Source organism: Symsagittifera roscoffensis, chromosome 5 (genome assembly GCF_963678635.1).
Source record: "Symsagittifera roscoffensis chromosome 5, txSymRosc1.1, whole genome shotgun sequence".
Taxonomy (NCBI): domain Eukaryota; kingdom Metazoa; phylum Xenacoelomorpha; order Acoela; family Convolutidae; genus Symsagittifera; species Symsagittifera roscoffensis.
In genome coordinates this window covers 48,553,129-48,625,217 of record NC_087066.1, presented here as the reverse complement: position 1 = coordinate 48,625,217, position 72,089 = coordinate 48,553,129, and the positions used below count along the sequence as shown (strand labels likewise).

The window sequence follows — 72,089 nt, the reverse complement described above, 5'->3', positions numbered from 1 at the left end:
GAAGCACTTGAAGGTTTAGCATCGCAGTCAAAGACACGCAAAACTAACAAAATTTCTAAGATTGTGTGTTTGATTCAAGTTAAATACAAAATTTTTAGTTGTTTATCATAATTTAAATTACAATTACATTCCACGTTTGTTCACAGTTAGGTAACGGCGGGCTACTTCAAATCCACTTTTGGTTTTCTGTTACACTTTTTTTATGTGTAGTGGTTTCGAGAGTTTTCATATTGGAATTGACCCCAAACTGTTTTTGGTGCCTTTAAGCGACACTTGTTTAAGGAGATTGTGGGTATAATTTAACTATTTCATTTCATATCCATTTCCACCAAGACAATAAAGTTGTGGAAACATTGAAAAAAAAATTCGCAAAGACCTTGAACAGCAAAACGCATTATGCAATTTTAGTTCAACTGGAATATAACATAGCTTGCCGACCTAATGGCGGCAAAAAGAAAAAATTTATCGCCTCAATGCATAGATCAATATTGTTTTTAACCAACACAATTTTCACATAAGGATTATTAAGTACAAAATCAAACATAAGGACCAGTAGGGATCATTAATTTTAAATAGAAACCATTAGCTATAAAAAGTATACATAGGGATCATTAGGTATAAATATTTTACAAAGGGATCATTAGGGATAAAAATTTATAAAGGGATCAATAGGTAAAATCTATACCCAAGGATCCCTAGAGAGATTACTTCTACCCCCACCAAGCCCCTCCCCCCCCCCGATCCCAGTGTCGTATATCTATATTACTGAGACTCATATCAGCTTTTGTTGATTTGATTGAATCCAAGGGAATTTCTTCTTCAACTTTTTTGTCAGAGCCTTGGAGAGACTGATATGAACAATAATACAAAACCTGGAGGACTTCAAACATCTAAAGAACTAATTATGCCAATGAGCTCAAACACAAGTTGTCTTGATGAAGTTTCTATTAAAAATTGTGTTTGAAAAGAAAAAAAACAAAATCCGGAAGTTCCTGCAACTACTTTCAAGCTCAGAAGAAAGAAATTCACCAGCAAACGCACTAGCAAATTTTTAAAAATCACGAGCCAGCTATCATGATAATACCAATAGCCAAAAATTGTAGCAACAGTTATAGTTTCAAGAATTTGGTGATTCATTCTTAGCGGATCATAGGAAGAACAGTGTTTGGTTAATTTTAGTTTAATTAAAATTGCGATCGTTGTTCAAATCCAAAGAATGCAACCACTTGAAAACGAGCGTGGTAAAAATATCACTCATTCCATGAAGACAACGCTCGACGAAATTTAAGCAAAATTTGTTGCTAAAAGAGCAAGCTAGCTCACAAAAGATGAAAAATAGTTCTTATTCGCAACATTCAAACTTTCCTTCTGTTATGTAATACTGCCGCCTATCATCTAAGATACGATCCTGATCTTATTCTTCGTTTGAGAGACTGATAATAATACGTATATAAAATTTGGCGCGCATCAAGAAATTGACAAGCTCATAATGCCAATGAGCTCAAATACATGTTGTCTTGATGAAATACCAAGTACCAATTCGTGTTGAAAAAAATTTAAATTCCAGAACTTTTTGCATCTGTGCCTTATCTATTGTCAATTTATAGGAGCCATGAGGAGACTGATACTAACACTCAAACAAAGCCCGCAGCATACCGAGCATCTGAAGATCTCTGCTGTTGAGTTCTTACACAGGTTGTTTTGATGAAGGATCTACAAAAATTTGTGTTTGAAATAAAAAAGCAAAACTTCCTGCAACTACTTTCAAGTTCAAAACAAAAAAACATGACTATCAAACGCACTAGCAATTTTGTACAGATCAAGAGCCAGCTATCATGATAATGCCAACAGCAGAAACTGGTAGCAACATTTATATTTTCAACAAAATGATTATTAAATCCTAGCGGATCATGTAAAGAGCAAGGTTTGGCCAAATTTATTTCAATTAAAAACGCTATCATTGTTCCCAGACAAAGCGTGCGTTAACTATAAAATGAAATTTTCGCTCTTTCTACGATAACACCCATATACTCAAACGGTTCGCTCGATGAAATAAATCCCGATACTATAGGAAAATTGGAAGCTATGCTTAAAAGTTTTTCATGTCAGTGTAGCGGTTGCATTCTTCAGCGTCGTTTTAATGAGCCTTATATTAAATTCAGAAACGTTTTACCAACCGGAGGCTCCTGGTTTACACCATTTGTTACAAGAAGAGAAAATCCACCACAGTTGAATATGATTCGTATTGAAACGATAACAATTGCTTTCTGTTATGTTACACTGCCGGCTATCTCCTAAGACACAAGCTTGATCTTAGGGGTAGGATCAAGCTTTTAGCTGACCCTAATCTTGAATAAACTGATAACTACCCTTGATTGATTTGACTCAAGTCAGTGAAATTTTAAATCAATTTTTTCGTCAGAGCCCGGTAGAGACTGATAGTAACACTTATACAAAGCCCGGAGCGCATCAAGCATCTAACAAAATCATCTTGCCAATGAGTTCAAAGACATGGTGTCTTGATGAAGGATCTACTATAATTTGTGAATGAAAAAAAGATAAAAATACCAGAACTTCTTGCGACTGTTCCGTAACTGCTTTCAAGTTCAAAACAACAAAATTGATTATCAAACGCACAAGAAAATTTGTGAAGACCACGAGCCAGCTATCATAGTAATGTTAACAGCCAAAAATTGTAGTGGCTATTTAAATTTCATAAACATTCAAGCTCTCTGGTATGCATTTTTTGTTATTTGTTTTGAGTACGAATCGTTTTTGAACCCTGTTATAGCATGTATATTTATTAACACTCAGACTCATATTAGCTTTTGATTGATTTGATTGAATCCAAGGAAACTTTCATTCAACTTTGTTTTCAGAGCCTTGGAGAGACTGATATTGGCACTTATACAAAATTCGGTATCAAGTATCTGACGAGCTCTTTATGCCAATGAGCTCGAACACAGGTTGTCTTGGTAAAGGATCTAATACGATTTGCAAGTAAAAATAAAAATCAAAAAATCTGAAACTTCCTGCGACTGTGCTGTAACTGCTTTCAAGCTCATTACAATGAAGTTGATCGTCAAACCAGCCAGTTTTCGAGATATGCCAACAGCTGAAAATGGTAGCAACAATTACATTTTCCAAGACTTTCAATTCTCTGGCATGCATCTATTGTTATTTGATTTGACTTCGAGTCGTTCTTGAACCCAATTGCATCATGGATGAACAGTCCACAAATTTGTACAACTCGTGTTTAAAATATTTTGAAGCTCTGGTTGCTTCTTGGTTGCTATTAAACATGATTTTCGAGAAAATTTCTCCTCAGTCTTCATCGCTTCAAAAAGTGTAAAGAAAACTTTATAAGAGAGTTTCATCTATAAGCACGAGATGTTTACATCTAAAAACGAAGAAAGCCATATTTTTAAAAAAAAAACTGTAGCCAACCATGCAAAAAGACCAAGATCTGTTTTTTTGGATCTGTTTTTTTTGTGAAAGTGAAGAAAACTCACGGCACAAAAAAAATTATGAAAATCATCACTTCATGAATTGTTTCAGGTTTCCCATTTCGTCGCTAAAAAAACTAGTCGACATTTTACCTGCAAACAATTTCTCAATTTTCCATAAAAATTTCTGAAACGTTAGCAAAACTTGCAATAATTTCATATGCAGAAAAAGACTATTCTCAAAATTAAATGATCGACCGACAAAAATTCGATGAAAAAGAATAACTTTCTCCCGAAAAAAGGGTAAACAGTTTTTTTATAGGTAAAATTACCATCAATGCCGATAACTTGATTGAAGCCAAGAAACACTTTAATCTTTTTTTGTCAGAGCATTGGGGAGACTGATTTTAACACTTCTACAAAACTCGGAGCGCATCGAGCATCTGACGCACTCATTATGCCAATGAGCTCGAGCACAGGTTGTCTTGATAAAGTATCTACAACGATTTGCAAAAAAAAGTTAAGAAGTAAAAACTCTGAAACTTTCTCCGATTGTGCCGGAACCCCTTTCAAGTTCACTAAAATGAAGTTGATCATCAAATTCTCTAACAAAATTGTTGAAATTACGAGCCAGTTCTCGTGATAATGACAACAGCCGAAAATGGAGGCGACTATTACAATTTCAAAAACGTTCGATTCTCTGGCAAGCGCGCGTTGTTATTTGATTTGACTTCGAGTCTTCCTTGAACCCCATTAAATCATGTATGAACAATCCACAAATTTCCTCATCTCGTGTTTCAAATAAAAGTCGAAACTCTGGGTACTCTTTGGTTGCTATTGAAGATGATTTTTGAGAAACATTTATCTTAAGTCTTGTTAGTTTTAAAAAAAACTGTTCAAAAAACTTTTTAAGAGTGTTTCATCTGTTAGCTCGAGATGTTTATTTCTGGGAACGGAGAGGGCCAAATTATTTTGGAGACTGTAGCCAACATGCAACAAAAAACCTTGATCTTTTGGATCTGCCAGGAAATTTTTTAGTGAAATTGCAGGAAAAATGTCTGAACCACAGTCACTTTTTGGGATAAAATCTAAAAGGAACGCACGACAAACTTAGTTGAGCGCGAAACAACCACGCAAAACATTTTTGAATATCTTTGCTTCATCAATTCTTCCAAGTTTCTAAACTCATTAGCTGACAATTTACCTAAAAACAAATTCTCAATTCCGGAAAAACGCTTCTAATACGTAATTCAAACTTGTAGAAAAATCGTACAGCGAAAAAAATTCTATCCTCACATGCCTCACGGCCGACAAAAAGTCGATAAAAAAGAAAACAATGACTGCGTCTCAAAAATGGGTGAAGCATTTACACATAGGTAAAATCACTGTACTCAAACGGTTCGCTTGATGAAATAAGGGATTAGAAAATTAGAAACCATGTTCAGTTTTGCATGTCATTGTAGCGGTTGGGTTCTTCAGCGTTTAAATGGAGTTTATATTAAATTCAGAAGCGTTTTTCCAACTGGAGGCTCCTCATTTGCACTTTTTGTTGGCAAAAGAAAATTCAAAACAATTATTAGTTTTCGTTTTAAAAACGGTCATAATTGCTTTTTGTTAGGTTACATTGCCGCCTATTATCTATGATACAAGCCTGATCGTTTTATTTGAGGTTAGCTGAGCCTAAACTTGAAGAGACTGATCTCATTTTTTTAATTGATTTGATTAAAACCAACGAAGTTTCAAGTCAACTTTTGTTTCTCAGAGCCATGAGGCGACTGATACTAACACTCAAACAAAGCCCGTAGCACACCAAGCATCTGAAGATCTCTTTCTGCTGTTGAGTTCTGACACAGGTTGTTTTGATGAAGGATCTAATAAAATTTGTGTTTGAAATAAAAAAGCAAAACTTCCGGAACTTCCTGCAACTACTTTCAAGTTCAAAACAAAAAAAAGACTATCAAACGCCCTAGCAATTTTGTGCAGATCACGAGCCAGCTATCATGATAATGCCAACAGCAGAAACTGGTTGCAACATTTATATTTTCAAGAAATTGATTATTAAAACCTAGCGGATCAAATTAGTTAGTTTGGCTAAATTTAGTTTATTGAAAAGTGCTATCGTTGATCCGATCCAAAGCGTGAAACAACTTGAAAACGAGCGTGGTGAAAATATCACTCATTCCACGATTACATCCCTGTACGGATTTTCTGGAAATGATGGGAAAATTGGAAGCTATGTTTATTAGCTTATCATGTCAGGGTAGCAGTAGGGCTCTTCAGCGTGTGATTGAGCTTTATATTAAATTCAGAATCATTTACCAACCGGAATCCCTTCGTTCACAAAATTTGTTGCTAAAAGAGCGAGCAAACTCACAACAGTTAAAAAATATTCGTTTCGACAAGATTCACAATTAATTTCTGTTATGTTACACTGCCGCCTATCATCTAAGACAAAATACTGACCTTACTATTCGGAGATTAGCTGGCCCTTAACTTGAAGAGACTCATATTGGCTTTTGATTGATTTGATTGAATCCAGGGAAAGTTTTATTCAACTTTTTTGTCAGTGCCTTGGAGAGACTGATGTTAACACGTATACAAAGTTCAGAGCGCACCAAGGATCTGACAAGCTCATAATCTCAATGAGCTCAAAGACAGGTTGTCTTGATGAAGTACCAAGTACCAGTTTCCGTGTGAAAAAAATCAAAACTCCAAAATTTTTGCATCTGTGCTTTATCTACTGTCAATTTCAAAAGAATGAATTAGATCACTACACACACTAGCAAAATTGTGAAGGTCATGAGCCAGCTATAAGGATAATACCAAATGACGAAAATGAGAGCAACAATTACAATTTCAAAAACTTGATGATTTACCTCTAGCGGATCAAGAAAAGAGCAGTGTTTGGCTAAATAAAATTGACTTTAAAAATGCTATTGTTGTTCCCAAACAAAGCGTGCAACAACTTTAAAAAGAGCGTGGTGAAAACTTACTCGTACTGCGATAACATCCCTGTACTCAAACGGTTCGCTTGATGAAATAAGTGATTAGAAAAATGGAAGCCATGTTCACTTCTTCATTTCATTGTAGCGGTTGGGTTCTTCAGCGTTTGAAAGGGGTTTTTAATAAATTCAGAAACGTTTTACCAACTGGAGGCTCCTCGTTCACTCCTTTTTATTTGAATTGACTTCGAGTCTTCCTTGAACCCCATTAAATCATGTATGAACAATCCACAAATTTTCTCATCTCGGGTTCAAAGAAAACTTGAACCTCAGAATACTCCTTGGTGGCTATTGAACCTGGACTACGAGAAAACTTTTTCTTCAGTTTTAACAGCTCTGAAAATTTAGTAAAAAATGTTATAAGAGTGTTTCATCTGTCACCTCGAGATATTCACATCTAAAATTGGGCAGAGCCGTTTTTTGGGAGACTGTAGCCAACTATGCAATTAAGAAACCTTGATCTTTTGGATCTGCCAGGAAATTTTTAGTGAAATTGGGGGGAAAATGTCTGAACCACAGTCACATTTCGGGATAAAATCTAAAAGGAACGCACGACAAATTTAATTGAGCGCGAAACAACCACGCAAAACATTTTTGAATATCTTCGCTTCATCGGTTCTTCCAAGTTTCTAAACTCATCACTACAAAATCTAGCTGAAGATTTACCTGAAAACAATATCTCATTTCCGGAAAAAAACTTCTAATACGTTATTCAAACTTGTAGAAAATTCATACAGCGAAAAAGATTCTATCCTCACATGCCTCACGGCCGACAAAAAGTCGATGAAAAAGAAAACATTGAGTGCGTCTCAAAAATGGGTGAACCATTTACACATAGGTAACATCACTGTACTCAAACGGTGCGCTTGATGAAATAAGTGATTAGAAAATTAGAAACCATGTTCAGTTTTTCATGTAATTGTAGCGGTTGGGTTCTTCAGCGTTTAAATGAAGTTTATATTAAAAAAATTCAGAAGCGTTTTTCCAACCGGAGGCTCCTCATTTGCGCTTTTTGTTGGTAAAAGAAAATTCAAAACAATAAATTAGTTTTCGTTTTGAAAACGGTCATAATTGCTTTTTGTTAGGTTACATTGCCGCCTATTATCTATGATACAAGCCTGATCGTTTTATTTGAGGTTAGCTGAGCCTAAACTTGAAGAGACTGATCTCATTTTTTTAATTGATTTGATTAAAACCAACGAAGTTTCAAGTCAATTTTTGTTTCTCAGAGCCATGAGGAGACTGATGCTAACACTAAAACAAAGCCCGCAGCACACCAAGCATCTGAAGATCTCTTTCTGCTGACACAGGTTGTTTTGATGAAGGATCTAATAGAATTTGTGTTTGAAATAAAAAAGCAAAACTTCCGGAACTTCCTGCAACTACTTTCAAGTTCAAAACAAAAAAAATGACTATCAATCGCACTGGCAATTTGTTCGTCAATCTCTCGAATGAATTGGTTAAACTCATGAGCCAGCTCTCGTGATATTGCCAGCAGCAGAAAATCGTAGCGACAATTAAAATTTCAAAAACGTTCAATTCTGTGGCATGCGCCTATTGTTGTTTGATTTGACTTCGTGTCGTTTTTGAACCCCATTACATCAATTATGAAAAAAACCACAAATTTCCCACCCTCGGGTTCAAAGGAAACTCGAACCTCAGAAAACTCCTTGGTGGCTATTGAACCTGGATTACGAGAAAATTTTTTCTTCAGTTTTAATAGCTCTCAAAATTAACTGAAAAATTCCATAAGAGAGTTTCATTTGTTACCTCGAGATGTTCACATCTAAAAACGGAGAGAGCCATTTCTTTGGGAGACTGTAGCCAACTATGCAAAAAAATAAAACCTCGATCTTTTAGATCTGCCAAGAGATTTTTTACTGAAGTCGAAGAAAAAAGGTTTGAACCACTGTCACTATTCGGGAATAATACTAGGATGGGCGCAGGTTTATTATACAAACTTAGCGTTCTTTTTTTATGTTCACATTTTTGCTGCTCATTAAGTATTTCATTAATTTCTAGCTTTAAAAAAAATGGAACACATTTTTTAAGAAGAAACATGTTTTCATTCTATGAAGTTATTTTTTTTAAATCGAACTTCTTGATGGTCTTGAAACAGAAAAATTTGAAAACAAACTGCTAAGTCAAGCGTCTACTTCACAATAGCTATCCTCAAAAAACGTGAATCAATGTGCAATTATTACACAACAGTTTTTGAAGATCTAGATCAGCACATTGATTCATATAAGTTTCAAAATTTCAAAATTGTGTTTTCGGTTGACAGTCTGAAACTGAAGAAAACTACTGAAGGAACCGACCTGCACGTAATGAATGCTAAAGAGTGATTCAAAAAAAAACACGAAAGACTAGGAGGGAGTCTTCACTCAGTGTCGATTAGTTGTACGCTATTTTGATGTCCTTCTCTGGAGCCATCCAAGGACAGAGCCCTTAGTTTGGAGATAGGTACGAGTCCAAGTTGGCTAGTCTCTGTTTTTTGCTCATTTTTCAGCCAATGTTAATAGATTTTGATTTTCTTCAGGGCGCAGTGATTCCTGTAGTTAATGTAAGTTTTTTTGATTAGTTTTTGAAAAATAATTTTTCAAATCTCGGGTAACTCAATTCATCAAGGTTCTCAACTTTTTGATCCAGGTATTTGAGAAAAACTCATTTTTTTCCCTTTGGCGTAAAATACGGCGTAAGGATTTCGCAGAAAGAACTTTTGAATAATCTGATTGAGGTTCAAATATGAATAATCACCGCTTTCCCAGTGAACTCGGTCCAATTAAGTTGGCAATCAGTTGTACTTTTTTTCAGATTTTGGAATTTAATTGAAAAAGTATGGAAGTAGAAAAAAAGGAGAGTCGATATAACTAGAAGTTGTAATGATATTTCTTCTACCCTAAAAGTATTTTTTAAGCGAAATCCGTCCAAACCTAGCGCGACTGAACATCTGGGCTCAGTAGTTTGACGAACAGTTGCAGAAAGTATTACCGCTCAATTGACAATCAGGTTACCTTTTAACTTCCAGGGTAGCATATAGCAGATAGTCAGACCAGTGCTAAAAACTTCGTGAAAAAAGCCTGCGGCATCATGTATAACTGCGTGCAGTCACAATTTTTTAAAATTTTGTCTAAAAAAACTCGTCTATACCACTAAGATCTCCATTTTATCTAAGTTTGATGGCTCCGACATAAATTATCTTTCTTTTAATGGAAAAAAAAAACAGAGAACATGCAGCTAGAAAGTGGTTTCGACTGTCAGAATTCTTCTGATAGAAATTTTCTCGCCGTCAAATCAATCTCGTTCTCGATTTTCAAGTCCTTTGATGTAATTTTACATTTTTTCAACTTCATTTTTTTTCCAAAACTGTTTAGACCTGCTGAAATTCAAGTACGGGAAATAAAAATAAACATGTAGATAAATACCCCTTACTGATGTATACATCTCGCTGATATATATTTTTTAAAACAACCAAAAGCTTTGAATTTTTTAAAAGTGCGTTGAAACTAAATCAATTGGTTGCTCCACCCCTTTTTCAACATAGTGTCGAAGCCGAACAAGAAATCAAATACAGTTTCAAAAGAAGCAATCGTCAGGTCAGTCGCTTTTCCATATTTCTGTTTTGCTAAATCCATAACGTTATTTGTAACGGCTCTTTCAAATAAAATTATTCTACGCAAATTTGACAATTTTGTTCATTTGCAACTTCTTTCCACTTCATGGTTACATTTCCATGTCGATTTTGAACATATTTGTTTTTTGATCTGACACCGGTAGAAAAAATGGTGAACAATACAATTTCTTTATCAATATCGTCAGTGTGTCAATTTCCAGTTGAACTCAATTTGCGTAGTTGTTTTTTTTCAATTTGCTTGCGTTCATGAGTTTCCGATACATGATTTCTGACGACCTCGTAAAGCTAAATCTAACTGATTACAATTACTTTCAGCTAATTCTGTATTTTCAGTCAACTTGTAATTTAACCTTCTGTTTTAGTATGATTTTTCCTGTAGAGCACAAAGATCCTGTGGTTTTGTGAGGAATGCTGCTGTGTTGGAAAAGGACACAGATGGTCATGTTCCGGTTCTCAGCTGGACATTTAACTCCTTCAGAGGTTTCGGCTATCCAGACTGTAACGATTATGGGTATGTGTAGTGGGATAGGTAGAACGTATACAACAAGGAGCGAGTTGGAATGATTCGACGATGAGGTGAACGCTGTGTCCAGCTGCTGGAGCTCCTTGAGCCCAAGAATGAAGGCGAATTGGACTAAGGCTTCAGTGAAAAGATCCTCTCGCATCATTGCTTCCTTTCCAACGCCGTGCACACATTCATTTTTTTCTTCTTTCCTACATTCCGCTTTTTAAACATTCAAACTACTTCATTTCTTTTTGCTTTTTTAAAATTCTGTTCAACTATACAATTCATTTAAAATTAAGCGAAAACATGTAGCTCTGTTGAACTCGTTCTTTTTACACTAGTTTGGTAAATAAGAGCATAGATCACTATATCAGTTTCAACTTTTCAAACATCATAAATTGAAGACTACGAAGTAATCACCCATATAGCGCGGCAAAATCCGTACTTGGAAATTATGCAGCGAAATGAAACTTCAAGATTCGCAAATTCTGAGAGTAGTGGCAAAATACCACTCTTTAACCACCTTTGAATCATGATTGGCCGAAAATGCAGGAGCTCTAAGCCCTTAGGGGGTTGAAAGTATGTACTGTAAGGCCACATTGACTTCTTTGGGTGGGGGGGGGGTGTTAAAGATTCGTAATTTCCTAGCTACTTTTAAATACTACCCAAGACGCTTGCCCTCGCAAGTGTATTAAAAAACTGATAAACAAATCAATTTTTGGGCAATATTAGCGCTGTTTTTTTTATATTCTCATTTTTGCGGCTCATTAAAGATTTCAATATCTTCTAGCTTTAGAAAAAAATAGAGAAAATTGAAAAAAAATTACAAAAATTATGTTTCCATTTTATGCATTTTTTTTTTTTGAAAAAGCTTAATTATTTGAATTACGGTAGTCGTTTGATTCTATTTTACTTACACTTCAAGCGAGTGTGCTCGTTTTGAAAACAAAAAAAATGTTTCTTAAGTTGTCTCAGCCTCACCGAGCTGAGTCGCTAGATCAAAAACTGCTAGTAAAGCACTGATTAAAACTTTATTTGTTAACGTAACTTTTTCTCTTCTCTTCTGCACTTACTTTGGCCCTTCTTGGTTGATTTTTAATATTTTAAGTATTCGTTACAGGGAAATTTTTCAATTCATTTACTAGCTAGTACAAAGTTGTTCGCTGTTGTAGTTACTATTTTTGGTATAATTGTTGTCGATTTCCTTGATCGGAGATTACCTAACACATTCTCTCTCCCTCTCTCCCAATCAGAGGAAGCTGAGATCGAATCTCTCCTTCTCCAGTTCCAGTTGCTCCATACCCTGGTACAATTCGGCCACTCGTCCCTTCAGAGTCTCAATCTGCTGTTCGTTCTCATACCTCTCCGTCCTCTTGCTCTCTATCTCTTTCACAAGTTGTGCTATTCTCTCGTCTAAACAAAAAAACAACACTTTTGGACAAACGCAATAACTTTTACCTTAGTTTCAATCCTAAAAAAGATAGTACGCGTAGAACTTTAGTGAATTAGGAATAATCGACATCAGTTGCCTTCAAAAACTGAATAACACCCAAAAACATGAAAACGTTTCAGAGATCTTTTTAATTTTCATTTTTTTGTTGCTGAAAGGTTTCAATTTTTTAAGAACTTCTTAAAGCAAAAAAGCGCAAATGAGTTTTCCAGTTTTTATTTTACTAAACTCAAATTTTCTTTGCCTAAGTGACCAGTTTTCATATAATGACCGTTACTAAATTGCTTTAATTGCTCGTCGAAAAGTTAACAATAACTTTTTTTAACAATGAACTTTTTCATAACTGTTTGATGTCGTTCCAATTACGACTGAAAGAGCTTTGACATGATGTATCTCTCGAGCGATTCCCTTTAAGTTTTTGGTACCTGACTTGGCTTTGAAAACATAAAAAAAAAACCTAAACACACCCGAAGACAGAAGTTCCTCCCCGACTTCAATGGTCGGAACAATAATTTAGATTCTTCGGACAGATACCTTTCAAAAACAAAAAAAGTTTCACGATGAATGGGATCAAAAATGTTATCCTACTTGAGTAACCGGCTGTTCCAGCATCATAAAAAGCATATTAATTGTATTTGACTGCAAGTTTAAAACGGTTAGAAACCTTGACTATTTTTTATCTCTGAGAGCGAAGAGAAATTGTCAAAGAACTATGATGTAAAATTGATGCCAAATTGCGGTTAATATTTTTTTCAAGTCAATGAATCAAAACCGAATTAATTAACCTTAAACTGCTCAATTTGACGTCAGAAATTCAAATTTCACTCACTTCAAAATTTAAAAAAAGTGTTTTCAAACTATCTATTAAACCTAAAATGTACTAATGTCTAATTAACTAAGGCGTTCAAAGTTCAAGGTCAGCAATGCTGCCAAAAAATGTGCATTAACTGTATTATTGTCAATGCTGCATTGTTGACAATATCGGCGACCTTGAGCATCTTATTTGGTCTAAAAAACTGAATTATTACCAAGTTATTACGTTTTCAAATACTGTTTTTACTGTTTAAAAACTTTTCAATGGGTAAAAAATGGGTTCCGACATCAAAATTAGCAGTTTGAGGTTAATTAACCAAAATCAGTTTCGTTGACCGAGAAGGATGTTTCCGACATCAAACATATAAAACATGCGTGTTTAATAAACTCAATATGCGTGCCTTTGCTCTTGCTCTCCACCTCCATCTTGAGGACTGCGTGGTTGAGGATGCTGATCTGGCCCCTGATGGCATGCACATCCTCCTGCAGACTCACACACCTCTCCTCCGCCCTCTGCGACTTCAGCTCCACCTCGTTCAGAGTCTTCTCCAGTCGGGATCTCTTCTGCACTATTGGGATGTACTCGTTCGTGTCTATAACACAGTTTAAATTAATTACTACCAGGGGCGGATTTAGGGGGGGGGGGGGGCGGGGGCGGACGCTTCCTTCTCCCCCCCCCCCCTCAGGGATTCGACCCCCTGCCGACCCAAAGGGTCCTCCTTTGATACTTTTTCAGAAATCCATTTTTGGCCGACCGACTCTACAATTTTTCTTAAGGCGCCTTTGGCGCCAATATATGCTAAATTTGAGGGGGAGCGCGCGCCAAAAAAACGCGATTTTTTTTGTCAAAATTTTTCAAAAAATGCCCAAAAACGGATTTTTTGACTGTTTTTTCAAAAATCCGCCCCCCCCCCTAGATCCGCTCCTGATTACTACCACTTAATTACATAATTGGAAGACAAATTTCAACTTTTTTTCATGCTCTTCATTCCTTAAAATTATTGTACTTTTTTTATTTCATCAAAATGTTTTATTTTCTAGTGGTTGAACAAGAAACTGCTAATAATTTCCAGTGGTCATCTGTAAGAAAAAACCCCGGTTGCTGTTGTTGTTGTTTTTTAACTTTTCATCTTTTTCAGTTTTTTAGAAACTACGAACTGATATTTGATTAACATTTGAAAAACTTGAAGCTGGGTAAAGCACCAACGATCATTTCTTATTCATTATAATTTCAAATTATGTGTGTGTTCTAATTGTGACCTTTGTGTTTGAGTGTGGCCTTGAGCTTTTCGGTAGTGTCCTGTGCGTGGAGTGTACTCCTCAGTGCACTCTCTTCCATCCCCCTCATCTTCTCAATCTCGGCCGAGTTCGTCTTTATCAACTCCTTCAATTCCTCTACCCTCTTAGTGCCCTTCTTCACAAACTCCTCCGCTTCACTGAAAACATAAACCACTATGACGTCATCAACAATCATCTCGCGCCACCTCCGAGTAACTGCGGTGGTTGGGGATTCCAAAAATGCATTGGATAGACTTATACTTCCCTCCTCTCTCCGATATTTCGAGCCACAGGTAATTAGTCATGCCAAATTATTGGCAATGTCGGTGACCTTGACCTTTTACATGTGGAAATTAGTGAAAAACGGAAATCCGTCAAAATCCGTCCGCAAAGTTGAATAAAAAGTTGAATAAAAAATTGAAAAGATATTGCCGAAAAGATATTGCCAACAGTTGGACATTAACTATGAAAAACTGTTTTTATGAAAAGAGCAGCAGTTAAGAAAAGTTAAAGTTAAAAGTCAAAATGCCGAAATAATCGAGCCTATTCGTAGTAGTTAGAACATAGTTGAAAGATGCCCGAGGGAAAAAAAGCCCGGCCTGAGGGCACGAAGTGCCCGATGGCGGCTCTCTTGCCCGAGCCCTCTTCAACTATGTTCTATCTGTTGAAGAGTATGTTTTTGCTCTTTCTGAGGGAAAGATGCCAGAAAATTGTGAAAGAGCCCGGAAAAGTGCGGGAAACTATGCAAATGATTTCTTTTTTCATTCATGCGCTCTAATATTTCATTTTTTCATTCATGCCTTGTCGTGAAAGAACATGTGTGAAAGAGCAAAAACATACTCTTCATGAAAAGAGTTATAAAAGCGCCGTCGAATAGCGTTCACTGATTACTAAAAGATCTGGTCAGCGCTAAAAAAAAATCTGAACAAGTTTTGTTTCAAAAAAAAACTGCTCAATTCGAAGCTTATTTTGCGAAAAGTTGCCAGACGATGTTTATCATGCGGGGCTCTTGAAAGAAGTTAGTTATATTGTAAGAACCTTATCAAATTATTATATTTATAACTTCTGTCGGAAAAATTTCATCTACCTACGGGAAAACAAATGGATGTTTGTTTGAATAATGTCACACAAAAAATATGTGTTTCGGTTCTTAGAATTTACCCTCGTTGACCATGCTAGAAAGCTTTCAATTATCTCAGCACAGTTTTTTGCTTAAGTGCTTATTAAATTTTTACTTTCATTGAAATTTATTCATGAACTTTCGTGGAAATATTTTGTGTATATAATCTTGAGCATATCTAGTTTTTAAACTGTAAATTGAGGTGATTTTATTTATAGTTTGGTTCAAAAATCTCCATTAGCATGAGATTTTTCATGTAGTTTTCACAATAGATATGACAGAAAATCTAAAATTTTATCCACCAGCGGGTTTAGGGGGGGGGGGCTTTATTTGGTCAAAGCAGGGTAATTTTTGTGCATTGAAAGCATTCGGAAAATCAATTCAATCAACTTTAAAAAATCAACAAAATTTTTGAAAATTTTTTGAAAATCCGCCCATCGCTCTTCGTGAAAATCCTAGATCCACGCCTGATTTTATCGGGCAATAATCAACACAGTATTCATTTTCACTATGTTTAGTCTATGCGTTTTTTTTTCGGAGAATGTTTTGGCTGATTTATTTAACTGTTTGATTGTTTCGAAATGTTAATTTTTTTTTCTGCCTATCAAAACGTAAGAACAGACTTCTATCAAAAACAAAAATTTCCTAAGGCATTCTGGTCAACGACCTAGCAATTTGTGGTAGGATTGCGGCCATTTTTAACGAATGCTATCTGGCTGCTTCTACACAAAACAGCTAATTTCCTGATAAAAGACATATTTTCTAAGACCTTGTCAAAAACGGATCAATTGTAATTTGTAATGTTTTTAAGAATCATCTGTCAACGAATGTTTCAAGATCCCTGCAAAACAACTGTCCTTGATTGACAAGGGTATCAGTTGTTTTTGGAGGACCTACACTCTAAAAATTAATTGTGCAAATTTAACCGATAATATGCGAAAAACTGTGTGAAATACACAGCTTTTTAACATATCGGATGACATTACACGACAATAAAAATTCGTGCGCCACAATATTGCGTGTAGCCTTTATTTTTTGTTTTCATACTAAAATATTGGATTTAAAAGGTTTCCATCAATGCGAAAATCAGAAAAAAAACTATATTACAAAATTTGGCGCCATTAGCAAGCCAACTAAAAATGGTATTAAGCAAATCGTGCATTATTATGTGAAAATCATGACACAGAGGCAAAGCGGAGCTTCGCATCACTTGCGATACAACACAAATATAAAAAATCATAAGTCAAAAAAAATTTTGAACGTTGAAAAAAAAACTAGCTGAACCAAAACTTTCGTTTGTATTGAGAAAAAACAACTAGGGGCCCAGCTAAGGCAACTGGAGGCACTTGTTTGATAATGAATGAATTAGCTATACTGATGCCGCACAAAAACGTGATTTCAAAAACTGGAATTTGCCCAAAACCTTAGTTGTTTCTCTACTAAAATAAACCAAAAAAAAGTAACAAAATTTGTGATATTCAATTTGCTCAAGAAAACATTTCTCTTAGAAGAAACTGAGCAGTCGGCGCTTCCGCAGGAACATCTATTGCAACCGGTTCTTTCAATGGAACTTTTAATCTGAGATTTGATTGTGTAAAAGTTTTTGTGAGAAACTTTTTGAATATAAATTTTCGGCCACTAATGCAGGAGAGTATCTCATTACCCATTATCTTCTTTGAAACCACGTTATCAGATTTGAGAAGTTAGTTTTCGAGAAAGGTCAATTCGAGAAAAGAAAAGCTTAAAAAGCGGTCAAAAATCAAAAACTTGACAATTGCGAGGGCAATTACTTTAGGTGTACAAAAGTTTTGGCGTAGCCGTTTTGGCGTTGCCGTTTATGCTTTTCAAAATTGTTCTTTTTACCGAAATCAAAAACTCAGATTTGAGAGGGGCATTTTTTGAGAAAACGAACAAAAAATGAAAATGTGGGTCAAATATTCCCTCACAGACTTTTTCGAAGGCTGTAGACAGAGGGGTCAAGTAAAAAGAGACTCTAAGTGAGTATGCAGGCACACAGGGGAGAAGTCGCTTTTTCATTTTTTTGAAATTCGTTTTTGAAAATCAGTACAAGTTTCCGAGAAAACAGTACAAATTTTTGTGAAAGTTTGATAATGCAAGAAAAATCAACAAACCGATAGATAACCATACAACCATTTAACCATACAAATTGAAAAGGATATATGGTAGCGTTAAAATTGTGTTTCCCCAGAAAGGAATCAAAATTAGGTCATTAAACCGATTAAAAATAAGTCAAAATAATTTGGTCCGAGGATTTTTTTAAAAGAAACAAAAAAAAACAAAAAAATACGAAGACAAGGTAAGTATAATTACAAATATCAGGAGTAAATCAAAACTAAAAGCAACAGTTAAAAAATGCGCTCAGCAAAAAAACTGTTAGACGCCTGAGATCTGTTTTCAGAAGTTTGTTTTTGAGCAAACAATTCACAGCTGCTCACCTCAGCAGCGCCTCCATCCTGGCACAGGGTGGCCTCAGCTCCTTCAACTCCTTCCTGATTGGCCGACTATTTTATTTGATACAGAGTATTTCCCGTTTGAAAAAAAATAGGTCCTGTCAGATTCGAACCCAGAATATTCGCTACTTCCAGGCTAAGTTCGCCGGGAACGCATCGAAGTTTGAATTCATTATGGCCAAGATATAAATGACTCAATTGATTTTGTTAAACAAGTTGTTTACCCGAAAAAGTCTATATTCCGGTTTGATAACGCTTGCTAATAGCAAGCGTAAATATGTCTACAAAATTCTACGTCAATCTCGTACCAACAATTGTGTACACAACACGTTTTTACAATGTAAAACCTGAGAAGTTTTGTTTTTATGGTCATGAGTTAAACCTGAGTATAAATGTCATGATTTTTAACTTTTTTACATAATCAATTAGTTAAAAATAAAGAACCCAAGTCTGAGAAAGTGCTGTTAGACACCTGAGATCTGATTTCAGACGTTTGGTTTTAAACAAAAGTTCACAGCTGCTGCTCACCTCAGCAGAGCCTCCTTCCTGGCACAGAGAGGCCTCAGCTCCTTCACCTCCTTCTCCCGCTCTGCAATCTCACCCCGCAACTCCCCATCCACTCTGGTCAACACCTCCACCATCCCCTTCTTCTCCTCACACTCCCCACTCAGAGTCTTGATCTTCTCCTTCAGGAACTCACGACACTTGTCACTCATCTTTTCTTGTATTGAGAAGCAGAGCCGATAACTTTTGATAAGATCGTAGCTTTTCTACTATAGCCACTAAAGTGTTCGAATGAGGTGTCTAATTTTACTAATTTGTTTTATATGATAATTTGGTTACAAGAGCACTCTAGAAAAGAAAAATTTGAGAAACTACATGAGAACTAACTAGAAATTTGAATGAAATTTATTGCTGCGTGACACAACGTCGCACGGGAAATTTCAAGCTTAAATGGGTAACTTTGCTTTCAATTTGTACTGCTTCTAAAACTAAAGCTTGGCTTTTGTTTTGGGTTTTCTAATGCCTTTGATTTACTGCTATACGGAAAGCACTTATATCGCTCTCGAAATAATTCTAAATCGGATTGAGCAAACCGTGTTGGAATTGAGCAAACGCTATTTATGCTCCATGCTTAAGCATGGCTGTTATCTCTGTCAAACCTGGGTTCTAAGTTTAGCCAGGAAAGTGGAATTTTCAATGGTCCTTTAGGCAACTATGACACTAGTTGGGTATGTAATGCTTGGCGTGCATAAGAATACCAGTTTGCTAAAATAGGACCCGCGGAGTTTTGCGAAACCTTGTGTTCAGTACTGTACCAAACTTGATCGAAAAAAGTTTTACCGACCAGTTCCGACAATTTGAAAGTTGTGGAGGAACTTTGTATTCAGGAGTGTTTTAGTTTTTTCTTTTTGTTCTCCACGCAAAAACAGGTACTACAAATAATCATCGGAATGGGTCATATGATTCGATTTACAAAAAATTACAAGAAACGAGAAAAACCAGTTCAACTTTTTTGATTTTTGGCCTAATTTCAAGCTAATAAGGTAGCGTGCAGGCTTACAATAGCTTATTTATGCTTAATTTAGGCCATGAAAACTTCATTTGTTTGCGCCATTTTGGGAATCAAAAACTTTCAAACATATTTTGGGAATCAAACCCTTCGAATTTTTTTTCGTTTTTCTATTCATTTTTCAACAAAAACTGTTCCAATTTGCCTATTTTATCTAAATATGCCTAAATTCTAGAAAAACCATTTTTTGTATTTTAAGACTATGGTCGGAACAATCTGTGCTACTTGCACAGAAACCGGCTATCCTTTGTTGTAATTGAATTACAGTCAAAAACCAAAAAATATTGATATGGATGACTTAATTAATAAAACCATACTGAGCTTACCTCCAAACTGGTAAGCTTAGAATACTAAAAACTGCATTTAATGCAAGTACGAATAAAGTGTATAATTTACATTTTCAATTGAAATCATTCTGTGAAGTTATCAAAATTGTTTCGCGCTTCTTGATTATAATATTCATGATTCGCAGTTTCATACAGAAAGCATGTATCCGATAACTTGAGACAGTTTTTCCCTAGTATCACTCGGTGACTTCCCTTTCACTTCTTTCGTTGCGTTTAAGGCGCTAATGAGTCTTAATACAATATTTAGCAGCCCGTTGAAATCTATTTCACCCTTCTTCGATTTTGACCCAGATGAAGCATGGAAATGAGGGTTCATGAATCGACTGGCCATTTTGCCAACCAGTGTTTTTGGCAAGAAAATCTCTACCCCGGCCAAGAATTGTTGAAGATAGAGGGCATCCAAAGAGTAGGGTGGTTTTCCTGGGTTGTCACTGCGTGCTTTGACCCACGCCAAGAACGCTTTCTGGAAAACATTTACTCATCATTCAAAATAGGATGGAAAATTTTTTGAAGCAACAGAAAAACGAAACTTCTGGAAAAGATATACTCATCATTCAAAATAGGATAGAACATATTCTTAATTAATTGACGATTACTTTCTAAAACTGAGACATTTTTGACTGAATTACTTTTGGAAATTTCCTTGACTCACTTTGGGTTTCGACTGTCTGAAATAGTGACAACACCGCTCGTATATTAGGGCGAAGCTGAAGGCTCCGATTGCACTTTGAGGCCAATTGCACTTTAAGGCCAAAAGTTTTTTTTGTTGATAAATTGACAAAAGAATCGAAAAAAAAACATATATTTTTTCATTTCATATCGCCAAATTCATTAGATCTTTAAATTATTTAGAAATGCGTATTATAGCATTCAAAATTTATCTATAAGAAAAACCAGATTACACGTATCAGAGCGAAGCCCTGAATGTTTCGACCGCCTTTTAAAGTCTTCGGAGCAGAGTTTGCATTAAAAAATTGATGAGGATTTCAAAAAAAAATCATCCCTCGAAACTAGTAGAAGAAACTGGAATTTTTCTACTTAAACTAGTTTTAAAAAAAAACTGGAATACTTCGCATGTACCAAAGTGTCCCACAGATATAGCATACCTTAACTCAATATGAAACGATTTCTTACACTGATTAAATCTCCGCTTACGCGTTCATAGCACCAAATAAATCGCGCGTTAATTGTTCCAAATTGGCCTAATTGACAATCTTCAAGTCCCCATAAAAGTACCAAAAAGACAACATTGCTCGTATCAGGGCGAGGCCGTGAATGTTCCGACTACCTTTAAATGTCTATGGAGCAGTAATAACATGAAAACATTTAAATGTAGCAAAACTGCTCGTATATCAGGGCAAAGCCTTGAATGTTTCGACTGTCCATTTATTCATGTCGAACAATTTTTTTAGAAAAGACAATACTGAAAACCTATGAACTGTGGGAAATATCAAAGGGAGAAATGTTGAGTCGTATGAATTAATAGGAACGACCCAATTAGCTGGCCTCAATTCAAATTGGAACGATTTTGTTGTGCGGGAAAATTTGCCACGCATAAATAATTCGCGTTATGCTCTGGGTAATATGAATAAATTCTTCAAACCGCGCATAATTTAGTCCAGATCAGGGCAAAATTGGCAATTTTAAACCTCCAGAATTTTACAAAAAATAATTGGAGGAAGAATATCTTTTTAAATTTGAACAAAGAAAATCAATATCTTCATTGACGCTTAAAAATTTTGTTAAAAACAATTATTTCGATGGACGAAAATCGACTGAACAAACAACTAGACCAAAGCATAAACAGTCCGTTTTCTTTGAAAGCCGGAATAATAAAAAAATTTAAGATTCAGAGTGAGAGCAACTAGGATTAAGAGCTGGGGTTAGAGACTGAGATAGAATCTGAGATAAGAATTGAGGGTTGAGAAAAGGTAGTGATTGGTGGAAAATGAATTCAGAAAAAAGTAAATACAAACGTCATGACAAACTAAGCATCGTTGAAATACCAGTTAATCAATTACTGATTAATTAATTAATTTTAGATCACTAGTTGACCTTGTCTGAGTTTAATCAGTTTTGACCTCCAAACTGATTTGCTTTAATTAATCTGTCTCACTTTGAGATGATCTCAACACCCCCACTCAAGCTGACTTGACTTCGTTCAATGTCAGGCTTCAAACCATCAAGATTCGACCATGTTGTTACACCTTAGCCTTGCTCAGGATTTTTGTCAACAAGTCAGCTTCCCTGATCTCAGTAGGGCAAAACTGGAGTTCAATTGTCTCAACTTCTACTCGTTCTCGAACAAATTGGTATTTCACATCGATAGGCTTAGCTCGCTTCTGCATCACAGAATTCTTGCACATCTTGATGCAGCTATGGTTGTCCTTATTGATGACGGCAGGTCTGTCATAAACAATGCCCATCTCATCGAGAAGTGATCGCAGATATAGAGGCTCTTGAACCGCTGCTGCGATTACTTCGTACTCAGCTTCACTAGTATATATGGCTGCAATTGCTTTCTTCTTGGTGCTCCAACTAATTGCTGCCCCTGCCTTTTACCAATGAAAGCTGCAGCCAGTACTTGACCTTCTATCATACAAATCTCCTGTTCAGTCAGCATCTGCGGATCCATAGAGTTTTACACCATCAGCCTGCTTAGTGTAGCACAGCTCCAGATCTTTTCTCCCCATCAGGTAACAAAGAACACTCTTTGCAGCCACCCAGTGCACCCTTCCCGGATTCTCAAGAAAACGGGAGAGTTGCGTCACAGTAGCTAGGATATCAGACCTTGTTTGCTTAGTTATGTACAATAATTAGCCCACAATGCCTCTGTAACTCTCATTTTTCAAGGAAACTGCCTCTTCTGGCCCAGCATCAGGGAAGATTTTCTTCGAAATTTGTGCGCTGATCTTCGCTGGTGTGCCCACTGGTTTGCAACAACGCTCCAAGCAGTCGTCTATATAACCTGATTGATTCACTGTTACCGTCCCAGGTGACTGCTTGTCCTGAATTTCGAGGAATTAGGGCAATGCGCCTCTTTTATACATTTTGTCAACTTCGTCTTGACATCTGCACCAAATGATGATGTCATCTGCCCAAACCAGCACAAAAATTATTGCATCATTTGTTCTCTCATCGTGAACAAACAGAAGTCGTTGCTGCTTCCAGTGAACCCTTCATCAAAAGGGATAGTGCTCAGCGTCGTGATCACCCTCAATTAGCGCGCTTCGTGCATCGCTGGTTCTCCTTGTGCTTGGTTGATCAATATCAATGCATCCCTCGATTGATAGCTCCAGGGTTTGTAATGGCCCACTGCCAACCGTGAAGTCATCTGGGATGAGATTCTCATTGAATGTCACGCTCCATGCTCGCACCACTCCTCTTGTCTCTAGATCCATCAGCCAGTGGGCTTCGCTCTCCTCGTCGTACCCAATTAACTTGCATTTTTCGACCTATGGATCCAGTTTCGGCCTGTTGCCTCGTTCCAGATAATACGCGAGACAATTGAACACGAGCAAATAGCTTACTTTTAGTGGTCTCCCAAGGTGCATCTCCGTCGGTGAAAAGCGCTTCTCAACGCTGGATGTGGGATACAAGTTGCAAACCATCACAGCTGGCGACATTGCTCGCCTCCAGAACATCTTCGGTAGCTTCGCTTCGGCCAGCAGACATCGAGTCGTCTCGGTGATCACGCTATTGTAGCGCTCTGCTACACCACTCTGTTGGGGAGTATTGGGCACAGTGAACTCTCGCTTCGCCAATGTTTCTCTACAGAATCTCATAACTGCATTTGACGAACACTCACCTCTATTGTAAGTTCACAGCCACTATGGTGCTCCATGCTCAGCCACAAACTCCTGGACCTTCAGTAGAGCATTACTCTTCTTCACCGGGTACTTGACCACAGCCAGCCGACTGAAGTCGTCGATGAAGCTCAACGCAAAGCGTGCACCATGCATACGCGGTGCTTCAAATGGTCACTGGATGTCACTGAAGACCCGTTGCCCCACTGCGGTTGCTCTGCTATCTCCTTAGGCACTACTACTTCATGCATCTTGGAAGCTGTGCACACTTAGCAGAACTCTAGCTCGCCCAAATTGGAAAGCGATGAAAAATTCTGCGGGTTGAGTTGCCCCAGTCGTCGGTGCCACAACATTGCAATGCAACACTGGTATACCTTTTTGTCTCCGTCACTAGAACAATCGGGCTCCTCCTGAACTTGCACTCAAGGAAGAAAAGCTTGCGGCACTGCTTCCCAGGTAGCTGTCCCCCATCTGGTGCCAGTATATGTGAAGCATCTGAAACGAAACAGAAGCTTGAGCCTCTAGCCCTAGCTGAGCTTACACTGATTAAGTTCACACTGTACCTCGGCACAAACAGCAAACTGTGATGCATCATGGCAGTCCCTGATCTCCACTTGGCAGTCCCTGATCTATACAGCATCATGGCAGTCCCTGATCTCCACTTCCACTGATCCTTTGCCTTCAACCCTTGACAGCGTGCCGTTTGGTTTCTCCACATTTGTCCCTTCGTTCCAGCTCTCAAAGTTCGCACCACATGATCAGTGCATCCCATACCCACAATGAGGCCGTTTCTCTTCATTGAAGTTGTAGCACAGCAAATGAAGAACCATGTCCTCCCCTCCTTGCACTCCCTTGCGAAAAAGTCCAGGTTGCCCACCCTTGCTTCTTTGATGATGGAACCCTTGCTTCGTTCGACCCACTGCCTCGAGCACTGAATTGTCCAATGTCACTTTTGGATTTGCATTCCCTCGCCATATGACTCTTCTGACAGCACACATAGCAGCCACTACTTGACACTCCTTTCTTCTTCCACGCAGCTTGCATGGCTTAGTGACCATGTACAGTCCTCTCTCCATATCGAGCCTTCCTCGAGTCAACGTAGTTCCTCAGCCTCGTTCTCAGCTCTGGAAGCGTCATGGCTGATTAAAGCTCTCCTGCACTACAAAATGCTCAAAGTTGTCAGGCAGCCCATTGATAAGCAAAGCAATGAACAGTGTGTCCGTGATTGCTTCTACAGCTTCGCTCAACCGCGTGATCAGCTCTTGACTGCGAACGAAGTAGTCGTCCAGATCCTCCTCTGACCCTGGGCGCAGCTTCACAAGCTGGCCTAATAGACTGACCACCGTCTGCCTACACTGCATAACTTCCCTTGAAGCAGCGTCCAGGCCTTCGTCCCATCGCCATAGCCATCTGTTACCAGGCAGTCGTTCTTATGTGCATCAAAGTGGTGTTGTTGAGCATCAGAACCAGGTGGGACCACACAGTGTTTCGATTGTCTTTTCTCTGCTGGATCAACAGTGCTCGCTCCTGCATCTTGGTATCGTAGGCTGCCTGCTGATCTGCAATTGGAGTCTCGGGGAGAGAAGGCTCAGCCTCTGGCAGATCATCATTGCCCATCACTGTCCTGAAAAGCGCCCCAAACTTCGTCGAACAAGAAGGAAAATCTTCAGATGTTTCACTGAAAGCCGCCAGTTTCAAGTCTATCATAGCTAAAGGCTGCTAACTAAAAGCTAAAAACTCTGACAGAAAAATAATGCAAGAAAAAACCTAGAATTTAGGGTCCATAACATAACCTGTTATAAGATTCATAGTTGCAGGAACTAGGATTATGAGCTGGGGTTAGAGACTTCAATAAAATCTGATGTTTGAAATGAGGAGTGGGAAGATGTAGTGATTTTTGAAGAATGAATTGAAGAAAAAGTGAACATAAATAACATGACAAACTAAGCATCACAAAATCAGAGTTAATTAAGTACTGATTAATTGATTAGTTTGCCATCACTAGTTGACCTCGTCTGAGCTTAATCAGTTTTGATCTCAAAATAGATTCGTTTCAATTAATCTGTCTGACCTTGACTTGAGATGGCCTGACCTCAACAAAAATTAAATGAAACGTTACGAAAGTTGGAACGAACAATAACAGATGAAAAGTAGTTTTAAGTTTGAGCCCAGGACAACAATACATTTCGAATCAAATAAAAAAACTCCGTAAGAACTGGCTAGTTAAAAAGTCTAGAATTTTGTCTAGAGAAAAAACCACCCGAGCACAAATGTTCCGTCACTTTCTTCGAAAATTGGAACAAAAAACCCCTGATCACAAAGATTCCGTCCTCTATCAAATTTCCACTGCAATTTGAATTTCAAAGGAAAAATGTATATTTCTAATTATCTAATTCTTTGATTTAATAGCGGTATCGGCTCAATGTTTTGCTTGAGTAAGAATAATGCTTGTTTAAATTGTTTCTATGACAAAATGCCTGCAAATTTTTTCAAATTTTTGCAATGGTGGCAGACTAGTGTTTTTATGGGGTGAATGAGTTCGATACTTCTGCTCATGGATCTATATTTATCATCGTCGCCAGTTCTACTTCTGTGGCTTTTTTAGCCCAAAAAATCAGGGAGCTGCATAAAATTAATTGTAGGAAGAAAAATTAATTGAGCAAGGCTCCAATGAATACACAGAGTTATAATTTGGAGGCTAAGAAATGAAAGTCGTTTCATCGTTTAATAATTTATTCAGTTTTCTCTCACAAAGTAAAACTAAACAACAAAAGAGACCTTCCAAAAACAGCAACTGGCTATCCTTGTTATCGCTTTGTGGATATTTCGTTTGAAAAACCATCACAAGTCATTACCCTGATGAAGAGAATGAGTTTGAGGAATGAGGCAGAGTCCTCCGTGGTCAACTCAGGGGGTCCGTTATTATCTGACACCAGTGATATGTAACTCCTGCAGCTCTCCAGAGTAATACACTCTTCATCTGCAAAGCCAAGAAAGCGTGAATAACATCATTTCATTTAAAAGTAAAAACAAGCGAAGCGGCGCTTTGCATATACAAAAAACTTTTGAAAATGCAATTATATCAAAATAAAATTTGAAAAAAATGTAGTTCCCGATTGCAATACCCTTGTTTATTGCAAGGGTTTAGATTTCTTTCAAAAATAAAAAAAATGAGGCAAAACTTCCAGGTATTTGCTATTCCGAAAACATTTCTAGATCAATAACCCACATAGAAAGCTTAAAAAGTGATTTGAAACATAACATTGTCTTTGGGGAGACAAACATTTCAATGCTTTTCATGGCTTTTCAGGGTTCCCTTTATCGCTACAAAAAAAAACAAAAGAACCGAAAAACATAATAACTTTTCAAAACAAATTTCGGACAAATATTTGTTTTAAAATATGCAAAAGGTTTTATATAAAACTTTGAGAGCTGACGTCTTAGGAACTTCTCGGACACCAGCACTTCCAAGACATCAGCCATGTTCTGAGCATAAAGTTTGTTGGACTCGTTGGCCACGTGACTGAATCTGCCCAGACACTCGTTCATAATCGTGATCTCCTGCTCAGTCGCAAAGTCACTGGTAAAGGGGAAATTAAAGCAATCATTCTCAGTGTTGAAACACTGCCATAAATCAGTCATACTCGGTTGACTATTTTAATCAATCATATTTACGATCGTTCTAATAAAAATAGATTTAAGAGTAAATCATATATATGAAAACATATATATATGTTACAAATAAATGAAAACTTTCATCTACATATGGTTCTCTGAAGTATTTTTTTTTCTCCAAAAACTACTAAACAAGTCATGACATTGCTGGCAATATTTGAAGCTATTGTCACTATATAATTAAGGCCTTCAGCATACCCTCTCCTACTACATCAAAAATGCCCACCACCACCTCATGAAACTCCTTTGCAAGCTAAAAGACTGGAACCGTATCAAAAATATCACAATATCAATGAAATCAGTATAAAATTTTGCTCGATTCTAATAATTGAATAAATTTTGGAAGCTTATATATTTAACATTCTTCTTTTTTGGAAAAAACTTTCTTTCCATGTCTTGCTCGACCTTTCGATCTGATTCATTTTCAATATTTCTAGGAAAATATTTTCAGACAACTGAATTAAATTTACAATGATCTGCGCAATTTCTGTGGTCGAGTATGAGTGCTTTTATTTCATCCCTTATATTAATCTTGTCAATCCTAAGCGTCTTCCTTGGTCTGTAATCCAGAGTCTCTATCTCAATCGGATGCTCTGTGAACGCTCTAAGTACAAAAGACCCGTACTGTTTGGGCTCTAGAGTCGAGGGAATGAGGCAGTACAGTCCCGGTTTGAGCTGCACTCGCATTAAAATTTCACGTCGCTTGTTGAACTCAGGTCGCTGGAAGGTCTCGGCATCGTTGAAGAATTCTTTTCCCAAAGGGGTGTTTCTAGGATGGTTGATTCCAGTTACCTGCGAAAACTTCAGATGTAGTATACAGAAGCGTCAACAATCATTTACATCAGATCGTGAAAACGATACAAATCTCCACCTCAAGCTAAAAATGCTCTCATTTCATAACGATCATTATAAGGCACATCAATTTAAGATGATTTCATCAATTGCTGAATTGAGCTACGGTCTAAGAATTCCAGAAAACACAAGGATAGCCGGTTGCTGAGCAAGTAGCACAGAATGTTCCGACCATGCTGATAAGAAATACCTATTAAGCTTTTTTTAAAATAGAGTTGGGTTTTGTGAGGCGTTTCATAAAAGGAAACATAGAAATTAGGCATATTCGACAGTCACGATAAAATAGACAAATCGAGCAATGGTTTTAGTCAAAAAATGACTTGAAATTTTTTTAAAAAAAATTCAATTTTATTTTAGAAATTTTGAAACTTAGAATTTTGAAGCTTTCATTCTCAAGATAGCACTCAAAACCTTCGAAAAAAGGTTCATGGCTTAATCTACTATAATAAGTGAGCTCGCTTGCGTAACTTGCTCGAAATTAGACTAAACCTCAAAAATTTCAAACCGGTTTTTCTCGACACTGGGACAACTTTTTGAAACTTTTACCGTCGTTTCAATCAGCGCTGAATATGGTATATCAATCCGACCATTATGATGATTATCTGCGGTAAATGCTTTTGGATAAACAACAAAATAAGCTTGCTCAATCACCTTATTCGCTCGAAATTAGACCAAAAACAAAAAGTTCAAACAAGCTTTCCTCAACACTGGGAAAAATTCTTTGAAAATTTTTAACGTCGTTCAAATAACGACTGAAATGCTTTAATATGATATATCACTCAACCCATTCCGGTGATATTTTTTGGTTCCTGACTTTGCGTGAAAAACACAAAAAAAACTAAAACACACCCGAATACAAAGCTCCTCCCCAATTTCAGTTAGTTCCTCCCCATTTTCAATGGGAACAAAAAGATCTGATTACAGACGAGCGCACTTAGAGTTATATGTAATATGGAACTAATCAGAGTATCATATTTGTAATATCTCTAAATTAACCTCGAATAGGACTAGACCTATGCAGTGTTTTCTGTCTTCCTCCTGTCTAGTGTTCATCTGTAATAAAGAAAACACCACGGAGCACTCGTCATCGTCCACCATTTCCTGAAACACAAAGAAAACAATTTACGATTTAAGTTTACTTTAAGTGTAGATGCAAATATCGGCTCGTTAATTCCACAGAGCGCACACACACATTTATAAAAGCCGTCATTATAGAAGTTGAAAAAATCTTAATGAGCTCAAAAAATAACGGAAAACAATACGGTTCATTTTCATTTTTATCGATTTTCGAATTCAAAAAAAGTTCATCACCTGGAAGTTTTTCGATCTTTCAAGAATCAGTTGAGATCTCAAGTTTTTTTGATCAAAATAAAACAATTTGAGAGAATTGAGTCAAAAGACAAAAAATTTGATTTTTTTAAGAAATAAAAAATTGTTTATGAATTCTGATCACGGAGGTAAAATTGCACTTCATATCCACAAAAAATATTACAGAAATATTTTAAAAACCAAGTGTCAGTGTCCTTTCAGAGCTAAAAAAATGTTTTGACCAAAAACTATGCTAATAATATTCTCTTGAGTGTAAAGACTTCCTTGTTACGCTACTCAACTTAATAGGCTGAATCAAAATAATTGATCTTTTGTTTTATAATAAACATCTGTCATGTGCACGATATGGACTAGAAATTAAAATCATTTCACATTGAAAGTTATTCTTTTATACTGAAATTTTGAAGATTTTGTAGTTTTATAGATGAGCACGGAAATTATCTTCGAAAGTGCTCATTCTCGTGTCCTGAAGCCAAAGACTAAAAAAAGTATGAAGTATCAACTGTTAAGTTTTTAATAAGTTAAGTGAAAGTTAAATGGAAAAGAATAGGCTAGGCTCTCTTTAATAAAAGTACTACAGGACACTAGTAAGCAAATTATAACCGTCCAAGCAACAGAACTACTTCTTTCAGCGGAGACTTCGTCCAAAAAATATGATCTTCACGGTTCCAACAGAAAACACGGAAACAGAAATAAGGAAAAAAACATTCAGTCACTCGCGCTATTTGAATTTCGCTAAAAAATACAGCAAAAATTTTTTTGCCAGCACAGCGAGCTGCTAGTGTTTGATAAAATTTTCTATTGCAAAAATGATGAAAACTTTAGTTTCTTTTTTCAAAATGTTTGCCCCACATGCAATCTAAAAAACAAGCTGATGTGTATCTCGTCTAGCAGGGGCGGATCTAGGATTTTCTCGAGGGAAGGGTGGATTTTCGAAAAATTTTCCAAAATTTTGACGACCTTTTTTTTTTTAGGTCGACCAAATTGATTTTTTGAGCTCTCCCAAAGCACTGTTTTGCGCCTATTTTGGCAAAATTTTCTGCGCCGCAGGCAAATTTTTGAAAAAACAGTCAAAAAAAACCGTTTTTGGGCACTTTTTGAAAAATTTTGACAAAAAAATTGCGTTTTTTTTGGCGCGCGCTCCCCCTCAAAGTTAGTATATATTGGCGCCGAAGGCGCCTTTAGAAAAATTTTAGGGTCGGTCCGCCAAAAATGGATTTCTGAAAAAGTATCAAAGGGGGGACCCTTTGGGTCGGCAGGGGGTCGAATCCCTGAGGGGGGGGGGGGGGGCGTCCGCCCCCCCGCCCCCCCCCCCCTAAATCCGCCCCTGTCGTCTAGTGTTTTACTGGACTAAATACTTTGCCTCAATGGAATGATTTCAGAGCTGGAATAATTTGGGGCTTACGCGTAAGTAAAACGAAATAAGTTTTTCTGTTGAAAGAAGTTCTCGCTGCCGTATTTTCAACAACTTCCAGCCATTCGAGAATTTTGCTCTTCGAGGATTGATCTGGTAATATCAAATACGAATTTGAATAGAGATCGAGATTCAGACCTCCAAAAAATATAAAAGTAAGCGTTAACATTTTAAAGTTATTTTTCTGAAAAAAAAACGACCCAATAAGTTGAAACTACATCTAATATGATCTTGTTCGCTCTCAAGTTGTAAACAAAAATACGAACGCTCACTAACTGGGACTTTGATAAGATACTGTTGATTATGCTCGAAGCTCTTCCCTTTGATGCCCCCTGCCGTCGCCAAATTCCAGTGTCCATCCAGCCTCTGTATGTTCCAGTTGCTCTCATTCACATTGGCATCGTCCCCCTCCTGGAACTGGAAGTGACACATCGACACGTACGTGAAGGTGCGGCCGAAGTCAGCAAACTCCATGTAGAACTCACCGTCTGAAACAAGTAACGTCCGAAATTGAAATGATCAATCTATACCGAGCCAAAATATGGCCGAGTTGGTTACGCGATCGTCGACGCTGTATTGGAATAAAATTGTTAGCGCTGGTACAAACAAAATGCGGCTCCACACAAATTACGGCTCTTTTCCACATTAGACCCCAGTATTTTATAGCCCCTCAGAAAAAAAATCATTCTGTGCTGGGGCTTAAGAAATTGGAGCCTGAGGGGGATAATGAGAAAAATCACAAAGTTTGGTTTAATTCCAACAAACGGTTTAAAATGTGTTTTCCGAATGGGGCATATTTTATCCCTCACACATTCTGTCTCAAATAATTGAGACTTTGTGTGAGACATAGGGGCGAAATGTGTGTAGACCGTTTGGTAGGATGTTCTTACCATCGTTGGTTACATGTAGTTTATCCCTCACTCGTGGGTTGAGTTTGTCCCACTCGGTGCTGTCATCACTCCACCTCCCAGTCCACTCCTTCTCACCCCACGGGTTCCGGATCCGAATCAATCTAGGAGGGCAAACAGGGCAAGTATGCCACAATTCAACGAAGCAACTAGATACAAAGTTGTTTCACCGTTCGAGCATTTAGGTTATAGTAATTCTTCCAAGCATGTTATGACTTTGAACCAAGATCTTGCGATACAAAAAAGCAAATAAAATAAACTGAAACATAGCAAACTGACAGTTGGAAAAGTGTCAATGAACTCAAGACCAAAAAAATGACTGGTACTCAGGAAAATATTTCAACACTCGAATTTTTCAAAATATAAGACTCCTCGTAACTGAATAGGCCGACTGCCCCTTATTTAGTCTGCTGTAAGTTTTGGCAAAATGAATGAATAAAAAGTTGCAATAAAAATATTGAAAATTTGAAGGTTTATTTTCATTTTTTTTAGAGAACTCTCCCCGCAATCAATGATGAGTGCAAAGTGATAAATTTTGGCGCTGTAATATATAATTTGAATCAAGTACCCAGCCTAAACTCAAATTGGAAAGATTTCTCAGCCAGATTATTTCACCTGACCGCTTCCACTAAGGGGTAAAACAAATCCAAAAATTTAGTGAAATCTTTTTAAGGCTTAAAAATTATGCTCAAATTTTGCTCACTAAAACCCCAAAATTATGTCTTAAAAGTTAGCCTGAATTGATTATCTGCAGTCCAATCATTAGAAATTTGGCTTTCCGTTGTTGAGAATGGCGAATGCGTAATACTTTCCATTAATTGAAAATCATATGCTACAAATACAATAAAAATCCATGAACTTCCAGCGCAAAATCAAATAAAACCAGATTGTTAAGAAAATACTTATAAAAACCAAAAATGCCACGAAGTCTGTCAATCGAACACAAAACTTAACCAACTCAACCAAACTTAGAGCAGTGAGAAAAACTTAGAGCAGTGAGTTTAAAATATCTACAATAAAAACGAAAAAAAAAACAGTTAAGTATGACTTAGCTGCGGTAGTAAATCAGCATTACACAGAGAACAAAAACCCAACTTTTTTGAAAGAAAGACCTCACCTCCAGTTTTTGAAAGAAAGACCTCACCTCCTAATTTAAATCGATGTCACCCTCGAACTTTTAGGTTACGAAAGAGACGAGGGAATCAGTTAGTGAGATTCATCCATTAACTGCACTCGAAAGGAAACATTTCATTAGTTTCAAGCTGAGTCCTTTAACTACTGATAAAACTGAGTGATTTTAAAACATCGGAGAACCTCTAGAAGATATCTAGAGCTAACAGTTCTTCTGAGGCAGAGCATCAGTCAACTCTGAAATTCAGTTACTTTCTTTTGGGCGCTGGAGTGAACATTTGAACTGCTCGCAAAATTCAATAAATTTAGCTTCTCAGCAACGGTGCATCCCGACATGATTACCGTCAACTCCTTCTCACATTGCTCACAAAAGAAAACAAAAACCTTTTGAGATGCAATCAAAGTAGGAACAAAATTCAGGTGAGAAAAACTTATAAAAAGTTAAGAAAAGTTAAGTTGAGAAAAAGTTACAAGGTCAGATAAAAAAAATATCAGAATTAATTTTTTGAAAGGAAATTTAACTATCTAATCATTGGATTGTGTTGGAGCTTTTTGTGTCCCTAATTGACGTTTAACTGGGGCACAATCTTAAGTCATGGCATTGTAGTGATAACCTAGAAATGAGACAAGTAAACCTATATTTCAGTAACTTATTCCAGAGAAAAAGCAAAGCTTGGAACAAATTGCGAGCAAATCAAAATTTTTAAATTATGCAGAGGCCAATAAGTGGGATTGAAACTAGGCTTCGACGGTTTCCCCGCTACTGGAAAACAAAAAAAAAACTGTTAAGTTGTTTTTGCTAAACGACCATTATATTATTATAAGGTGACTAAGCTGGTATCAAATTTGCCGATATATTAAAGCCGAACAAACCTTTTCAGCAAAAAACCTCAACAATTGAAAAAAAACCACAATACAAAAATCTCAAAAAACTGAAGAAAAGAATTACAAAATCACAGATCACAAACTTACAAAAACAGAGGCGAAATGAAGCAATACAGCGCAAACATAGCATTGTAAATTAGCAGACAGAAAACTGGACGAAGCAACTGAGTCAAAGAAATTCAAAAAAAATCCATCTACAAACTCTAGAAAATTGCTAAAATGATCTTCAATTTACGAAAAAAATGCCAACAAACACAAGTATCACCGTTGTATAACCATTCAAAACCCTTTATCGAGTGGGAACTAAGACAAAAAAAATTGGGTAGACACCAGTTGGCCAAAAAAACGATCTCAAAGAAAACTTGCAGCTGTAAAATTTGATATTCAAAGTTTTAGGCTCTAATCTCTGAAAAATATCAAAGGAAAACAATTTATTTTTTCAATTTAACTGACACAACATGAGGCAACCAAATCGAAAACGCAGGAGCCGGCTAATCTTAAGCGAATAAAAGTATCAAATAAATAAGCACAATTAAACAAAATCAGTTTTCGTTTATTTACAGACTAGATAACGACTTTCAATGATAGTTAAAGCTGCTTAAATGAAGAAAAAATATTGAAGCTTTGAAAAATCTACCAAAACTAAGAAAAAATCAAAACTAAAAATGCGAAAAAATAAAGTTTGAGCCTGAACAACATTTTAGACTTTTCCTGAAAAAAAAACTATATTAGAGTCTTCACTTCGTTCATTGGCATTCATAATTCATCCAAGTGCAACGCGACAAGTGTAAACTATGGTATGGGTGTCTTTTTTAGTTAGACGCTGATAAATATTTATACCGTACAAACTATTTATAGGTTTGAATATTTAAATACTACCAAACATGGTTTTACACACCTCTTGGTCACTCCATTTTCGCTATCATCTTCGCTTCTCTCGATTACCACCTCGTGTAGCCCAGTGACACTGTATGCATGGCCTTTCAAAAGTCCATTGTCACAGGCTACCTCAAAGCCCTCGTCTTCACCTGGAAAGTAATCAAATAGACGCAAATTTTACTTCGGAGCAAAACTACTTTAAAAGATCGAATGGAAAACTTCTAAATGTTTATGTATACAATTAACATATACAGTAGTGTTTGAAAAAATGTAATTCTGCAAGCTCACGGTTTCACATTGACCACCGTTAAATAATTATCGCGTAATTGCAATGCCTGCACTTGTTTTTCCGCATTCTCAACAGAATGCTGACAAGAAAAACACATACACATTTTCAAAAAAAAAATCTTATGATTATTTATAAAATCGTTTGAAAAGTTTTGATCCATGTGAAAAATGCCGCCTTTTTTCACCAATTGAACAATCTCTTCTGAAATTGACTCAAGAGGGAGATAGTTCTCTCTTGGTCCGAACTTTTTGAATCGCTTCTCACTGGTGGGAATAGAGCATCCTAATAGAGACCCTCTGGCCAGACAATTGCGCATCTTCTTGGCCTTGAAGTCTATCTCCTCTGGACTGCTATTTGGATCTAGGCCCAGTTTCTCGGTGATGCCTCCGGAGAGCATAGAGAGTCCTTCCTCAATTGATCCAGCTGTGAGGCTGTTGTAGCTTCCAAATATCTAAGCATGGAAAGGACATGGCATGTGTTAATCATGACAAAAACCCATGTGATTTACCGCTGTTTGAAAATGATTCTATCATTGATCAAACTGGGGTGCAATCTCTGAATACTCATTTTTCATTCCAATTTTACGGATGTGAAGAAAATTGCTTACGTTCTTCCTCAAAATTTTTCAAACCAACACTATCTACTCTATGACGCTACCTTTGTTTCCTACGCCCTTTTTGTGATAAGCTTTGATTCAAACTTGATGCTTGCGGTGAAAAAAAAAACTAATAGAACAGGAATCCATTTTGCTTGTGTGATCAAAGTTTCAAGCCACCCATACCTTAGCCACCGCTTTTTCCAGAATTGCGCTCCAGAACTCTGTCTTCTCGCTGGAAGAAGTGTACAGCAGGTGTCCATTTCTAGAGGGCAGTCTGTCATCCACTACCACTTCTTTCCACTGTCCGTCTACACAGAGAGAGAAGGCGAAACAGCCGAAGTAGTCTTCGGAGCAGAACTCGGCAAAGAACGGGATCACTTGGTCTAGCATGCCTAATCAATGAATAAATCGGCTACTTATCTTCCCACATACCCCTACTGCATATTTTACTCAAGAAACAATGCTCAAAATATCCGATATCAAAATTGGTACAGAGTAATTCGATTATTCCAAACACATTTTGTTATCATTCCTTACCTTGCAAACTTCTCGTTACGCCATCAACTGAAGCCTACTTGAGGTAGAGAGACGGGAGAGGGGGGAACGATTTCACTCAATTTTGACAGGCCTCAAAAACATGACGCAAAAAAATCCAGGCTAAATGAAAAGTTACTTAATTTAAATGTTCTTTTTTTTCCAGACCTGAAAAAAATTCTATGTGTTCATATTTTTTACAAGTATATTTCAGACCTGAAAAAAAAATTCAAATAGTCAGGCAAAGGGCATAAAAAAATCGATTATGTCTCAAATGGCATAATTCCCAAATGGCATAAATTAAAAAAAAAACCCAAATGGCATAAATTTCAAAAACATTAACAAATGGCATGAAATTTGTTAAGTTCCCAAATGGCATAAATAATCTAACTTTTGAAAAGTTACAGTAGGATTTAAAATAATTTGTAAATAATGTAACCGGATTAATTAACAGAAAGAAAGAAATCAATTGAACTTTAATTTCTACCAGTTTTGGCAGATTTCTGAAATACTATCTCAATATTCATCAATATCAAGCGATTGGGTTGCGAATCTCTGTTTCACGTTGCAAATCATTGCGTTTAGTTTTCTTTTTTTTTAAAACGTTGTAGATAATTTGGTGGAAATTGACATAACCTGGCATAAACGTTGTAGATATTTGGTGGAAATTGATATAATCAAGTTGCCTCAAAATAGTTTAAAAAGAAACTAAGATTTGTAAATCGGGAAACCAGTAATCTTGTCAATCTTTCTTGAAGTACCTCAAGAAATTTTTTGCGGACATGAAACACTGGTAGAAAACCTATGACAATGAACTTTCGAACAAATCGTTTTAATCTTCAATCATTTTTGTAAGGTGTAAACATTACCAAATCTTTAAATTTTGACAAAATTGTTTTGGAGAAATGAAAATAGTATCCTCGAAGTCTGACTGTTGGGAAGACTGTTTCTACTGCTGCCTGAAACACAAGAATTTCGAAACTCTGCTCCTAGGGGTCGTAGATGGTTTTTGAGACCATCATAGGGATCATCTCTGAGACGTTTCTAGGGGATGTCGGTCAAGTTGGTGCCGATGTGAAGAGTGCCTGTCCATAGAATTTACTAATGAAAGTCCCATGGTGGTATTCCAATTACTGGTAGTCCCATTACTGGTGGACGTCCCAGAATGGTCTCAAAAACTGATTAAGTGTCTGCTTAGAAGTTACAGAAATGTTGTATCTCACCTTGAATCCAAGCTCCAAGTCGCAGATAATTTCTTTGATTTTTAGTTGCAGGTCCATTCTCTAAAGTTTTCTTGATTTTATTTGTAGCATTCGTCGATATATTCCTGTCTTTTTATTTTGAAGCGAACACTAAACCAAGGGAATTTTTGATTCTCCAAATACTCCAAAAATAACGTAAGCTTGGTTAAAAAATTTCGGGAACGGTTTAAGGGTTCAATCAGAAAGAATAATTCTAGATTTCGAAATCACTTTCAATTGCCATTCTCTTGAAAAAATGACAATACTCCGCTCTCTGTTGATATAAAAAAAAAACTTTTTTTTGCATCCCGCGTTTCTGCCCATTCTTCTCGAATTCTTAACTAGGAATTTTCGGCATCATTGTGTATCGTTGGCGATAAACTGTCAATTTTACATTTCTTAATGAAGAGAAACTTGTGTCACTGTTTCTGGCTAAAACTTTTTCGCAACTTTGGGCAACTGACTCGAGTGGGTTTTGGGAAAAATCCGAAAGAAATTTAGTTTTTAAAGTGAGATCTTGATAGCAGTTATAGTCGGGCATATGGGCATGAGAATTTGGATGAGTTAACAAGGTATCCTTTTCAATGTTTGAAGTGAGCCTGGAGCCGCATTCAGTTTCAGTACAAAGCCAAAAAAAATTTTCGTTGCAGCTTCGATTTTATCAATAAAAATATCCGTCATAACACAAATTGCAACCCCGTCCCTTTTTGAAAACTTCAACTTGGCTCATTATTTAATAATCTAATAGTTGTTCTTGAATTAAATGTTGATGAGTGAATAATATTTCGTTGACAAGTGAACAAAATAAGGCGTGAAAATTGTCTGGAAATATCTTACTTTTTCACGCCTCAAAACTTTCACATATTTATTGAAATTGTTTATGCCGTTTGGGAATTAACTTGTTTTTATGCTATTTGGTAGTTATGCCATTTGGGAAGTTATCACAAAAATCTACATCGAAGTGTTTCCTCCTGTAGTGTTTCACGGGATATTCTAGACAGGGGCGGATCTAAGATTTTCTCGAGGGGGGGGGGCGGATTTTCAAAAATTTTGTCGACTAAGGAGACCCTGTTTTGGCAAAATTTTCTGCACCGCAGGCGAAAATTTCAAAAACAGGCCAAAAAAGGCGTTTTTAAGCACTTTTTAGAAAATTTTCTAAAAAAAATAGTATATCCCCCTCAAAATTAGCATATTTTGGCGCCAAAGGCGCCTTTAGACAATTTTTAGGGTCCATCACCAAATATGGATATCTCAAAATAGTACAAAGGGGGGACCCTTTGGGTCGGCAGGGGGTCGAATCCCTGAGGGGGGAGGGGGCGTCCACCTCCCCCCTAAGTCCGCCCCTGATTCTAGACAACCATTGATTTTATAGGTACAAGGTAATTGACAGTTGAAACCCAGTTTATCCTGCATCCCGGCAAAATTTTCCATTTCTATAAAAACCGTTAAATTGCACTCTGACAACTTAAGTTTGTTGTGCTAAATAACCTTCTAATCGCCCTTATGACAAACCTGCTCTTGTGGTGAGACACGCGACAGCCGCCACCAGCCAACAGTCTCCCAACTCCCCCTGGACCAGATCGAACTTACTGGCCCCGTCCACGAACATTCTGGCATCACTGCCATGTCTGCTGTGGTATCTCTCTAGCAATTCAGGCGGTCTCAACCACTCTAGATTGGAAGGGATCAATCAAATGTTTTCTTGACATAATTTGGAAAATTTATTTGTAGGTAACAAAATATCACACAAAGGCGAAGCGGAGCTACGCACCACTTGCAATAATACTAGGTCCAAAAAAATTGTTCTCTGGAATATCTCAAAATGTTGTCTCGAAGGATGTTCTATTTGCGGAAAATACGCCCAGAAACACAATCGATAGCGTCTAATGAAAACTCAAAAACAATTATTGAGCAGCAACTGAGTCAACAAAGCTTGGGTAAATTCCAGTAGAACCGAAAACAAAATTGATTTCATGAAAATTTTTGAATTAAAAATTCTATTCCAAGACTTTAAGCATTTTTTGCAATCCAGAGGAAAGCATAAAAACCGTGTTTTCCTAGAGACGTTTTTCCTTGATATTCTTGAAATCGTGTTTTTCTTGATTTCCTCCCCAAATTAATTCACTGAGCCAATAAAAAATAGTCCAAAAAATTGGGCTGAATTAAATTTTTAAGCTAAGCAAAAAAATGAAAACACGAAATCAAGGTAAAAAAACTATTTGCAATTAATCAGAACACTAAGAGCAACTACAATCAAAATTGTGAACAGCAAAAAAAATTCTAAGATGTGGCCACTAAGCCGGCAAAAAATAAGCAGACAAACAATAGAATGGCAACTTTATTTGAAACAGAAAGTTTCCAGCTTGAAAAAATAAAGCCAGCAAGCACTAGCAGGAACACGACAAAAAAGCGCAGTTCTATAAAAAGCAATAAATTAAAGTATAAATAAGCCTCAAATTACTAAAACTTCGGCTACGTCTCGGATTCGATCTGCGACCTAGAGAACCCACGTACTAACCACTCAGCCACGGACGTTTAATAAGTCACAAACACTAGCCACAAACAAAGCAGAGAACAGATGCTATGAAATTTCCACGTTACAGATCGTGCTGATGGCAAAAGTACTACCAAATGAGTGAACACTTTTAATGAAAACTTTTTTTGCGAGTTAGGTTTGAAAAAAGAAAATTTACACTACGCGGCTGTCTAGTGTAATGAACGCAAGGAAACAGATAAAAAACGCTGACCTATTTTTTGAAAAAACTTCAACTATCGAATTTTCAAGTAAAAATATATGCCCTTCAAGCCCTTTGAATTTCACAAACAATTTATTATTGGCGTTTTTTTTTGAAAAAATTTACCAATATAAGAGCGCTGGATCAATAGGTAAAACTTTTATTTTCTGAGATATCGGATAATTAATTTCCATTTTCGAAATTAAGAGACGATCACGTTTTTAGTGACCTATACACTTTTGCGCTTAAGTAGTGGAGTTTGCCTTCCTCCTAAAAACGGAAATGCAGTGAACTCAAAAACGAAATCAAAAGTCAAACCGCGAAAAATCAAAATTGAGCGTGAACAAATTTCAAGACTTTTTTCTAAAAAAAAAAATAAAAGAATCACCGAGACCTATATAAGAGTACTCACTACGTTCATTACTCCTAAAAACAGGTCCCTGCCAAATTTGGGGGAAAAATCAGTGCCGTCCCAGGATTGTTCGTTACCTCCAGGCTAATTGTGCCTGAGATGTTAAATAATTTGAATTCGTTACAGATCAAGGTACCACCTGGAGATGAGTCATGTGAACAAAGTTGTTAAGTAGAAAAAAGTCTAGTGCCCGGTTGCAATACAATTGCTAAGTGCAATGTTAAGATTCGTTAATCCACAAATTTATGTAAATGTTGTGTAAACACTCTTGGTGTAAGATGAATTAGTCTTAAAAAAAAACACTCATTTTACTCATAGTTATTTTGAACCTTCACTTGAATTTGTCATTTGGATAATTCGGAAGTGTTTCAGCTAAAATTAACAATAACTGTTTTTTCTTCTATTAGCACAGTTCAAGCACTGACCGTTTTTATCCACGCCTAGTCTGATTATTACTTGGAGAGACAATTTGATTGATCCCTAGATTGTAGTCTTCGTTTGGACTGGAGCCGAAGCACGAGTAATAGGAAGCGTCAAATGCTGGGTCTTCGAACAGCTGCCCTGTGCCTTGGAACTCGTCTTTGAGTTCGCGGTATGATAACTCCACTGGTTTTGTGAGCTTATTAGCCGCGTGTTGGGTTAGAGTAACAATCGAATAAGGCATTTTGCTGAACAAATCAAGTTGACAGGACAACAAGTTATCTATCAACGCAATTTTGTGTTTAGATTTTTGGTTTTTTCTTTTTATTAAAATTTTTTGATGTGCAGTTCTTGCACAAGTTTTAATTTTTGATGCCCAGAAACTGAAACCTTAGACATAAATTTTTGATTTTCAAGCTTCATCTATGTTGAAAACTTAAGTTACGCCTACCTTTGAACTCCAATAACGCAATCGACCAAATAATTAAAACAATTCATGCAGATCAGATGATCAACATGTGAGAAGCTGATAGAAAATTGAACTGTTCGGCTGACTAACTTTTGCAGTTTTTATGTTGAACCGAAAGGTATTGAACGTAAATTGTAGTAAAAAATAAAATTGAACCAAAACTTTGTTTAGACTTTGCAAGCGCAGCTGATTCGAATTAGACTTACGATTTGAATAAGAATGCGTAAAAACATAAAATACTGGCAGCTCAAATATGAATTAACATTGCACTCTTTTGTGGAACCTTGCTAACTACTCTCACTCTCTCTCTCTCTCTCAACATCTCCCCCTATTGTTTCAAACAGTAGCGGATTTAGGGGAGGATTTATTGGAAATCCAACCTTCAGGAATCCGAACCCTTGATCACCTAATAGTCTCCTTTGGTGCTATTTTAGGACATAATTTTTGCTGACCGATCCTGATTTTTTCTAAAGGCGCTAATAGAATGTATTTGAAACCAACATTTTTGATTGCTTTTCAAAAACTTGCCAGCGGCACAAAAAATTTGTTAAAATAGGCTCTTTATCGTGATTTGGGAGAGCTTGAAAAATCAATTTGGTTGACCCAAAAAATGCGAGGAGATAGTTTGCTAGATTCCTTTTTCATATGCAAAATTTTCAGAAGATTTACTTAAACTGGCGTCCGACACGAGAAAGAAAGAACCTGCAAAAAACTTACCCAGAAAAACGCGTTCTGCACCTCGTTTTCTTTAAGAAAAATTGACCAAACTACAAAGCACAATAAATAAAAGAAGCGATTAATAGACCTGATCATCATTAAGACAACTAAAGTTGAAACTGTCGGATCTCTTTTGTGTATCAAATTTGGGTATAATCAATTTATTATTTCGTATTAGAATGGCAACCCATCGAATAAAAGTTTTGTTCTCTGTTCATTGCTTTCATATTGACGTTCTCGAACGCGTTTTGCTCATTTTGACGTTCCAGAATGCGTTTTGCGGTACGCATTTTGCTAACACAGAAGCGGAGCTTCGCACCACTTGCGATGCAAAATTAAAATGGACTTACAAGCTAGCAGACAGGAAACAAAAACCCACTAAGTCCGCAACATAAGTAGAAAAAAAACACTTCAAATTAAAAAGTTCGAAATGTTGTCTGGAATCAAGTTCTATTTGCAGAAAATACGCCCAGAAACACAATCGACGGCAATTAATAAACATTAACAAAATATTAATATCCGGCAACTAAGCCGACGAAACAGTAGAACCGAAAACATAACTGTTGCTATGAAAAACTTTGAACTCTAAGTTCTAATTTATGAATTTAAGCACTTAGTGCGATCCGGAATAAAGCATTAAAATTATGTTTTCTTTGAAATGACAACAAATAAAATCACTAATCCGATAAAATGTAAACCGAAATCATTTATGCCGAATAAAGTTTTTAAGCGAAAAAACCGCAAAATATACAAGTCAAGTCTAATAAAATAAAAAATTGCAGGAGTAATTCAAAACACTGTAAGCAGCTACATTGAAAATCATGTCCTCAAAATCAATTCTACGAACTCTACGATATGGCAATTAAGCCCGCAAAACAAAAGCAGACACGATATAGGCCGACATTTTTTTGGAAAGGAATAACTCTAGTTTGAAAAAAAAAACGGTTCCTGGTCAGATTCGAACCCACCTTTGCCGTCCCAGGCGTATACTTCACCTCCAGGCCAAGTGCCTGACACGCGAAGAAGTTTGAATGCATTATGGACTAAGATACATGTGATTCAAGTGATAATGTTAAACATTTTTTAACCCAAAATAAGTCTATATTCCAATTTGATAACCCTTGTTAATCGCAAGCGTTAAACTTTGGAACATTGAATTATTTCGGTGAAGTAAAATGAAAATCGTAGATCAAAACATTTTAATTTAAATAATAGATATTTAAGGTATGGATGTTTATGAAATTGTTTTTAATCCTGAACTTGTATAATATTAGAGGAGGATTTATGATTTTCTCGAGGGGCGGCGGATTTTCATTAAAAAAATCTCAATTTTTTATTACTTTTTTAATCCGACTGGATTGATCTTCCGAGCTCTCCCAAAACACTATACAGACCCAAGTTTGACCTTCAGTTTGTGCGCCGCAGGCCAGGTTTCGACAAAAACAGCCTAAAAGGCATTTTTACGCCCTTTTTGGAAAACTTTGACAAAAAATTGCCTTTTTCGGCGCGTGCTCCCTTTCAAAATTTCTATATTTTTACCACAATCGCATTCAGAAAACTCGTGAAATTGGTCGGACGAAACAGGATGTCGTAAAATAATACTAAAAGGGGACACTTTGGTTGGTGAGAGGGTCGAATCCCCGAGGAGTGGGGTGAGCGCTCCCTCTAAATCCGCCCGTTTTGAGGCAACTTAAACGTTTTTTTTTTTCGATGAACTCAATTTTTGAATTAACTTCGAGAAAACATTTTTTTTTGGTTTCCCAGCGCTCATTAAGTTTTTTTTTGTTTTTTGCCTCTGTAACATTAAGATTACCCTTTCGCCTGATCTTTTCTCTTCTTGTTGACCTACATGCACAAGCAGACTGACTTTACTGAAACTTTTTTCAAATTTCTAACGAGCGAAGACTTATACAAACCCAAAGTTATCACAGAAAACTTCAATGGAAGTTTCCACTAGTTTTATTTTTGACAAAAAGTATTCGATAAAAACTCAAAAGAATATTTGTTAACTTTCTTGCACGCTTCTCTAGAAAACATGGCAAACCAGGGGTTAATCTAGGAATTTCTCAAGGGGGTGGGGGCGGTTTTCAAATTTTTTACTTAAATTTTGTCGACCTATTTTAAGTTCGACCGAAATGATTTATTCGAGCTCTTCTAAATCACAATGAAGACCGCACGCAATTTTGTGAATAAAAAAACATGCCAAATATGCGTTTTTCGGTTTTTTTTGTGAACTTTTTTTTTTAAAAAAAGCGTTTTAGGTTTTTTTTTGGAAAATTTCGAACAAAAAGAGCGCGTTGGCTAAAAATAGATGTCAAAGAATAATATCAAATAGAGTAACCTTTGTTTGGTGAGGGGGTCGAATCCCTGAGGGGGGAGGTGGGCGTCTGACCCCCACCCCCTCCCCTAAATTCGCCGCTTATGTCGGAAACCATTGAGACAAAAGCTGCGTTAACACTTCACATAAACAGCACCCAAAATGAACGTAGCAATAAATGCATCCATTAAAAAAACAGTGAGCTAAGTGAAAAAATATATTATTGAACCACTAGTTTCGTTCAAAAAATTATAATTTTATACACAAAAATAATATACCACTCTATAGCCCTTCGAACTGAAATAACCATTTATGCTTGACGTTTTTTGACAAAACTCAAGCTTTGAAACTGATAATCAAGCTTATTTCTTGGGCTACTTCTTCTTTTATCGTAATGTTCCTTGGATTTTCTAATTGAAAAAAAGAAACTTCGAAAGATATCAAAAGCCAAACCACCCAAGCAGAAAATTAGGCGTGACATAGCTGAACTTTCACAGCTGAAGACTTTTCCTTCTCCAAAACCAGACTACCAAACCAAGTGAATATTTATTTTGCCATTAAAACTTACCAAAAAACAAGTACCAAAAAAGAACGAATAAATGAGAACAGAAAACATTTTTGACTAAGAAAAATACTAGATAATTGACTCAAACTCAGAAGTACAATTTTCCAGAGTTAGTTTTGCTCTTGCATGTGAAACTTTGTGACCATGGTAGGATAAATTATTCAAGCCCCATGATACTTCTTAATTTTTTTGCTGCTTTTTACTTGAAATCTAATTAAATGAAAAATAAAAATTCAGACAAAAAGCTTCTATTGTCTTGTGCACAAACTTTATTTTCATAAAACCAAATTGACTGTTTCAATCACAGTTTTATTGTTGCTTTTCTGTTAGATTCCATATATTTTCATAATTAGCCTCTCCGCTACTCATCACGTCGCAACTGTTTTTTTCCCGGATTTCTCGACCAAGCTTCTAGTGAAGTTATCGTTGACAGTAGACATCGTGGCCTAAACAAGAGTGAATCAATTTAAGGCCTCTATCTACGTAACAAGATCCTTACCCCTACCCCATTTACACCTACTTAATAAATCCCTCCTTTTCACTATTAATTTTACGTATTAAACATTGAATTTCAATTTTTCATCCCAAATATGAAGTTTCATCCCATTAACAGTTTTTGACTTTTGGCAATTAAGTCAGTTTACTTTGCAGTTGAAATGATTAACTTTCTTTAGCTTTCCTTTAAAATGGGGAAAACTACCGATCAATAGAAAACTTCAAAAAATAATGAAGAGAAGATGCTCACCATTAAAAGTGCTGATTTGTTCTTGGGTTTCATACTTACTAAAATACCTTGTGCCAACTGAAAACACCTGAAATCTCAAAACAAAGCCGATAGTGTTGTTTAAAAACTAAGGCGTTCAGGCAACAAAATATACATTTTTTGATTTCATGAACTATCACTTTTCCAGAATTTTTGAAACCCGCATTTCATATTAATTCTAATGGTACACAAAAATCACTCTTGATTTTTATGTGGACTGCATTCGATTTGAAGGGCGAAAATGTTTTTTAGTCAATCAGCCGGAGCCCTAACTCGAAGGTTAATTATTTAGGTTGACAAGAACGCATATAACCAGCGCCGCCTCTTTTACCTTTTCCCCACCTCGTGTAAGCATCAATGTTAAGGCGTAACGAGGGCTTGCGCTTTTAAAAGGTTAGGTATGAAGACCAAATATGTTTTTACTGGCCTAATTAGTCCGTATGTCAATTTTCATACCAATCGAACAATGTGATTAAAATTTTGGTGGGGGGGGGGGGTAAAGAGTCTCAACAACTATTTAAGCTGAATACTTGCAAGCGCTCGTGCAATTTAAACCACCAATTATATGATTGCTGGGCACGTTCTGTACCTGAGCGCCACATTATCTGGAAAAAAATCTAAGTATAATTCAATCAAACATAGCAATAAAATAACAAAAATTCTCAACTGAGACTGGGAACAAGATTGGTGGAAGTATTAATGAAACCAGAAAAAAATGTTGAATTCATTTTTGAAGTTTCCTCTAGTTGCCTTGAAAAGAAATCAAGTCTAATGTGACAAAAGTTGAATAGCAAGGTTGGAAAAACTAAACTTTGCCAACAGACAGTTGGAAAAGACTGAAGAAAAACAAGTAAGCAGAAAAAGACTGACTTGTTTATCGAAATCTCAACTTCGAATTTCCAATTAAAAATACATTCCCTTACAGAGCGTTAAAATTCTATAACAATTTATCAGTGAAACGTTTTTTGCTATAATTAACCCGATTTGAGAAAACTGGAGCAATAGGCAAAAATACGAAATTTCTGTAATTGTTTCAACCACTTCACGAAGTGTGAAAGAACTAAAGCGTAGCTTGTGTTTTTTCCTCTCGATTTCAACTTACTGAAAGCTTGCAGGGTGTCCAGTGCGACATGATATTTAAGTTTTTTAAGCCGTTTTTTCGATTTCAAACAAGTCAAATAACATGGTCTCCGTTTTGAGAAAAACTGGTTTGAACCTTTTTCCGTTTTTCAGACTGAATGACACACTTACTATCGACATATGAGGGATTTGAACTCTCAATTAAGTAAAACTACAATTTTTATTTTATTTAACCTATTTGAATTCTCATTTAGCAGATTTTTACTTAATTAAATCACCCTTTACTGAAAATGAGACAGAAATTTTAAAGTCGAAATACAACCACCAACAATAAATAAGCTTTTAGTATCATTTACCAAGCGGTCACTAAGCGATAAAACTTGGGCGAGCTGAAAAAATAAAACCATAAGAAACTGTTTTCATAGAAAAGCTTTGAGCTATCAAGTTACAAAATTATAAATTTCATTGAAATAATTAGAAAAACGAAAATTAACTGAACCCAAAAAAAACACCAGCCGAAACCTTTATAATCAAAAACAAATGTTAAAAATAAATCAAAACCCAAGATGGTAACTTGACGAAATCGCCGGACGACTCTCAATTATAGTAAGAATGGTCTAAATCGGAAAAAACTCCATGCTTCGGAAATTATTTCCAAAAACATCAAGCAGACAAACGAAACTCCCAGAAAAACAATGTTTTAGAATAAAAAATTCAACTTCATACATTCTAAAAAAAAACACGGTTGCGACCGGGATTCGAACACGAAACCTTAAAATAGAAATGCAACCGCGTTACCTCTAGACCATGTGTGAAGAAACTATCCAGTTAAGGTTTAAAAACAAGTTCAATTTCTTACAGATTTGTAAGAAAAGTTGTTTAGGGAGGAAAGTCTGGTTGAGACACTATTCCTCACAACTATAGACATACAGCGTAGGGGCAATGCAAGCATAGTTCGCTTCTTGCGCGTGTAGGCAACTTTTATATGGATTCTACCTTTCTTCATAATAAATATAAGCTAGTCGGAAAGATTTTGCCTAATTCGGTCAGCATGGCAGCGAAAAGCGCATTAGAGTAAATTTTAAAAGAAATTACTAAAGCAACGTGTGGCGCAAAAATATTTGCTTCAATGCTACAGTGCTGATTTAAATTAACCGGACAAAACGAGCTAAACTTCAAATTTAAAACGCGTTTTTCTCAAATTGGGTTGAGTTTAGGTGAAAACTTATGAAGACAAAACTTGCTTAAAATTTTAACAGGATTAATATGATGTAATTTGTTTTGCGAAATTCGGGCCCGAAATTTTACCCCAAAAATGGGTCATTTTGGCTTTTCCTAGTTAATAAAAAATTACGCCAAAAATACCCAGTCGATCACAAACATAATGATATCAAAGTGAGCCCCTTACGTAGCCCAACAAACTTTCAGAAGGGCATATTCTCCAAAAAATTTGCAAATTGTTTAAAAATTGTTTTTAAACAAATAATTGGTATTTTTTATAGTAAAAACGACCTTTTTTGTCTATCGAACAAAAATAAATTAACTTATACAATGTTTTGGAGAATATACCCTTCTTAAAATTTGTTAGGCTACGTAAGGGGCTCACTTTGGTATAATTATGTCTGAGATCGACTGGGTATTTTTGGCGTAATTTTTTATTAACTAGGAAAAGCCAAAATGACCCATTTTTGGGGTAAAATTTCGGGCCCGAATTTCGCAAAACAAATTACATCATATTAATCCTGCTAAAATTTTAAGCAAGTTTTGTCTTCATAAGTTTTCACCTAAACTCAACCCAATTTGAGAAAAACGCGTTTTAAATTTGAAGTTTAGCTCGTTTTGTCCGGTTAATTTAAATCAGCACTGTATTTTTCAATTGCAAAAAAACTGTAATATTTTCACATGGCTCAACTTAATTGGATTTTAAGAAGTAGCCATACAAAATGAATCAGCGTGAGCGCAATAACAACATACGCAAATATTTTACCTATTTCTTTGAAGTGGAAATCGAAATTTTGCATAAATCTGTATGGCAGCAAAAAGCGCATTCGGGTAACTTTTTAAAGACGCTAGTAAAGCAGCGTGAGGCGCAAAATTAACTGATTCAATACTCATGGCAACCGCAAATTATATGCTCCTCTTTGCACCTCACTCAACTTCAGTGAATTTTAAGAAGTATGAAAATTAACACACAAAATGAAGCAGCGTTAGCGCAATAACAACTATTTCAAAAAGATAGAAACAGATGTTTCAAGCGGCTAAAATAGTTGCATCACAGAAAATTATTACCTTTGAATTATTTATTATATTAACTGCGTGCGGCATTGGTTTAAGGCAACGACAAGTTAAAACATAAAAATGAACGAAGCTTCAATTCGTTATATTTTTACTCTTTTATTCATAATTATTTTTCGATTATATTTTAAAATTAATTTGATCATTTTATTTGTCTGAAAGTTGATTTCTGAAACACCCAAATTTTATGCCCCTAAAATAAATTTTGGGTGATATATTACAATAGGTGGCAGGTTCAAGTTAAATAGCTGGATCGTTACTTGCTGTACTTCGAACAAGATTTATAATTTATTTCAGAAGCCAAATTGTTTGGCGAAAGGTAGAACTTGAACTTTTGAATAACATTTCATCTGGCAGAGTAAAGTATTCACAAAAATTATCTTTGTAAGATGTACAAATGAGGGAAAATAAATGAGTATACTATGCATTAGTTTTCAAATTTAATACATGCACTATGCTCAAGATTACCACCTATTGTAACATATCACCCAAATTGTCCGCCTTAAATCACACCTCAGTTTCCTAAATGCAACAATTCGCACAAAATAATCAATAAACACAGAGGAGCAGCTGCGCTTTGCAAACACTAGTAAAAACACAACGACAAAAAGCACTAAGTTAGAAAAGAAAAGGTAAAAAAGGACTTGATCATTAAAACTTTTGCTGCCCCAGATTCGATCCTACCGCCTGGAGATTTAGAGTCCCCTGCCCTCATATCTGAGCCATGGGCCTTTGACAATTTACACACACTAGCCAGAAAAAAGCAGCTACATATGCTAATAGATTGACAATGCGATGCAGCAAAAATGGCACCAAACACTAAGACACAATTTTGATGGTAATAGTTTGGAATATTACAAATTGAAGGCATCCACACTGATTTCGCATGAAAAGAATACCAAATTATAAAAAAATTATGCATTTTAATTAAATCGGCGATATATTGAGTCGGGAGTTTTCTGAAATTTAATTGTTTATGGTACTGTTGTTTGAAGCAAATAGCTTTTTCGAATCTTCTGATAAATTAAAAATGGATCAACTGTGTTAACTTATTACGAATCGAATGTCAAAGCACATGCTATCAAAAATCCGTAACTGTGCCACCAAAAATGGCACCAACATTGCTATTAGAAAGAAAAAAAGAATAGTCGTACTAATACACTACGCTCGCTAAAGCCGAGTGTGTAAATATTAGATTTAGCAACATAATATGATTATAACCTAGATATGTATTACTGGAAAAAATGGCTTTTACTGAAGCGTTTGCGCAATTTTGACGGCATTTTATCAAGCCAACAGCGGTTGAACCACTGTTTTTTGGTAAAATAAATAAGTATTAGCCGCAGCGCTCGCGCAAACATACATTCTTCTAAGCGTAATGAGCCAAACTACATTGAAGAACTGCAAATGAAGAATACTATTACAGAAACATCACTTGAGAGAGCGCCATAGGACTAAATTCAGCCTGTTTTCAGGCGTCTCAGAGCGAGTTCTTTTTGAATATCCTTGTAATTAGTGGGGAAGAAAACGAGTATGACACTAAGGCCACATTGGGTCGACTAACAAACTGAACAAAATAATAAAAACAAATAGGACGCAGATTCAAAACGGATATCCACACCACTTGCGATACAACACAAACAAATCATGGCAAGCTATCCAACAGAAAATTGTCGAAAACCGCAGTAAAAAAACAGTTGGATGATATGTCGAAAAAACTACATCGACCTAACTTTTCATACTTTTGAAAAAGCACCGTTTTTCTCCTGGCTCTATGTTTGTGGTCGAGCAAAATTCTGCAGCTTACTTGAAAAAAAAACAGCCAACAGAGACTTAGAAAAGTCAATGAACGAAAAGAAAAAAATTGTCTTGTATTTTGAACTTCACCTAGAAAAATACATCTTGATGCTGGAACCTGATTGTCAAATTCTAGACAATGAATTTCAAAAAAAAACCAAGTTGATGCTGGAACCTGTTTTTCAAATTCTAGACAAGGAATTTCAAATTTAAAAAAAATCACTTCGAGATGTTGAAAAATGATTTGGGGCGGAATAAGTAAAAAGACCATTATCTTCTCATACTTTAATACTAACTCAATTTTTATATCAGAGTAAATTGAATTAATCGTTTTGCAAAGTAAACACAGAGAGGAAGCGGAGCTTCGCAGCACTTGCAATGCAAATCACACATTGCGTTACAAAATAGTATATGAAAAAAGATTAAAAAAATTATGCTGGAAAAAAATACTTGACCAAGTTGAAAAATTACCGTAACAAAAAATTCATATTTGTATCGGATGAAATTAATTAACAGCCCTTAAAAAGCAGAAAGCATTTACCGAGCGGCAACTTTGGGTCGAAACTTGTTGAGCCGAAAACAAAACTGTGTTGATAAAAAATTCCATAAAAATTAAGTGCTTACGACCCATCCAATTGAAATATAGAATCCGAAACGGATACATTTTGCCCTCGAAGTCACGCAAAATAAGTTGACTAAGTCGATATAACATTAACTGAAACTGTTTAAATAAATTTTAAAAAGAAAAAATCAAAATCAGACATGGTAAATTTACAGATTGTGAAATTCAGTTATAGTAAAAACTATTTATATTGGAACTAAAGCAATGTTTTAAGAAAAGTCTTAAAAGACTGGTACTACCTTCAGGTGGGTCAGAAATGTCTTTGAAAACTGCACCCTTGGTCCAGCATATTCATTCAATTATTTCGTTTAGCTTAGGATTATGTTAATGGACTTGCTATTTAATGGACTTGCTAAAAACTTGCTTTTGAATTGCGGCGTTTGCGCAAGGCTGTTCAATTATTTCGTTCAGTTTAGGATTATCTTTAATGGACTTGCTATTTAATGGACTTGCTAAAAACTTGCTATTTAATTGCGGCGTTTGCGCAAGGCTGTTCAATTATTTCGTTCAGTTTAGGATTATTTTTAATGGACTTGCTATTTAATGGACTTGCTAAAATTGCGGCGTTTGCGCAAGGCTGTTCAATTATTTCGTTCAGTTTAGGATTATTTTTAATGGACTTGCTATTTAATGGACTTGCTAAAAACTTGCTATTTAATTGCGGCGTTTGCGCAAGGCTGTTCAATTATTTCGTTCAGTTTAGGATTATTTTTAATGGACTTGCTATTTAATTGACTTGCCAAAAACTTGCTTTTGAACTGCGGCGTTTGCGCAAGGCTGTTCAATTATTTCGTTCAGTTTAGGATTATCTTTAATGGACTTGCTATTTAATTGACTTGCTAAAAACTTGCTTCTGAATTGCGGCGTTTGCGCAAGGCTGTTCAATTATTTCGTTCAGTTTAAGATTATCTTTAATGGACTTGGTATTTAATGGACTTGCTAAAAACTTGCTATTTAATTGCGGCGTTTGCGCAAGGCTGTTCAATTATTCCGTTCAGTTTAGGATTATTTTTAATGGACTTGCTAAAAACTTGCTATTGCGGCGTTAGCGGCTTTTGCGCAGGGCTGTAAACTCAGCAGCTGTTTTCTTAATCGCGCCTAATAACATGGCGTCGGTTTAGCCTAAAATTGTTGGAGCTAAAGGCGGCGTTAGCGCAATTGCAGTAACCACATGACGTATTTTACATTTCATTACAGCAACTTATTCTCAAGTAACATTTGCCAGAAAATCATGCGTATAGATGAAACTTATCATAGATTACAACTTGAAAATTGCAGCGTATGCGCATTAACAGATGATGTTGGCTCTCTTGACCACTTGACACATTAGATATGACTATTTTTAAGAACATGTATCTTTATTACAGAAAATTAACAGTTTCAACGTCAGCTCAAAAAAGACTACATGAGGGGAGAGTGGCTACGGATAATTACCTTAACATGAAACCTAATCTTTCCCATCTTGTCATACCAACGCAGAGTTTTTAAAATAACAAAAATCACAAAATTAGATGTAAATTGCTCGTTGAATACTTTTTCTGAACAATAATTATCGAAGCATTTCAAAAATCAATACATATGTCAAAAACTTTTTACCCATGCGCCTGTTTTCTTACACCGCTTATGAACTATAGCATAACTTAAGAAAAAGGATCAGATTATAGTGTGGAAATTTCTAAAATCAGTAGATCAGTAGGGGGTAAATTAATTAACTATCGACCTTACTGATAGATCTTAATCAAATTGGCATATATATTATCGAGATTATATGCGTTTCGAAGCAAGCATATGTTTATCATCATTTTATCAAACAGCGAGGCTTTGTATATTTTTAACCATCACAGATTGGACCTTTTTGCAGCGTTAGCGCAATTTTACTTCTCAACTCTACTTTTCAATTCTCAACCATTTTGTCATCAGTTTGGCACTTGGAACATACTTTGGTGCTTTATAAGAAACAATATAACGTACATAAAAACATGCAAACACTTTCAACATCATTCACAAAAGGTTACCAATACATTTATGATGCTGCCCAAACTATCCAAAACCGTCTGGGTATTGATGTGAAGTCGTCTGGGTTATGTTGCGAGGTCCGAGGGGTATTTTTGCAGCCAGTTGTGGTCCAGCTTCGTTAAAAGAACACAATAAATCACCTGCTAACAGAAAAAAAAATGAGAAAAAAAGGTCAAACAAAACAAAAAAAAAGCAGCACTAAAAAGCTCAGAACAGTTAGGCTAAAATGAAGAAAACTTTAGCACCACTAGCACCATTACATCATCGCTTTACTATAACGTTCCATTTTCCTTTTTCAGCCAAACATTTTTTCTCTGACATTTCAACGTTCTGACATTTGAGACAGGTAGACATTAAGTCTCCTCAATTTTGTGGCAAAAATAAATTTTTCTACTGAACGATTACTATGATTAGTGGCATTACAACGCAAGTTTTTCAACTTTAATAATATTATCAGAATTTCAGAAGAATTGTATATAGGGTACAATCGAAATCATATAGTAAACGAATCGAAATCACAGCACTGTGGAATATATGAGGAATTTTCAGTCACGAGCTACCGCAAAAAAAAATTAATAACTGGAATACCAGAAAGCAAAAATGTGAACATTAAAGCACCATTAAAAATTTTGTATAAAGTGAAACTTGTGTGAGTTAAAATAGCTCCCCGATCCCTTACCGTATTTCAGAGCGAGGTAAAGTCTAGTTTATTTGAAAAGGGCAACAACACACAAATTCACATACACCAGGAACGTAGGGGTAATTTTGATAGGCATATACAAAAGGTAACTAAACAAAAAAAGTAATAAATCAGAACCCATATGGTTCATAAATTCATACACAACTAGGCGAGAAGAACATTCGGCGAGTTTTGGGTCAAAGGCTCCTGGGATCGCTTAACTCATTTTGACGAGCTGAAAAGTTTTTCCTTGAGCTTTTTCCTAATTCATGCTCCTTCACAGCATTATGCATCAATGACGACTATGCATCCCTGCTCGGAATGATTGAATCCACAGCAGGGTCCAAGTATGCCGTAACTAAGAAATCCTTGACATCTATAGCATTTGTCCACGTATCAAGTCATTCTCTGAACCCAAGAACGGTTCTTTACTCGACCCTCAGTTTTCTGAGAGGACATTTATTCGAACTTTTTGAACGCAGGACAAATTCTTGGAGTTCTCTTTCAAGGGCGCCGAGCGACATCTGTAATGTATATACAGCTTACATAGAAAAGTTACATCCACGTGATAGAATTTCTCGGCACGGCTTCTAATAGGACGTAGTGCTCCAATAAAGTGAATAGTATTTAACAATGGAGGAAGCGATAAATAATAACTGAATAATTTGGTTATCGTTAAAACTAGGTTCTTGTCTCGTCTCACAAGACCCTCTCAGGCTCGTTTGTTGGATGAGTTCTGGTGATGATGATGGTGGTGGTGGGGACTTTGGACTCCAGCTAGCAAGTTAGCATGGTTGTATGGTGAATGGGCTGGGGATGGCGATATTACACTCAAGTGTTGGTGGCTCAACTGTTGGTTATTCATAGCGGCTACAGGTGACAAACTGGCGCTTCCGGTGCTGTTTCTGTAGGGGGAGCTTGGTGTACTGTTCCCCATTGCTACAGATAGACTCTGCTGTCTTGAGAGGTTGCTTGTGTTGTACACGTGACGGTTGGTTCCATCTCGAGCACTAAATACGTGAAATGAGGCCGTTATGTTTCACATAGACGACGTTAATCTGGTAATTTTGGGGTGGGTATTTTGGATTCAGGGGCACTACCCTAATAATTTATGGATCCAACTATTATATTTAAACCATGACTCATGGTTAATGGTGAAATGGAATGTCTTACATATTCTGACTGTCCAAGGATGCATTGGCCAAGGACGATCGATTCGATGAGTGGGCATGCAGATGGTGACTGTTACCACTTGAACTGTTGTGCGAGGAATCATCTTTACCACTGGACCCATTCAGCGACTGTCTGTCTCCTTTTCCAGCCACTATTCCCATTATTGAGGAGGACGTCAGAGGCATCAAGGAAGCTCCACTGATTGAGGACTGAATAGCTAGAAAAGATATCGATTTGTTAAAGAACGATCTGCTAATTTTTTATTCAAAAATTGACTTCATCGGAATCTTGTTCAAACTATTTCATCTGTTTGCGAAGTCAATTAAAATTTACAAAAGCGTTAAGTTTTCAGTTTTCAGTCAGAAAAGAAGTTAGTGATTAATCATACTTGATAAATTCTTGGCACTCCGCTGCACGCTTTCTATCAAGTTCCGCGTGGATATTTGTTGCGTCAAGTATGGGGAATTCTTAGGAAAAAGGTTGTTCAATCCCGTTATTTTTCATGTTGTGGAACCAAAAATTCATATCTAGGCCATCGAATTGACAGGACAATAAATTACCATCGGATTACTAAAAATTTGAACGCATTTTGTTATCAATTGTGCGTTTTTAGTCCGAGTAACTTGATATGATTTAACTTCAGGTCAAAATTCTGTCATTACTTCACAAAATTCAAATCATCTGATTTAGATTCCCTTAGTGGAGTTTATTGGGTATTACTCTCATGCGTGAAGGACCGAGTGCGCGAACTCTCAACCAATCAATGCCCTGTAAACTGAAAGAATTTATCAGTTAATTACGAAAGATTTCTGAATAATGAAGTGATTTTCCAAAAAAAAAAAATGGTCCATTCGTTTCTTCGCATGAAGGATTGCCCGGAGTTTGTTAAGAATAATACCCACCTAGTGTTTCGGGTGCATTGGGCGTGTCTGACTTCATTCTGTAGGTGTAGTGGGACAGTTCAGTCACGTGGTCCGGATTCAGCCCCTGCTCATGTCGCTGCCACACTTTATACATCAGTCGCTCCATGTCCCGAGCATACTGTTGCGTGTTGAACAGTATCCCGTCTTTCACGTTATTCCACACCTAAAACAATCATTTTCGGACTTAAGACAAGAACTTTTTCCAATTCACTTCTACGCGTTTCTTCCTTCGGTCGAAAAGAAAAACATAGCATAAATTTTGAAACAAAATGTTACACGTGCAATACAATTTGTTAAAACTTTGAGCTGCTGCAAGATTGTGCATCTTGTTGTAAAACCTTTCAGTTTCTCGAATACAAACCTTTTCTCGGGTCGATCTATAGAACTCCCTGTCGTTTCCGAGTCTGACAGCAATGTCCAGGTACTGCTTGGCCGAGTTCGCTACCAGCTCTGGACATCCCAGGGCGTACAGCTGGGAGGCTGCCACTCTCGAGGCCAATGTGGTAAGAGGCTGAGACACCATAGGAGTTCCAGTCCACAGAATGTCCATACCTTCAACCAAAATCGTATATGAAGATATGAGAATCAACTAGAATCCGATTGATAACAAAAACAGCCAGGAGACAGCCAGAAAAGTGGCAATCAACTCAAGAAGACCTTTAAAATGACTGATTTTTTAAAAAAATCCGACCTTTAATATATACTGAAAACAAGACTGCTCGAACCACTGACTGTTCCAAATGCCCTTTAATTCTTCTCTATGTAGTTTTCAGAAGGGAATAAGCTTTTTGATATAATTTTTTCCCACATTTTTAAGCCTATTTCACACGCAATTGTTGGATCAAAATGACATATTTTGAAATTTGAATTACTTTACCAGCTACATATACAACGCCAAAATCAATATATCATGTCTGGAGGGATATCCTAAAGAGCAGTACGCTCATCGAGTAGGATACCCGGGAGAGTAAAGAGAAGACAGCCAGCATTAACTCAACAAACAAAATAATTTAAGGGCTGAAGTTAAAAAACAGTTTATAGAGGTTCTGATTGTCATTGGGTAAATTTGAAAAAATTGTTTATAGAATCTGAAACAGCTAACTTGTGACATTTCATATATATTAACAGGTATCAAGTCATTTTGTTTTAAATAGTTAAAAGCCTGCACAATTCTAACTGTAAGCGATCTCTGTTTAGCGGTAGTAGAAAATTTAGTCAATTTAATTACGCTTTTCGCTTTGCTCCTGGTACATGGTCCACTTTTTCGGAGTAAATCAGAGAAAGAAAAGGCAATATTTGGAATACAAAGCGATTCATACCAAATAAGTATGATTTAGCTGCGTACTGCTCGAATATACACACAGTAACATGTCCAAATTTTTTCGAAAGTCGCCTTTAGAGAGGTGCTTGAAATCAGCCTCAGCCTCAAAATGTTAGGCTAAGAAAAAGGCAACGAATTCATTAAGTGGTATCAATTTATTGACTGCGTCCGGAGGGAAACTTCATGATATTTTGCAGACTCATTTGACTTCTGATAAAACCTGAGTGATTTAATATTAGCTGGCAGCCTCTGAAAAATTAAAAATTTGAATAAGTCTTCTGAAGCATTGCACCTTATGACTGTGAGTTTCAGTATCTTCTTGGGCGCTAGATTGACACCTCGCAAAGGCCAACAACAATGCCTGAACAAGGGGAAATTTCTACATGTTTTAAGTCAACTCCTTCACAATACACATAAAAAAGGTAAAAAAACATCCTATGTGAATCCTATTCGGAGTCAATCAATTTTGCAAAAAAAAATCAGATGAGAACCTTATTTTCAAATTTGTTGAGCTCCAAGACAGTCGAAATGCCATTACATCCGAGAAATTGTTTTTTTAATAAGCTAGTTGATCAGGCTGAGATATTTTGGAGAAACCTGATTTTCATAGGTACCTGGTGATCACTGAGAAATATCATTAAGCTCCTGGTAAGCTGAAAGTTACAAACCATCGTGTTGGGGATGATTTTCAAAGAAAAATCATTTCTTAAAGTCGAACACTACTCAATAGGCGTAAAAGGGCAGTCGGAACAATCAGGGCTTTGTCCTTTTAAGAGCAGTCTTGTCATCCATATGAAAGAATCTGACGTACCACTCCAAATACATGGGTAAAAGCAACAACCTTGCCAATTATTCCTAATTGTTCGGTTAAAGTACTAAAAAAATTGCAGAAAATTCGAATATTTTCCCCAAACATCTCTAAGCTCTAAATATTCAAAATTCAAACCAATAACATGCTGTATAATCAAATTGTATGACATTTTCTTCAAGAAAACAACAAACAGAGGCAAAGCGGAAAAAAAATGTTGACAACAAACTAGGTCTACTTAAACTTCAATTTTCGTATGTTTCAATAGAAGTTCATAATAGGCAATTATGTCAGACAATTGAATATAAAAATAGCAACGGAACAAAATAAACGAAGAGTAAACAAAGCCGAGACTCTTTGAGCAGACACAAGTTTGTCCGAAAAAGTTGCTTAAGGCGCAAGAAAAAACCGAGCTGTGGCAACTAATCGGTACATGTTTGATACTTTGAATTTGTTATACTAATGCGGCATGAAACGGGTATTTTCAAAACTAGGACTTTACCCAAATCCTAGTTGTTTCTCTACAAAAGTAGGAGAAAAAATTTCGAGATAATGGAATTTCCCAAAGGGCGTATCATTTCTCTAACAAAAATCTCTAACAAGAGTCGTCTTTTTTGTAGAAAATTCAGACAACCGGTTCTTTCGATTGAAAAAAAATCAAAAAGTTTCGTCAAAATATTTGTTTACGGGAAAAAACCTAGTTCCCAATTACAAAACACTTGCTTTCGCAAGTGTAATAAATTAGTTCCTAAGAATTGCTTCAACATACCGGTTGTATGTCCATTGCATATCGGAGTGTCCAAACACACATCAGCAAGTTGACCTCTCCTCACATGCTCCTCTTTCGGCGCCACATTCGAAAAAATGATTCGATCCTGGGGGTTCTCGAGGCCAAATTGCCTCGCATAGTTCAGAACATTAGTCTCACCCCACTGCGGGAACCTCAATAGCCACAGCACACTATTTGGTACTTGTGAGAGAATCTGCAACCATAAATGCATGGTTTTCGGGTCCAACTTATACAGCTGGTTGAAGTTACAATACACGAAGGCGTCTTCGGGTAGATTGTATTGCAGCCTCGAGGTTACTATATGTTGGTTGGGACATAGTTCACCTGTTGCGGTTTTGGTATTGATTTGCTGGTTGGCCAATCCGTTTTGGAGGACTTGGCCATCGGATAGCATTGCTACTGCCAGGTTGTTTTCAAGGAGTGCCTTGATAGGGTGTACTTGCTGAACTTCTGAAACAGAAATTACTGGAATTTTATTTCGATTGTTTTTTTTCCCGCTAATTTAATTTTTTTTCTACTCAATGTGGCCAATAATTTTAGCAAACACTCCAAGGGCATAGTCTTATTGGGCATACATGCCTCTTATCTATCATCTCCATACATGTGTAAGAAATAAAATTTAATGGATTCAATAATTTGAATATACATCACAAGCGAAAGAATTCTTTTTCATCTAAGTTAAGCTAATTATTTTTCACAAAAGCTACTTTCTTTAAAAAAAAACACTTGTCCTAACCCCCTTTTTATCACGTAATTCCTAATAAAATGTTACTGCAAGACCATTAAATTTAACGGCCTTTCAGATTACTTAAGTGAAATTAACTTCAATTTACCTATTTTTATACCTTCAGGGTTTTATTGTATGTCATTAATCCCTTATTCCTTTAGAGCATGTAAGCTGTACTTCAAACCCTGAGCTAGAGATATTACACATACCACAGGCATGCGAAAATTCATGTAAAGAGACTATTAGACCTAGGTAGAAAGACAAAGATATTACACTTAGGAGTGACAAAATTTAAGTAATGAATCTTATTCTATGTTCATTAGTCACCAAATTGGCCACAGCAAGTTGTTAATTAGGCTAGGTACACAACTACTTGCATTCGCACAAAAGTTGAGCTCGCAAAATATGAGCTCCAAATAGAGATCCATAGACCCCGAACAATGCATCCGGCATCTAACATATACTGGTCTGCTAGATCTTAAACTTGATAATCGCAAAAATTTTACCTTCTAGGGGACTTATTTTTGAGGAAAAGATATTTCAATAGAGCAAAATAAAAATTATCTCACAACTATTAAGCTCGGCACGCATTTTTGAAAATACGTGTTACTTCCGGATAATAAAACTTAACGGATACACCGGATAAATGCAGAATTGATGAAATAATTGATTGAATTCGATGTACATGTATGTAACAAGTTTACATGATAATCTTCCACATTTTGATTGAATCGTGTTATACGCTTATTTTGAATTCAGTGGGTTTTCGAATGTTTTTTGTAGTCAAAAAACGCGGTCAGTATCCGGTGCTATTTTACCGGATATCCGTGCAGGAACCAGATGCTGGATAACCTGATATCGATTCCGGATACCACTTCCCGGTACAACTCTAATTATGACCCAATCAACCATGTTATCTGAGTATCTGACCTTGACTGGTGGTTGTCGGAGGCGGCCACTTAATCTGAGCACAGCAGAAAGCAGGATATGATGAGGTCTCCCTTACAGTGAGACAGGGACTGTTCATCAGCTGACTGACATTGTGTGTGTTTATGATGGTGTGGGTGGGGCGACACTTGCCATTCACTTCCAGGAGGATTTTATTTCTCAGGTGGGGAAACATCTGTCTGTGGTCGCCTGGAGAAAAAAACATCTTGAAACAAATTGTAAAAGTGAATAAAATTTTTTAAGCTAACGAGATTCATGTATCCTAAAAACAAAAGCCAAACTTTTGTTAACATGCTTGGCTATATTTAAAAAATTGAAGTCATAGGCGCACTTAATGTCAAAAATCAAACATCAAGTTGATATTTCAAAAAATAGAAAGATGAGTGTGGAATACTTACCAACGAAGAATGTCCTCGGCATGTATGCGAACTTCTCACTGTAGTCACTTTCCACTCCCTCTAGCGGAGAAGTTACACAATCTGTCACTATGTAGTCCATGTAACTGGCTCCAGAAGTACCCGGGTAGCCCAGCCACATGACCTGAAATCAAATAAATTTTGTCTCCATGAAGAAGTAGAACAAAAAAATTTTGTTTCCGATAACTAAAGAGTAGCAACACGATTTTTTGTACGTTTGCGGGTAGTGAACACTCCTGTAATTTTAAGAGCTTTCGAAATTTTGAAAACTGACCACAGCGAAAACCATCAAGCTATGTTTTTGCCGTCTATGTTTACCCAAACCTCAATATCAAACAAACTAGCAGGCCCACTGCAGCTAAAGCTGCTCTCGGAAAATGAAAACGCCTATTTTAAACAAAAAAAGTTGGATGGATGGCTAGCTGATTGTAAGGATGGATGGATGAATCGACGAATATATGAATGAAAAGCTGATTGAATAGATTGACGGCAGGATGAAAGGAAAGCTCGATGGACGCATGGATCGCTGTCTATATGGATAGCTAGACTGCTGGTTGTATGGATGGCTTGAGGGATGGACGAATGGATGGCTAGATGGCTGGTCGGATGGATGACTGGAGTAATGGATGGCTTAAGTGGTGGCTGAAATGATATATGGCTGCATAGGTCGATGGATAACTAGGTGGATGACTATGAATGGCTGACTGGATGGCTAGGCAGAATGGATGGTATGAATGAATGGATAGATAGATGGATGGCTAGACCGATGGCTGGATGCATGGCCATATGTTCGATTGGATGACAGGTTGGTATCTTACAGGATGGATTGCTAGATTAATGAATAGCTGTATGGATGGCTGGATGGATCGCTTATTGATAGATGGATGAGTGGATGAATAGCAGGATTGATGGATAGCTGGTTCCTTGAATGAATGGCTAAATATATCTGACAGGCTGAATGGATGGCTCGTTAGGAATGTATGGCTAGTTAGAAATGGATGGCTTAATGAATGGTGAAATTGATCGTGGAAAGATCGATGGCGTGATGGATGGTTGGCTATATGAATAGATGGCTTGAAGGATGGATGGCTAGATGAAGAATGGCTCGATGGATGGCTGGTTGGATTAATGGATGGCAAGATGGATGTATGGCTTGATGAACTGATTGCTACATGGATTTGTCAATTAATGAATGAATTGCTTGTTGGTTCTTTGGATTGATTAATGGCTAGATGGATGGATAGCTGGTTGGATCACTTAATGATTGAAAACCTCGATGAATGTATGGAAGGAATGATGTTTGGATGTATCGTTGTGCGGAGGTCTACATCGATGGACGGCCTAATTGATGGGTATACAGTTAGGTGGAAGGATAGCTAGATTGATGAAAGGCAAGCTGGATGATTAGCTTGTTGTAGGATTGGTTGATGGACGGGCGAAAAACTTTTTTGAAATATCAAAAAAGATCATATTTTGGATAATGAAAAAACTTGACCAATCATTTGTATGTGTGCCATATCTGCAACTGCTGTGAGTACCCTAACATCACCCAACCAAGGAATCGACAATTTCGAGCTTCTGGAAATGTTTTGAGATATAAGTTTTTGATAATTTTAAAAAATCATGAAAACACCATACCTCGGAAGATAAAAGGCAATTGAGCAGAATTTTGAAGCTCAGATGAAAACCTGCTTAGAGTTCCGTGACAGTGCCCCACCATGTAGTTGAGAATTTCAAAATTCTTAAGAAAAAAATCTAATTTGTTGAAAAAATAAAAAAACGGCATACCTCGGACAAAAGTGTTTTTCAGCAGTCATATTTGGAGGCAAAATTTGCAAGACCTGAAAGTACCCTGCAGGGTTGCCACGCGGTATAATTTAACTGTCGCCCTGACCACTGCCCTGACAAGTTTTTGTTCGCCCTTTTTCACAAAAAGTAATAAAAAACGCCATATCGCGGAAGCTAAAAAGTATTAGCGACAAAATTTGCTATGAGGGTTGCTTATTTCAACCTTGGTGAAAAAAAAAACGCTGAAACAAAAAATGCTCGGTACAAAATGTAAAGATGGATAAACCCCTTTACACTACCATACACTGAGCTAGCTCCCTTACTATGCTAGCATCATAGCAACAGTCTAATACCTCTACCTCTTGGCCTAAGATACATATTCACGAAGAATCGAAAAAAAATCTTAAGCTTTACAATATACGACACAACTTAAGAAAGTGAAAATTCTTTCGTTAAACAAGCAACTACGCTTAAACATGGTGATTTACGTCTCACGCGCATGTAAATACAGTATAGATAGATAATAAATTTAAGGGCAGTATTACCTTACAGTCCGCCCTCATGAAAATCAAACTTGGGAGATCACCGGAGCTTAACGTACACTTCAAGTTCATTTTAGTCGAGGGACTCAGTTTTTTTCTCATTCGCGAGATTTGCATTAGGTTGGGATGTAATTTCGAAACAAATGCAATAGCAATAAGTATTCGTCAAAAATTTACACCAAAAGTGTTTTTTATGATATTATTTAATTAGAAAACGAAAAATCAAAGGTATCATCATGGTCACTGGAAAAGAACAGAGTCTAAGAAATACAGTCTACAAACATACTTGAATAGGTGCTGGTCTCAGTGCAAATATTTCGTTCCTTGCTCCCTTCGTGTATCCATTCAGATTCATGAGAATGTGGATCCCGTCCTGATAGATTCTTTCAGCTGCCTTCCCGTTGCACGTGATTCCACTCAGGTCCACAAAGTGCTCAGCTTCTGACTTTATTTTACTTCTGAAGGTCGTTCCATCATCCGCACTCAGTGCGTAGCAGAAGATTTCAATATTGCTCTGAACAGTACATCACAGGGGGTCAATTGTTATAAAGAAAGCATTTCAGGACCACCTCGCAATAAAACTGATTGGCATTAGCTTCATAATTTACTATGGTTTTTCTGAACCCTCGATGATTCTTTTTATCAAACTTTCACTCTAGGTGTGGTCGAGGTTTCGTTCGCTTCTCTCATAGAAATTGAATGATCTTTTTCATTAATGGCATATATTTGCTAGGTTTACCATAATGTACGTGTGGATCTTGATTGATTTACCTTGTCGTGGAATCCCGGTATGCTCTGCATCAGATGCGACGTCGGGTGGTTTCCAAAATCCGAACTCACATATCCGATCTTCAGCCTCTGACCAAGGCCCAATCTTCCGTACTTCTCTTGTGGGAATGTGTAAGGTCCTCTCACGCGGAGGATGTTTTGCACCTTCTCAAGACAAAGCATTGCGTGTTTGGCTGCAATGCCCCTTCTCTGTTTGTTGCTCAGGGGGTACAGCATGGAATGGTGGGGGTGCACACTTGGTAGTCTAAAAGTTCAAAGATCTTCGATATTCAAGCCAAGCAACTCAAAATTATTTATAATTCGATAAAATGCCTTCTCTCAAAAAATTTTTTTTCCGGTTATATTTGAAGGGGAAAGCTTGTGAATTATGACAAAACTTTCGCCATTACTCATAAAATGTCTTTAAAAAATTAACAAAAAATGCAGAAGAAATTGCGTCTGGACCGGGTTATAAATCCGAAAATTCCTCACTATTTTCTGCTAACCTGTTTTTGTCTAGCTGAATCTGAACAAGTTTCACAATTTTCTTCATCCTGTCTGAGTAATCCGCCCAATCGCACACAATCTGCTGACAATGAGCCAAGTTACAATATGCGTCGGGGAAATCTGGCTTCAATCTCAGCGATGTCCTGTAACTGTGGATCGCTTCTTGGATATTTCCCGAGTCTTTATGAACACTTGCGAGGTTGCTGTGAGCATCAGCAAACGCAGGGTTGATCTGGATGGCTTTCGTGTAGCACTGAAGTGCCTCGTTGACACTGCCCATTTCTTTGAAGGCATTTCCCATGTTGCTATAGGCGTCTGCGAAAGTAGGGTGGATACGGATGGCCTCACGGTAGTGACTCAGAGCTTCCGACAGCTTACCCTGAAAACATTGTCAAACAATCCTGCTTTGAACTAGAAAATTGTCTAATATATTGCAAAACGCGGCAATCTTTTCTCACACCGAACGTGATGAATTCATCACTTGATTTATCTATGGAGAAAATCTTTGTTGAAAAACTTAAAAGAAACCTGCTGTTGGAGAACACTGGCCAAGTTGCTGTGAGCAGCTGCGAATTCTGGCTGCACCTCCAGTGCTCGACAGTACAGACGAATTGCCTCCTCTATCAGTCCGTGCTCCCGTTTTATGTTGGCCAGGTTGTTTAAGGAGTCCGCGTGGTTCGGACATAGTCTAAGAGCTGTTTGGTAGCTCTCTTCTGCCTCTGAGACGAGACCTGATAAAACTCATTTTACTGAACAGCAATTACTAAACTTGAAAGATCAATCTGGTTTTCACGCTAATTTAGTTTTTATGTCCTAATATGAGCCAACAATTTGAAGAGCCAACAATTTGAAGAGCCAAATATGAGCCAACAATTTGAATCACCTTTTTCCTTAAGTGCATTTGCTAAATTGCAGTATGCATCAGGGAAGTTGGGTTGTAATTCGATCGCTCTTTTGTACGTGTCAACAGCCAAGTCAATGAGTCCTTGCTCATAGTATACACAAGCCAAGTTTCCATGCACAATTGGATGCAGAGGGTTCAAGTTCAAAGCTCGCAGGTAAGCTCCGATTGCTCGCTCGAAGATTCTCGCTTCCTTCAATCAAACAAAAAAATGAAATAAATATCCTTAATCTGTACGCAAATTATGCGCGGAAACAATTTTCTACCTTGAGAACATTTCCAAGGTTTATGTAAGCATCAAGGAAGTTGCTGTCAAGTTGTACTGCCTTTTCGAAATGGTGAATCGCCAGCCAAATTTCTCCTTGTGCATTGAAAACGCAGCCGAGATTACTCCAGGCAACCGCAAAGTCAGGTTTTGTTTCAATTGCTTTCAGATAACAATGCTTAGCTTCGTCCAAGCGACCTGTAAAATAGAAAATACTCAAAAATATGGCATTCAGAAATGAAGCTCATAAGTTCCATGATTGAATTTTTGAGGTTTCAGACATACCTAGGGCTTTCAAGAGGTTTCCCAGGTCACTTCTTACAGCGTACAGCTCAGGATTACATTGCAATGCAGACAAGTATGCATGAACAGCCCCTTCCATGTCTCCAGCGCTTACAAGAGCAGCAGCCAGATTGATATACCCATCAATGAAATCTGGTTTCAAATTGATGGCGTGTTTGTAATTTTGTAGGGCTTCACCGATTTGCCCTCTTTCTTTGAAAACGTTTCCCAAATTACTGTAAGCTTCTGCTAGACTTGGGTTTTTTCGAATAGCTTCCAATGAGTACTTGGCACTCAGATCTAACCTCTTGCACTAAAAGAAAATCGTGATTCATACTATCATAAAAAACCATGTAACGAAAATGGCACAAGTAGAATATAATTCATATAACGGCCCAAAATTTTAACTTACTTGGAAATGAATTGATGACAGCAGCAAAAGCGCTGCCACATTATCAGGACAATGAGCGTACAGCTGCATGCAATGCCGCTCAGCTGACTCGTACTCTCCTCTCTGATACTCATTGTGTGCCAATTCAACAAGCGCGGAGATATCGATTGTATTTACTACGGAAGTTCCTGCAGGAAGACTTGTTCCACTATGGAAACTCACGGTGACTGGAGTAGTCGCCGTAACATTTGTAGCGGCCAGAAGTTCCTCGGGCCTTAATTTTATGTTGATCATTCTACCACCTAAAATAGGAAAAGCTACATAGAAGCGTTTTCTTCAGGGGTTTTCTTGAGATGGTATGGCATTGTAGCGCCTTCCAAAACGTTTTCATTATTGAGGGATTTTTCATAATTTGCATCTCGCATTTGAAAGTATTTTCAAGTGTACAAGTGTAAGTCAAATTATGAAAATAATTATTGTTAAAAGGGAAGGGCAGGTATTTTCGATGTTTTTTAATGCCAGCTTTCGGTTCAGCTAAATTACAAAAACTAAATTACAAAAACTAAATTACAAAAGGGGCCCTTCCAATTTTCATCTCGCATAATAAAATAAAACACTTTATTTGCCAGTTGAAAGTATTTTCAAGTGTACAAGTGTAAGTCAAATTATGAATATAATTATTGTTAAAATGGAAGGGCAGGTAATTTCGATGTTTTTAATGCCAGCTTTCGGTTCAGCGAGTTGAAAGCGTTTTCGGCATCTATCAGTAGAACAGCATCGGCGGAAGTTTTGCTGTATTGATCTCTTAGCGTGTGGATCGCATATTCAATGCCACATTTTTGTCCTAGGCAGAGTTGGTAGTTTGAAACGAGCGACATGAGTTCGTTTTTTAGGCATTTAGTTATTGTTTGCCCTATTATCCTACGCATAACTTCTACCAAGCCTATGGGTCTTACCCCTGGATTCTTATCTAAGGGTATTAATCTGCATGCGTTATATGGTTCCATTAGTTCTGGATTTAGTTCTTATGTGGCCAATTTTTTTGCAATTTTAGCAATTGTTTTTGAAATTTCAACTGATTGTTGCCCGAAGTGTGTTAGAATACGTCTCCATTCATTTGCATCGAGGCCAGATGGTCCATGCGATCCGTGCGTTCTCATGGCTGTCCATTTGATATGTTGACCGTTTATCTGATCAAATATCGATTGATGGAAAGGAATTGTTTCGTTTGAGACTGGTGTAATATAGTTCTCATCAATTGGTTTAGATGGTGGGTGTTTCTCTATGAGAGTCTGTTCTACTGTCTTACCTTTGACAATCTCGTCGAGCGAAAGAACGCCTTTAGATGTGTCTGTTAGTTTTTCAATTGCGCTTGATATTTTTCCAGTACTCATTAGTTTGTTGAACTGTTGTGCTTCAGTTTCAGTTTTTCTTCTATTTCCTTTCAACAAGCGCATTTGCAGCGCCTTTCCTTCATTATATAGTCCATCCAGGTCTCCGTCTTGCCATTGCTTAAGTCGCCTTGCTATTGGTTTGGATAAAGATCCATCAATTTCGGCCTTTGTTTTGCACAGTAATAAGTGTGAAAAAATCATTGCTGCGTGCATTGCGAAGATATTTTCGTTGTTTTCTATCAGGCTGTTCAAAGTTCTATTGAGGGTTTCAATGAAGTTATAACCAACTTTATTTTTTGACAAGATCATAAAGACCGGTTTCCAGTGGACCACTTCGGTGTATTTTTTCCTGGTGGTTTCTGTGAGTTCTGGACAGGGGTTTGACCATTGTAACATTCGCCCAAATACTACACAGCGACGGAGCGTAGAAAAGTACCTATTAACGAATGGCAGGCGTCAGTTACTTTAATCCTACTCGTTTTTCACCGTCTCGACCTTGTCAGTTGATTTTCTGGTCTGTTTAGGGCTAAGTAAAAAGTTACTACTTTGAGGCCATCAGTCAAACGACTTTTGATCAGCTTTCGTTTACATGCGAACACAACCACATAGCTGAGTCTCGGATCCTCAGACTACGTGATTGCCATTAAAAACACGGCTCGAACAACCTATTTTAATATGTTTTTGTGTGACAGTTCTATATTAAATCCATTGGAGATGGATTGACCCTTTCCTCTTTCTAGCTACTCATATTCTAAAATATCAAATTATACCGGTGTTAATTCAGACTTCTACGACATCCAAGTAGCTACAAAGTTAGTTTTATAAAGTCCCTTTACATAAAACAGTCTCTGGGGGACCAAGACTCCGCTCCCGTAATCTTCCTGAGATAACGTCCTCATCTCTTCCAATTTGTGGCACGGGAGGATTCCGTGGAATATTCCTTCCCCACTGAAGCTTCCTTCTCCACTAATATCCTCTGCTAAGAGTCTTATCGTGTGTTGTTGCCACGACAAGAGGCTTCGTATTTTTTGTCTCTCGTGCGACAGTTTTCCACAATATTTGTCGTTGTTCTGTTTTTTCGTCGTCTTTCGTCAAAATGGCCGTCTTTTTTGTATTTCTGAGAAATATTCCTCTTCCGATCGAAATTTTGAAAATAAAAATTCTAGAATATTCGTACCCTCCTTCGCAATACTTTTTCGTTAATAAGGCCTTTATTCGTTTTATTTCGTGTCGCCGGAAGGTTGCGCTGTGCCATCTGGCAGAATGACACATACTCCCCGGACAAGTCCCCATCAATGTCCCTATTGATCGCATAACACCGGGTTATCGTCAAGTAGTGTTCCAGTTCTCTGTAATCTTTCTTACAAATCGCATAAGAAAATGAAATTTATCTACTCCACCTCAACTCACTACGTGTTCACAAATGGCATCGTACTACATTTCACTGCCTTTCAACATTTTCACAAAATTTGCACCATGAGGAGCGTCCTAGATAAAAAAAATTTTCTGACTACTTTGTCGTCTTGCCATAAAACTTCTTTTCGCTCTTTGTGATTAAAAAGTTGGGACGTGGCACGGCCAGGCACCCGTTAAAAATAACTTAACATCACTCACCAAGTATAATCAGTTATTTATGCGGTCCTTTCAATATTAAAACTAAGAAACTCTGTGGCTAGGAAAGTTATTGAGTTACCCACCCATCTCGAGCGAGTTTACTCAAGTTTACCATGTCGCCACACAGTGAAATAGTGTCTTACACAGGTTAAAAACTTCAGTCGTGTTTAAATAGGTAAATATACTCACCTATGTTCTATATATATACATAAGTAGTACAACTAAAATTCTCTTTCAACAATTTTAACAATTGTAACAATTTTCAAAGTTTGGTTTGACCAAACTAAATCAAAACAAAAAGTTTAACAAGTTCAATAATCAAAACTTGGTTGATTTGTTCAAGTTTTAGCACACCAATACAATCAAGTTTTTCTCTCCTTCTCTTCTTTTCTTTGGTCATCTTCACTCCATCATTTCTCCATCCTGATGTTCAGCGTCACTGTCTTCCAGAACTTTCTCTAACATGTCCAGAGAGTTGCGGGCCGTGCCCCAACCCTCCTGTTCCAACAGCCTCGGTTTGCAACAAGGTAGCAAGTCCACATTCACTTTCTGCTCCCGGTTCCTGCAAAAGCTGTTGTGAAGACATAGGCTCACATTTTTCTCTAGGTCAGCTCTTAAGACCTCTTTCTTTTCATCTTCAGTTACACAAGGCGCTCCAGCTACTCGCTTCACCGCCGTGGTGACCGCGTTTCTGTGCGTCAGGAATGCTCTCTTATAGGCTCCCGGTCCTATATCTAGCTGGAAAGATTGATAGGCTTCCGTGTTCCTCGACATTTGACGCTTCGCGCGTTCATACATCCATGATGTCATCACTGCACGGAACCAAGGCATCAATCTTTGCCTTGACCATATTCTTTCAATGGCTTTGGGTATTCTCAGAACCTTGCAGGTGGTTCTGAAAAGATCTAGTTCACGACTCATCTTCACGTAGCCTCCAACCATCTCACTGCCAGCATGGCACTAACCACCACGATTGACACCTGTTGATTCTGATCGGGCAACCCCGTAGAGTACAACTCCTCCACGTCCCATACTAGCATCAGATTCCCGCGTTTGGGGTACCACAACGTCTGCGCCAAGCAGTGGCAAGGATACTCCCCATGGGTTCTCACTATGTTTCTTCGGGTCCGATACCCTGAGGCTCCCAGCAACGGTTCCACCTCCATCAGAATTCTGTGTAAGTCGTCTTTCTCTTCTATGGTGGGGAATTCAGTGGGTAACGCTCCACTCGCTTTCTGCTTCTGGAACTCACTCACATTACCTTCGTTCAATCTCAGAAACTCTTCACCCACTACATCTTGCAACTCGCCTTCAGATCTCTTCGGGACTGCCCGAAAGATCATTGCCAACAAATCATATGACCTCTCCGACATTCTGGCCAACCTCACGCACTTTGGCACAGAGAAAAGTTGGTCAATCAACACCTGCTGTGTCCTCGCATCCATCACCACCATGTGTGTAGGATACCTACTACTGCAATATGGTGCGGAGCTTGAACCCACTAGATATTTCGAACCAGTAGGTTTATGATATGCTTCACTATCTTTCAGATTCATTTCGTTCTCCAGAGCTTCTCGCCAGCCTCCGATCTTCTGCTCTGTCTGCAATGCTCCAGGGAATACTTCCACGCTGAGGGACGTCACTAGCTCATGGGCACGCTCCAGGCGCTCAAGCGATTCTATCGAACTCGTCATGCTACAAAATCCCAAGGCTGTGGTCAAGTTTACATCCGTCACCCCATGACAATCCGCGACCAACTCCATACCACTCTTATCCGACATGCTCAATCTTCCGTACAATCGTGCCAGTTGTCGATGCTGCTCGCTCAGCGTAATCAGGCAGTGCATCAAGTTACAAACATGTCCTTCCATCCCACTATGTTGAGCCAAGCATGTGCCTTGCTTCAACAAATTGCTCGATGGACCTTCCTCGGACAGCTCCGTGGATGGGTTGCTCTTCCGCTTCATCAACCTCATGGCCAGCAGATGGTGTATCATGGCCAGATCATGTAAACTCGCGTCATCATCTAGGTCTAACGTGATATCCGCCGTCATGTCCCAGATTAAAGCAGCGTTAGGATGAGGACACCAAGAAGGCTTCATGAGTTCCCACATCGTTACTAGACTGGTTTTCAAGGGACCGTCCCAAGAACCACAATCAAAACTCACTTGCCCCTTTAGCTCGTCAGTTGGGTATTCTCAGAACCTTGCAGGTGGTTCTGAAAAGATCTAGTTCACGACTCATTACCTTCGTTCAATCTCAGAAACTCTTCACCCACTACATCTTGCAACTCGCCTTCAGATCCGTGCTTTCACAATCAAAACTTATCCGACATGCTCAATCTTCCGTACAATCGTGCCAGTTGTCGATGCTGCTCGCTCAGCGTAATCAGGCAGTGCATCAAGTTACAAACATGTCCTTCCATCCCACTATGTTGAGCCAAGCATGTGCCTTGCTTCAACAA

The 72,089-nt window shown here is 37.2% G+C and overlaps 3 protein-coding genes across 4 annotated transcripts; all 3 read right to left on the bottom strand.

Annotated features, from left to right (window-relative positions):
• Nucleotides 1-11,701: 11,701 nt before the first annotated feature.
• On the bottom strand, nt 11,702-18,776 carry LOC134846042 (CDK5 regulatory subunit-associated protein 2-like). Its single transcript, XM_063863218.1, has 4 exons — nt 18,248-18,776; nt 14,111-14,286; nt 13,252-13,443; nt 11,702-12,000 (listed from the first exon to the last, which is right to left on the bottom strand). The coding sequence occupies exons 1-4, from the start codon at nt 18,433-18,435 to the stop codon at nt 11,837-11,839; spliced, it is 720 nt and encodes a 239-aa protein (XP_063719288.1). The 5' UTR covers nt 18,436-18,776; the 3' UTR covers nt 11,702-11,836.
• Nucleotides 18,777-19,589: 813 nt separating this feature from the next.
• Nucleotides 19,590-41,407, bottom strand: LOC134845929 (calpain-1 catalytic subunit-like). 2 transcript variants are annotated; one of them, XM_063863061.1, is made up of 13 exons: nt 41,199-41,407; nt 40,816-41,029; nt 38,693-38,859; nt 35,589-35,797; nt 35,072-35,258; nt 34,538-34,667; nt 31,606-31,727; nt 30,992-31,203; nt 28,969-29,073; nt 27,643-27,912; nt 26,883-27,027; nt 26,301-26,425; nt 19,590-20,102 (listed from the first exon to the last, which is right to left on the bottom strand). In XM_063863061.1, exons 2-13 carry the CDS (start codon nt 40,989-40,991, stop codon nt 19,767-19,769), a joined length of 2,184 nt encoding a protein of 727 aa, XP_063719131.1. In that variant the 5' UTR covers nt 40,992-41,029; nt 41,199-41,407; the 3' UTR covers nt 19,590-19,766. The 2 variants fall into 2 exon arrangements, with proteins under 2 accessions (XP_063719131.1, XP_063719130.1); XM_063863060.1 differs by having other exon boundaries at nt 40,816-40,995.
• A 3,640-nt stretch (nt 41,408-45,047) lies between these two features.
• Nucleotides 45,048-66,916, bottom strand: LOC134845928 (UDP-N-acetylglucosamine--peptide N-acetylglucosaminyltransferase 110 kDa subunit-like). Its single transcript, XM_063863059.1, has 16 exons — nt 66,639-66,916; nt 66,230-66,539; nt 65,946-66,142; nt 65,662-65,872; nt 65,307-65,509; nt 64,778-65,157; nt 64,275-64,536; nt 63,790-64,017; nt 61,156-61,297; nt 60,740-60,946; nt 59,062-59,532; nt 56,525-56,715; nt 56,143-56,326; nt 55,241-55,457; nt 53,394-55,077; nt 45,048-45,261 (listed from the first exon to the last, which is right to left on the bottom strand). Exons 1-15 carry the CDS (start codon nt 66,909-66,911, stop codon nt 54,780-54,782), a joined length of 3,774 nt encoding a protein of 1,257 aa, XP_063719129.1. The 5' UTR covers nt 66,912-66,916; the 3' UTR covers nt 45,048-45,261; nt 53,394-54,779.
• Nucleotides 66,917-72,089: the final 5,173 nt, after the last annotated feature.

Bases quoted from the DNA above. Each gene is read 5' to 3' on its own strand.
- LOC134845928 (XM_063863059.1), bottom strand. From the start codon at position 66,911: ATGATCAACATAAAATTAAGGCCCGAGGAACTTCTGGCCGCTACAAAT. The intron at 65,158-65,306 runs GTTTCTTTTAAG...CAATGTTTTCAG, and splicing joins CCAGTGTTCTCCAACAGCAG to GGTAAGCTGTCGGAAGCTCT. The intron at 56,716-59,061 runs GTATGTTGAAGC...TTTTGGTTGAAG, and splicing joins ATGCAATGGACATACAACCG to GTATGGACATTCTGTGGACT.
- LOC134845929 (XM_063863060.1), bottom strand. From the start codon at position 41,245: ATGAATTGTTTTAATTATTTGGTCGATTGCGTTATTGGAGTTCAAAG. The intron at 29,074-30,991 runs GTTAGTGAGCGT...TTTGTGTTTCAG, and splicing joins AGTATCTTATCAAAGTCCCA to GAAATGGTGGACGATGACGA. The intron at 27,028-27,642 runs AGGGATGAAATA...TTCCCCTTTACC, and splicing joins GGATTGACAAGATTAATATA to AGTGACTTTGCGACTGAGCA.
- LOC134846042 (XM_063863218.1), bottom strand. From the start codon at position 18,435: ATGAGTGACAAGTGTCGTGAGTTCCTGAAGGAGAAGATCAAGACTCTG. The intron at 14,287-18,247 runs GTGAGCAGCAGC...TTATGTTTTCAG, and splicing joins AGGAAGGAGGCTCTGCTGAG to TGAAGCGGAGGAGTTTGTGA. The intron at 12,001-13,251 runs GCACGCATATTG...TTTTTTGTTTAG, and splicing joins GGTGGAGAGCAAGAGCAAAG to ACGAGAGAATAGCACAACTT.